We start from the raw sequence: 72,089 nt of genomic DNA, 5'->3' as shown, positions 1-72,089 counted from the left end.
TGCGTTATTCAGTTCCCCTTTGCTGTTTGTAGCTCTGCTATTCAAGCTTTCTCTCTGCTGCCATCTACTGGTGGTTAATAGCAATGTCATGAATTTAATATAATACAGTCATACTTGTGGATTGTTGAAGCTAGAAATTATATATATATTAGTTTATTCTTATGGGGTGCCTATTTTTGACATCTCTTACATACACAGCCTCCTACCATAGCCTGAGCTATAGCCACATATATAGCCTTTGTTGTGGAAATTTTATTATGCAGACATTTTACTTTAGGATGTGTGTGTGTTTTTATAGTTTGTCATCTGTCTCCCTGTGTCTGATTTAGCCAGGGAGCGCTCTAGCAGAGGGCACTTTGGCTGAATTGGGACCAGTGGTAAAACCGTCAGTATGAAAACCTTCTCATTGGCTTGGAGACATATCTGCCTTTAAGACATGCATATCTGCCTTGTCGGTATACTAGTACCGTATACTGACAATAGCCATAGCAATGCCTCGCAGATAATTTCAAACCTATGGGAACCAGTAGAATGATCTTTATTAGACACTGATCACCTTTGAGCAGTATTGAATGAGGTCCATGCTGACAGTGATGGGGGTGGGCGGCCACCTGGCTGATCGGACAATGGACATGACTCATCCTTCCTTATACAGGGATGGGGCGTGTGCATTGTCTGCCTGGCCACATTGATTGCCCCGCCCTGTCCTTTGACATCACTTCCTGCATGTTATAACTTCCTGTATCCTTGTCTTGGGCCAGCCCCTTTTACACCTTTTGTTAGTAAATAAAGGTGAGCAGACTGAGAAGGGCGGGAGGAGTCTCTCAGGATTTTCAACCAAGATGGTAACAGATGTGTCTCTCTCTGACTGGGGATGAGGGAGGGACTTACCTTTTTCCTTACACAAACTTTGATGCGAGCTGATTACAACTATTAATATTTACCACAACACCTTTTACCTGGATTTCCAGCATTCAACCTCCATATATATGTTTATATCTGGATGTAAATTGCTGTCAAGACCCTGCTTACAGTAAAGTTCTTAGTTGGATTCGAACTCTGCCTCATTCTTCCATCTCCATACCTCTCATCATTTTGCACCACCAAGGTTCTGGCATCACGATATTACCTAATTCAGGGGCCCAGCCGCACAAGCACGCCGAAATCCAATAACCATCAAGAGCACCTCAATCACCACCTGGCCGGTGTTCCCTGTAAAGCGTGTGCTCCGGAGAATCTAGTGCTGTTCTCCCCTTCACTGCAGCCTGGCCCGGGGAGCGTCAAAACTGTGAGTAAAGAACTAACTTTTATTATTCCTCGGTACACCGTCACCTCACAAGTTATCCCCCTGTGGCCGCTGCGTTGCTTGTGCACAACACTACTTCATACACAGTCCAGGGCTTTTGTAATCTGCACAGTACTATTTCATACACAGTCCAGGGCTTCTGTATTCTACATACTACTTCATACACAGTCCAGGGCTTTTGTAATCCACACAGTGTGCAAAGTACTACTTCATGTACATGCAGTGGCCAGGTACAGGTTGTTTAATGTTCTGTATTTGTCGTGATGCCAATTGCGGCATGCGCAGGGTACTACCACAGGGCCCTTCCAAGGTGTTATAACGCACGTCCCAGATTAGGAATGCCAGAGTGGTGTAATGGCCGATAATGTCTCTATAGGTGGTGATAATTGTGTCACGGTGTCTCCTACCTGGGTACGGCTGGACTCCTGGCTCCTGGCTCACTTGCAATAAATTTGAGTGTAGTGATAGGAGTAGTAATAGAGGAATTTTGCAGCAGAAATGGTGTCCAGACCTTTAGATGAAGTTCAAACTTTTCTTTACTGAAGATAACTTGTATCCAAACAGTATACAGCTTTGGTCTTTGGTCCCAGCAGGTTTTGGCAATATTTGGCAGGGATAAATGCTTCTGCTTTGAACTGTACCTTCTGCTTTGTGGGAACAGACTAGCTGAGGAGGAATGGCTTCTCCTAGGTCTCTAGACTTGACTCACAGATATATTCTCAGGGGAGAGAATTGCTTTCTTCCTGGAACTGGAGGTTGTCTGTAACTTTCTGCTTTCTTTTCATCCAGTTGAGCTGCAGGGGTCAGACTGGGAATTTGATCAAGTCTCAGAACGAGACTTGGTCCTTGCTGTCTTCCCTATGCAGGGGGAACTAGAACTGGTTCTAACTGTTTTTTTTCCTCCCTTGCTGCAGGAAGCCGGAAACCTCCACTTCTCTTCAGCAGGGGGGCAGAATAGAACAGGATCGTTGCACTCTGAACGGCCATAACATTAAGACTATCTCTACCAATGATGTTGCCACCTGCTGGCGGACCTGAAAAATTACAAGGGAACAATTGTATTTAACATAGTTTTTTGATGCACATTTGTGGAGACATAATATAAATGATATCTGATGACAATATAAAAGCTCTCAGAAGACAGTAGCAGAGTAGAGGAGTGTAGTAACACAACTCTGGGGTGTTACATACACACCAGGGCTTCTGTAATCTACATAGTGTGCACAGTACTACATCATACACAGTCCAGGGCTTCTCTAATCAAAATAGTGTACACAGTACTACTTCATACACAGGCCGGGTTTTCTGTAATTCACATAGTGTGCACAGTACTACTGCATTCACAGTCCAGGGCTTCTGTAATCTACAGAATTACAGCTTCTGTAATTGGGTTCAGTTCCAAGTGGTACCTTGGAAACGAACCCAAGTTCGGGAAATGTTTTTTTACAGTAGAAATCAATTTATGAAGTTATTACTCAAAGTCTCGCGAGACTTCGCAAAGTAATACCTTCGGCTCATTGGAGTTAATACACTCCATACAGTATTGAAACAAAGTTTTATGCGAATCGACTTTGGATGTTTCGGAAGTCGATTTTCTCATCTCTAGTTGTCACGGTGCAGTTCACTGTGACAGTTGTGCCGTGTAGGCATGCTCTCTTGCGTACTGGCTGCAGGCTGACTCCTTTGTATGCTGGTTGCTTGCGGCTGCGTGCTGGCTGCGGTATCTTGTGTGTGAACTGTGACCTGTGTTTGTGTCTTCCCATGTCTGCATCTCTGTGGCTTCTGTCTCTGGTGCCGTGCTGGCTGGCTGCATGTGCTTTGTGTACTGGCTGTGAGTGTTCCCATGTATGCTGGTTCTGAGATGCGTGCTGGCTGCGGCCTTGTGTGAGCAGGGACTGAGTTTGGATTCACTTGTGATTGTGTGTTCTGTGCACCTAATTCTGTTGGGGTTAACTTCCCCTGGTCTGTCCCTGGGCAGCTATATCTATCTGTGTGCTGTGGGGCTTGTGGTCAGTCTATCTTCTGCCTTGCTGGGTGTTGCACCTTGCTGCTGACCCAGGGGGTTTTGTCATCTGCCCTTGTTTGTGGTGTTGCCTGGTTATGCATTGTTGCTGTTGCTTTGTCTGTTCTTCTGTACCTGTCCTGTGATGATGTTGTTATCCTTGTCCATGTCTTGCCTGTTCTTCTGTACCTGTTCTCTGTCTGGATTCACTCTGTTCCATGTCTAGCCTAGCAGTGCTCTAACTGCGTCTAATAGCCTGGCAGTGCTAAACTGCTTCTCATCCTGCCCTATGTACAGCCTGACAGTGCCCACTACTTCTGATCCTGTCTGTTCCATGTCCAGTCTGGCAGTGCCTACTGCTTCTGATCTAGTCTGTTCCTTGTCTTGCAGTGCCTTACTGCTTCTGTTGTATGTCCTTACTACCTGTGTATGTCCTGCCTTCGTTAGAGGGTCCCTGGGCTCTCTGGAGGGAGGATCTTTAGTCTGTGTGCAGCTCTGCCTGAGGACGCCATGCTTCCGTTCCGGATGGGGTCCAGGCATCTGCTTCTATGCAGGTTCCTGTTTGTCTTATTGCCTGATCCATGTCCTGTGTTTGCTCTGGTCCCAGTTCTGTTGTCTGTTCCGCTGGTACTTGCAACAGTGTGGTCCTCCGCAGGTAGCGGCCAAGTGTACTGGGACCTTTCCTGGAGGTGCGTCCAGTGAGCCCTCGGCCCAGTTAATACCCACCACCAGGGTCTCTGTGAAGAATGGGGCTCACTGGCTCTCCGCCCTCTTGGGTTTTGCCTCTGGTCTGCCAGTGCACTTGGTTCTGTGGTAGTGCTACCACTATTGCTAACCTGCTGTACTGTCATGTTCTTTTATTACAAGTGCAATAAAGTACTCTGTTGGTCCCTAGTCTGAATCTTGCCTGTGTCCTGTTCGCAAGGCGTCCCAGAGGTCTGCCCTGGGCCCCCGACACGTGACATGGGTAACAAATTGTGAGATGCACTTTCTCATGTAACCCCCTGTGAAAATGAAATATGTTGGCGTAAATTAACATTTTCTTGTAAAATATGTAATTTTTAGTTTTCACAGCCAAGTGTTTCTAAATTTTGATAAAAAAATGTTTGTTGGGTCCAAGACACAAGTATGGCCACCAACAGTGGGATAATTGCCACCGGGGGCCTTGAAAAAGGGAATCCCTAAGGGCCAGTACTTATGACTACGTCGGAATTTCTCTACTTTGTCAGACTTCCGTCTGGCAGCTAATTATGTCAAACAGAGGTTTCAACAGCGGGGTTATCCCCAGTCAGTGTTAACTGGGGCCTACCAACATGCCTTGAGTTGTAATCGGGGGTCTTTACTCAATACCAGAATAGATAATGACAAATCTGCGTAAGTTCACATTATTGCGAACTTTAATGCAGCTCATGGCGTGGTAAGGAAAATAAGAGATATTGGAGCATTCTGCAGACTGATCCAGATGTTGGACATCTTTTCGGTGAGGTTCTGGCCATTATATTTTGTTGTGGACGAAATATCAAAGACAATTTAGTTCACAGCTTCCATCAATCCCCTTCCTCTTCGTGGCTCAGGGAGAGGAGTTTGTCTGACCTTCCCCCAGTGGTGGGGATCTGTATAATAATATGCTGCAAACAGAAGCGCAGTGGACTTTTCGTTTAAAACAATGTGCCCCAATGGGTTAAATGACCATATCTCATATGTCTGTTATTAAGTGATATTTCTTTCAATTGTGGCAGGTTTTCAATGCTGCAATACTTAACATGAGCTCTGGAATTCAATGGCTCTTCCTCCCCCTTGTGTTTCTTTATCACTTCTTGTGCCCATATTTGAATCGTGGTAGAGACTGGAGTGAACTACTTACACTGGAGAAACTAATCTATCATGACAGTCACCCATAAATTCCCTGCCCTTAGTCCACTATATAACATCATTATGGACTCAGTGCAGGAATAATATGGGTGATATATATCAGATTATGGACTTTGGTTCTGACATACCGCATCCCCCTGGATACCCTATGCAGGCACAGCATCAATAAACATCTCTTGACCATATTTATTTTCCTGTGAAGTAGCTCACACACCTGCTAGCAATGCCGCCTCAGTCCCTGCATTGATGGCAGGAGTTTGACACTCTGGACCGGGCCCCCAAGATGACGTATACAGAAATTCATATATGGAGGTATAACTTGGCCTCTAGCACTCCCCCTCCTTGATGATTCACAGTTGCGGGGGTTTGGTCACACTGATGGGCTTACCCTTTATAAGAATGGAGTTCCGGTGGACTCCTTGCGGTAGCACTAGTGCTGGACTCTCTGCCTCTAAAACATTACAATGGCAAGTGCAATGCTGCATATGTAATTACTAGCGATTCTGCTCTGGAGCTCCTGATGAAACCTCGTAATGATGTAGAAATGCGTTGAGCCTGGAGTTACAGGGCAGCAGCCGTACAGGGCATATAGCTTGCAACATTTGGGTTGCTTATTATTTTATTCTTATAGTGACACATTGGTTGTCAGTCACCCCTGTGAATTGCTGCCTTTCCCTACGGGCATTACATTGCCAACCTGTGAATGCTTTAATAGCCATTAATCAGCACAATTGGCGCTGCCCATTTAGATTTGGATACATGTGACCTGGCACTCTCCTCCTGACCCTATATAAAGGTTAATGACCAATGAATGGAGAGGGTCCATTGATGTGTTGGGGTCACTTCAATGTATAATCTTATTATACTTATAATTCACTGGGGCGATTCTTGTCCATTTCAATACAGAAACCTTAATAAAGATTTGATGTTTTTTATTTTTTAACTTCTAATTTCAGCAGTGAATTTGTATTTAGCTTGGCAGATGCATACCACTAATATCAATTTAGTTAGGTCTTTGAGACCAAGACACCCTATGAAAAATTCCTAAAGGGGTGTAGTTTCCTTAATGTGGTCACTCTTTGGGGTTTCTACTTTAGGAGTTTCTCAGGGGGTCTTCAAATGTGACATAGCACCCAAACACAATTTTGGAATCTGCCTTCCAAAAACTATATGGCGCTTCTTCCCTTCTGAGCCATGTAGTGTGCCCATACAGCAGTTTAGCACAACACATGGAGTGTTTCTGTGGAATTATGGTAATCAGTATTGATGTTTGTTTTGTTGTTGACCCTTGTATTAAAAATAGGAAAAAAATTGATTAAAATTGAAAATCTGCAAAAACAAAATGACATTTTGAAATAACACCTTCATTTTCCTTCAAGGCCTCCTGCACACGACCGTATTTTTTTGCGGTCCACAAAAACGAGTTCCGTTTTGCCGTGATCCGTGACCGTTTTTTCGTCCGTGGGTCTTCCTTGATTTTTGGAGGATCCACGGACATGAAAAAAAAAGTCGTTTTGGTGTCCGCCTGGCCGTGCGGAGCCAAACGGATCCGTCCTGAATTACAATGCAAGTCAATGGGGACGGATCCGTTTGACGTTGACACAATATGGTGCAATTTCAAACGGATCCGTCCCCATTGACTTTCAATGTAAAGTCAGGAGTTAATATACCATTTCTCCAATCCGATGGTATATTTTAACTTGAAGCGTCCCCATCACCATGGGAACGCCTCTATGTTAGAATATATCATCGGATTTGAGTTACATCGTGAAACTCAAATCCGACAGTATATTCTAACACAGAGGCGTTCCCATGGTGATGGGGACGCTTCAGGTTAGAATATAGTAAAAGAACTGTGTACATGACTGCCCCCTGCTGCCTGGCATGTGCTGCCAGGCAGCAGGGGGCAGCCTTCCCCCCCTGTAGTTAACACATTGGTGGCCAGTGCGGCCGTCCCCCCCCCCTCCCTCCCCTGTAGTTAACTCATTGGTGGCCAGTGGGCCCCCCCCTGTAGTTAACATATTGGTGGCCAGTGCGGCCGGCCCCCCCCCCTCCCTCCCCTGTAGTTAACTCATTGGTGGCCAGTGGGCCCCCCTCCCTCCCCTGTAGTTAACTCATTGGTGGCCAGTGCAGCCGGCCCCCCTCCCCTGTAGTTAACTCGTTGGTGGCCAGTGGGCCCCCCCTTCCTCCCCTGTAGTTAACTCGTTGGTGGCCAGTGGGCCTTCTCCCCTCCCTCCCCCTCCTAATTAAAATCTCCCCCCTATCATTGGTGGCAGCGGAGTGTACCGATCGGAGTCCCAGTTTAATCGCTGGGGCTCTGATCGGTAACCATGGCAACCAGGACGCTACTGCAGTCCCGGTTGCCATGGTTACTTAGCAATTTGTAGAACCATTATACTTACCTGTGAGCTGCGATGTCTGCGTCCGGCCGGGAGCTCCTCCTACTGGTAAGTGACAGGTCATGTCACTTACCAGTAGGAGGAGCTCCCGCCTGGACGTCACTTACCAGTAGGAGGAGCTCCCGGCCGGACGCAGACATCGCAGCTCACAGGTAAGTATAATGGTTCTACAAATTGCTAAGTAACCATGGCAACCGATCACCGCCGCCCGTGACCCCCCCCCCCCGTGTCAGCGATCGCCGCAAACCGCAGGTCAATTCAGACCTGCGGTTTGTGGCTTTTAACCTTATGCCGCGGCGGCGATCGGCGGTGCCATTGGGTCCCCATGGGGCTGTAGGGGGGACCCGATGGCATGGAAGGCAGCGCGAGGCCTTCCTTAGGCCTCTGCGCTGCCTTCCGGTGACGAGCCTGTGAGATCCAGCCCCCTGGATCTCACAGGTCGGAAGCTGCATGAGTAATACACACAGTATTACTCATACAGCCAATGCATTCCAATAAAGAAGTATTGGAATGCATTGTAAAAGGGATTAGACCCCAAAAAGTTAATGTCCCAAAGTGGGACAAAAAATAAAGTAAAAAAAAGTTGAAAAAATAAAAGTTTTCCCCCCAAAAAATTAAAAGTTTCAAGTAAAAATAAACAAAAACATAATTTTAGGTATCGCCGCGTCCGCATCGACCGGCTCTATAAACATATCACATGACCTAACCCCTCAGATGACCACCGTAAAAAATAAAAACTGTGCTAAATAAACCATTTTTTTGTCACCTTACATCAGAAAAAGTACAATAGTAAGCGATCAAAAAGGCATATGCCCACCAAAATAGCACCAATCTAACCGTCACCTCATCCCACAAAAAATGAGCCCCTATCTAAGACAATCGCCCAAAAAATAAAATAAAAATATGGCTCAGAATATGGAGACACTAAAACATAATTTTTTTGTTTTAAAAAAGCTGTTATGGTGTAAAACTTAAGTAAATTACAAAAAGTATACATATTAGGTATCACCACGTCTGTATCAACCCGGCTCTATAAAAATATCACATGACCTAACCCCTCAGATGAACACCGTAAAAAAAAAAAAAACATGAAAAAAGCCATTTTTTGTCATCTTACATCACAAAAAGTGTAATAGAAAGCGATAAAAAAGTCATATGCACCCCAAAATAGTGCCTATCAAACCGTCATCTCATCCCGCAAAAAATGAGACCCTACCTAAGATAATCGCCCAAAAACTGAAAAAACTATGGCTCTCAGACTATGGAGACACTAAAACATGATAATTTTTTTGTTTCAAAAATGATATTATTGTGTAAAACTTACATAAATAAAAAAAAGTATACATATTAGGTATTGCCGCGTCCGTAATAATCTGCTCTATAAAAATATTACATGACCTAACCCCTCAGGTGAACACCGTAAAAAAAAACGTGTAAAAAATGGCATTTTTTGCGACCTTACATCACAAAAAGTGTAATAGCAAGCGATCAAAAAGTCATACGTCATCTCATCCCGCAAAAAATGAGACCCTACCTAAGATAATCGCCCAAAAACTGAAAAAACTATGGCTCTCAGACTATGGAGACACTAAGACTTGATTTTTTTTGCTTCAAAAATGAAATCATTGTGTAAAACTTACATAAATAAAAAAATTGTATACATATTAGGTATCGCCGCGTCCGTGACAACCTGCTCTATAACAATACAACATGATCTAACCTGTCAGATGAATGTTGTAAATAACAAAAATGCCAAAACAGCTATTTCTTGTTACCTTGTGTGGAGAAAGGGAGGTTTCTGCTTACTTTTACTAATTCGTGCCATGTTGGGATGTTAAACATCTATGTATATTGTAAAGGGTGGGACATTGTATACGTTGAGTAAGTGAGGTCTGTTCCATTGTCTCTCTGTGTGTATTCGCCTGCCTGTGTTGATTATGTTAACCATGATTATATCACGGGCAGAGGGGAGGATTCTATGTGGGTTGTAATCTTGTGTTATGGGTTAATGCATATTTGTTGTGGGTGTCTCCCTTGCATGGGAGGAGGGCATAAAAGGGATGACTCAACTGCTAATTAAACACACTGATTTTACCCCTTCATGGAGTCTCGGCGCATGTTTGGGGGACTGGGATCTTCTATTCGCCTTATTTCGGATTTTCGGCTGTGGGTTCGGGAGTAAGCTGCATAAGGGCTCATCTGTATTATATGGGTTCCTTTACACTAGTGGCAGCAGCGGGATTTCTCCCGAATGGATTTACTTAATTTAACCGAAAAGAAAGTGAATGGCGCATGAATACGAACGGCTGAAACGAACAACACTTAAAGACCTGCTGGAAGCTCGAGGCATAGTGGCAAGCAACAAGCCGAAAGCCACGATAATAGCCGAATTACTGGAGAGCGACCGAAACAGCGAGGTGCAAATGGCGAACACAGAGGAAACTGAGTTTCAGAAAGATGTGAGATGGAGACTTTGATAGGACCGAATCCTACACCAGAAATTGTGGTACAGATTATGGCACAAGCTTCGGAAGCAGAAAGCCGCCGGGAAGCACGGGAGGCCAGAGAAAGATCACCGCAAATGGATATATTGTCACTACCAGGATCATCTATGGGGCGGTCACGTAAGATAAATTATGCTGCTTTTAAAAGTTTCATAGAAAGTGAAATGGATATTGACAATTATCTGCAGGACTTTGAAAGACAGTGTGTATTAGAAGATGTAGATAACACTAATTGGGCTGCGATATTGAGCAGCAAGCTTTCAGGCAGACCAGCAGAAGCCTTTAGAGCGGTACCTGATGCAGACATGCAAAATTATGAGAAAGTGAAGGAGATATTGTTGGCCCGTTATGCAGTTACCCCAGAGGCACACCGGAGAAAATTTCGGTCTCTTCGGAAACAGGGCAAAGACTCTTACACAGAGTGGGCATTCCGCATGCACCGCGCTGCCAGTAATTGGATGCAGGGATGCCAGGCGACTACACTGGAGGATGCATTACAATTAATATTGTTGGAGCAGTTTTTTGACCACACTCCTACAGATACCAGGGATTGGGTCAAGGACAGAAAACCACCGTCAGTAGAAGAAGCCGCACGTTTAGCAGACGAATAACAACCAGTGAGCCTCAGGATTTCGACCACAGTATCACACTCCTGCCCCAACACAGCAACCGAAACCAGTACCACCGGTGAGTCAACCTACCGCCACTGGGGTTCAGAAAACTGCACTGATGTGTTTTGGGTGTAAGCAAGTGGGACACATCAGACCTAATTGTCCCCATCGTAATAATGATCGATGGGGGCGAGCACTAACCCCTCCAACAAGAGCAGCTGCTCATTGTGTACAAGAGGATTACAACTATTCTACACAAGGGGGGACCGGAATCCATCTGAGAATTGGTCCATGCTACATGAGGTCAATCCAGTGCAAGCAGCAGATGACAACCGGGCACACCATCGACAGACCGTGACCCTTAATGGGCAGGAAGCCAGAGGACTGAGAGACACTGGAGCTACGATCACCCTAGTCCAATCTCACCGTGTTAAGCCGTCCCAACATACCGGGCGATCTGTTGCGGTAAGGGTGGCGGGAGGGGCTATTCACAAGTTACCCACCGCCATGGTACACATTGACTGGGGTACTGGGGCTAAGGCTGTGGAGGTGGGCATCATGCCAGAGCTACCAGCAGAGGTTTTGCTGGGAAATGACTTGGGGTGCTTGACGTCTCAATTTGTACAGCCGACTACAGCAGGAGCACTCCCAGTCTCAACCAGACAACAGGCACGCGCTATGGGTACCTCACACTCCTCGGATGACCAGGTAGGCACTGATAATGCTGCTGTAAATTCTAGTCCTAACATGTATTGGGGCACTCCCACAGACTTTGGGCAAGCACAGAGGGAGGATAGCACGTTAAGTGGGTACAGGAGGGAGGCGGATAATCCCCAGGGAGACATAGGACAGGAGAAGTTCCAGTGGGAGAAAGGTTTACTATATCGGTTGACAGAGGGGGCAGGGGGAGGAGCCCGACAGGTAATAAAGAAGCAGTTAGTAGTACCCCGCAAATATAGGGCAGAGCTATTACGGATTAGCCATGACATACCGTTAGCAGGACATTTAGGGATCAAGAAAACCCGGGATAGGTTGACCCAGACATTTTTTTGGCCAGGTGTTACCCGAGATTTGCAAAATTATTGTAGAACCTGCGACGTATGTCAGAAAGTAGGAAAGAGGGGTGACCACCCCAGAGCGAAACTACGCCCACTATCCATAATAGAGGAACCTTTCTTCAGTGTAGCAGTAGATTTGGTAGGACCCCTTAGTCAGCCTAGTCCATCAGGTAAGAAGTATATTCTTATAGTGGTGGACTATGCTACTCGCTACCCGGAAGCTATAGCCCTACCTAATATCACTGCTGAAACCGTAGCTGAAGCTCTCATCCAGGTATTCACTAGAGTGGGGTTCCCTAGGGAAATAGTATCTGACCAAGGGACCCAATTCACGGCGGTAGTTACTCAGCAGCTCTGGCAGAGCTGCGGAGTAAAACCCATACTAAGTTCTCCATATCATCCCCAAACGAATGGGCTCTGCGTACGCTTTAATGGCACTCTGAAACAGATGCTAATCACGTTCGCAGAGACATATCGGAACTGGGAAAAATTCCTTCCCCACCTACTGTTCGCCTACCGGGAAGTACCCCAGGCATCCACCGGATTCTCTCCTTTCGAACTATTATATGGAAGGAGAGTCCGAGGACCTCTGGACCTGGTCCGCGAACACTGGGAAGGGGATATGGGGGAATCAGGCACGCCTATAGTACCATTTGTTTTGGAGTTGAGAGACCGACTGCAGGCCCTTACTCAATCGGTAAGAGAAAATCTGCAGGCGGCTCAACAGCGACAAAAACACTGGTACGATAGGGGAGCTAGAGATCATATCCTAGAGATAGATCAAAAGGTGCTAGTCCTCAAACCGACAAAAAACGATAAGTTGCAGGCCTCTTGGCAAGGGCCCTACAAAGTATTAGCCAGGGTCAGCGATACCACGTACATAGTAACAGATTGTAACAATGAAAGGATTCGCAGGTCATTTCATGTCAATATGTTAAAACCCTACTTAGAGAGACCAGAGGAGGTCTCTGCAGTATGCGCTCCGGCGTTTGAGGATAGTGAGGGTATACCCTTACCCAATTTGCTCCACAAAGAACCCACGGGGGTGGAGCAGGTTGGATTAGGGCCAGAGCTAAAGCCAGAGGAAAGGGCACAGGCTACCCAGCTATTGCAGGAATTTCGAGATTTCTCTGCTCTTCCAGGCTACACCACCCTGGCTGTACACCGGGTAGAGACCCCAGGACAGGTACCTTTGAGACAGCAACCATACAGAATTCCTGAGGCAGTTAGAGATAGCATGTTAAAGAAAATTCAGGAGATGCTAGACCTAAGGGTTTCATAGAACCCTCTCAGAGCCCCTGGGCCTCCCCAGTGGTGTTAGTACCAAAGAAAGACGGTACCACGCGGTTTTGCGTGGATTACCGCAGGCTTAATGACCGAACAGTTACGGATGCCTACCCCATGCCCAGGGTAGATGAACTATTAGACCGTATGGCAGGAGGGAATTACTTGACCACTATTGACTTGTGCAAGGGTTATTGGCAAATCCCCTTGGAGCCTGATGCTATTCCTAAGTCGCATTCGTCACCCCATTTGGCTTGTACCAATTTAAGGTCATGCCATTTGGGATGAAGAATGCCCCCGCCATTTTTCAAAGGATGGCAGACCGGCTCCTAGAGGGATTTCGGGGCTTCGCCTGTGCTTATTTAGATGACATAGCCATCTACAGCAGCACTTGGGAGGCCCACCTGGAGCACATTTCGGTAGTACTCAAGAGAATTCAAGAGGCCGGATTAACCTTGAAACCAGAAAAGTGTCATGTGGGCATGGTGGAGGTCCAATACCTAGGCCATAGGGTAGGGCCAGGCAAGCAGAGGCCTGAACACGCTAAAATTGAGGCTATCACTCAGTGGCCTCAACCCCGCACCAAGACTCAAGTTATGGCTTTCTTAGGGACCGCTGGCTATTATAGGAAATTTGTGTCAGATTATAGCACCATAGCCAAACCCCTGACCGACCTTACCAAAAAGTCCTTACCTAGGCAAGTAGTATGGTCTCCAGAGTGTGAGGAAGCTTTCCAGAAACTCAAGCTTGCATTAAGTAAAACCCCTGTATTGGCGGCACCGGATCACGCTAAAAGATTTCTCGTTCACACAGATGCCTCAATGTTTGGACTGGGAGCCGTGCTAAGCCAAGTGGGGGATGATGGACTGGAGCATCCGGTGGCATATCTGAGCAGAAAACTTATACCCAGAGAGGTCAGTTATGCCACCGTTGAGAAGGAATGTTTAGCATTGGTCTGGGCCCTCAAGAAATTACAGCCTTATTTATACGGACGATCTTTCACTGTTATGACGGATCATAACCCCCTCATCTGGCTCAACCGGGTGGCCAGAGATAACCCCAGACTACTTAGGTGGAGCTTGGCACTGCAACCCTATAATTTTACAATGCAGTACCGGCCAGAGAAGCAGAATGCCAATGCAGATGGGCTATCTCGGCAAACAGAACTGGAAAAACTACGTTTAACACCGGACATCCCCAAGCCAACCCGTTAGGGTCTAGGCGGGTATGCCGTCCCATGGAACTAAGGGGGAGCTATGTGGAGAAAGGGAGGTTTCTGCTTACTTTTACTAATTCGTGCCATGTTGGGATGTTAAACGTCTATGTGTATTGTAAAGGGTGGGACATTGTATACGTTGAGTAAGTGAGGTCTGTTCCATTGTCTCTCTGTGTGTATTCGCCTGCCTGTGTTGATTATGTTAACCATGGTGTACCATGATTATATCACGGGAAGAGGGGAGGATTCTATGTGGGTTGTAACCTTGTGTTATGGGTTAATGCATATTTGTTGTGGGTGTCTCCCTTGCATGGGAGGAGGGCATAAAAGGGATGACTCAACTGCTAATTAAACACACTGATTTTACCCCTTCATGGAGTCTCGGCGCATGTTTGGGGGACTGGGATCTTCTATTCGCCTTATTTCGGATTTTCGGCTGTGGGTTCAGGAGTAAGCTGCATAAGGGCTCATCTGTATTATATGGGTTCCTTCACACCTTGCCTCACAAAAAGTGTAATATAGAGCAACCAAAAATCATATGTACCCTAAACTAGTACCAACAAAACTTCCACCCTATCCCGTAGTTTCTAAAATGGGATCACTTTTTTGGAGATTCTACTCTAGGGGTGCATCAGGTGGGCTTCAAATAGGACATGGTGTCAAAAAACCAGTCTAGCAAAATCTGCCTTCCAAAAACCGTATGGCATTCCTTTCCTTCTGCGCCCTGCAGTGTGCCCATACAGCAGTTTACGACCACATATGGGGTGTTTCTGTAAACTACAGAATCAGGGCCATAAATATTGAGTTTTGTTTGGCTGTTAACCCTTGCTTTGTAACTGGAAAAAAAATATTAAAATGGAAAATCTGCCAAAAAAGCGAAATTTTGAAATTGTATCTCTATTTTCCATTAATACTTGTGGAACACCTAAAGAGTTAACAATGTTTGTAAAAGCAGTTTTGAATACCTCGAGGGGTGTAGTTTCTTAGAAGGGGTCATTTTTAGGTGGTTTCTATTAAGCCTCACAAAGTGACTTCAGACCTGAACTGGTCCTTAAAAAGTTGGTTTTTGAAGATTTCTGAGAAATTTCTAGATTTACTTCTGAACTTCTAAGCCTTGTAACGGCCCCAAAAATAAAATGTCATCCCCAAAATGAGCCTAACATGAAGTAGACATATGGGGAATGTAAAGTAATAACTATTTTTGGAGGTATTACTATGTATTATAGAAGTAGAGAAATTGAAACTTGGAAATTTGCAATTCTTTTCAAATTTTGGGTAAATTTGGTATTTTTTTTATAAATAAAAATGATTATTTTTTTTAACTTTATTTTACCAGTGTCATGAAGTACAATATGCGACGAAAAAACTATCTCAGAATGGCCTGGATAAGTAAAAGCATTTTAAAGTTATCACCACTTAAAGTGACACTGGTCAGATTTTCAAAAAATGGCCTGGTCCTTAACCCCTTAAGGACTCAGCCCTATTTCACCTTAAGGACTTGGCCATTTTTTGCAAATCTGACCAGTGTCACTTTAAGTGCTGATAACTTTAAAACGCTTTGACTTACCCAGGCCGTTCTGAGATTGTTTTTTCAGTTTTTGGGCGATTATCTCATTTTTTGCGGGATGAGATGACGGTTTGATTGGCACTATTTTGGGGTGCATATGACATATTTGATCGCTTGCTATTACACTTTTTGTGACGTAAGATGACAAAAAATGTCTTTTTTTACACCGTTTTTATTTTTATTTTTTTACGGTGGTCACCTGAGGGGTTAGGTCATGTGATATTTTTATAGAGCCGGTCGATACGGACGCGGCGATACCAGATATGTATACTTTTTTTTTATTTATTTAAGTTTTACACAATGATTTCATTTTTGAAACAAAAAAAAATCATGTTTTAGTGTTTCCATAGTCTGAGAGCCATAGTTTTTTCAGTTTTTGGGCGATTATCTTGGGTAGGGTATGATTTTTGCGGGATGAGATGACGGTTTGATTGGTACTATTTTGGCGTACATAACTTTTATTACCTTTTTTGGGAAGTAAGGTGGGCAAAATTTCAATTTCCTAATAGTTTTTATTTTTTTATTTTTATGGCATTTACCGTGCAGGGAAAGTAACATGACCGTTTTATAGATCAGGTCGTTACGGACGCGGCGATACCAAACATGTGTAGGGAATTTTTTCATTTTTAATCAGTGATAAATGTGTTTTTTGATTTTTACTTTTTTTTCCACTTTTTTTTTTACCCAGACCCACTTGGTTCTTGAAGATCCAGTGGGTCTGATGTCTGTATAATACAGTACAGTACCCTATATAGTGTTTTGTACTGTATTTTACTTACACTTTGTCTGAACAGATCTCTGCCTTTAGCAGAGATCTGTTCAGCACCATGGACAGCAGGATGCCTGAGACGGCGTGCTGTTGCCATGGGAACCTTCCCCGTCTGCTCAGTAGTGGTCAGAACTTCGCAGACAGGGAAGGGTAAGGACAGGGCTGTCGGGGGGCTGTCTGAGAGCTCTCTCCCTCTCCATCGGGGGGCTGCAAAGGCACTAGAGCCCCTCGATGGGAGAGGGAGGGAGCTCCCTCTCACTGTTAACTTTTTCCATACAGCGGTCTGTACGGACCGCGGTATGGAAAGGGTTAAACGCCTGACATCTGCACAGATGTAAGCCGTTTATACCAGGGTGTCAGCAATGTGATGACACCCTGGTATACCCACTAGACGCCAACGAATTTTCAAGAGGAGGCGGGTGGGGGATCGCGATCCCGCCTGCCGCACCGCCCGCCTCCCGCACCGCCCGCAACTCCCCCCCCTGCACCACCCGCCGGCAAAAAATCATGCAGGGGTGCAGGGGGGGGTGTAAAATCTATATTTGAGGGACACTAAAGTTTCTGATCCGCGGGGATCAGAAACTGCAGAAAGCGCAGCAAACCGCAGGTCTGAATTGACCTGCAGTTTGCGGCGATCGCCGATAGGGGGGGGTCACATGACCCCCCCCTGGCGTTGTGGCAGGATGCCGGCTGAATGATTTCAGCCGGCATCCCGTTCCCATTAACCCCCGTGGCACAGGAATCTTCATTTAAAGTTAGGACGTACCGGTACGCCCTGAGTCCTTAAGGACTCGGGAAATAGGGCGTACCGCTACGCCCTGCGTCCTTAAGGGGTTAAAGGGCTTCTGTCACCCCACTAAACAATTTTTTTTTTTTTTGGGTACTTATAATCCCTATACTGCGATATATCTATACATTATGTTATTAATCATTTTCGTTCTGTAGATAAGGCAAAAAACGTACTTTTATAATATGCTAATTACCTGTCTACCAGCAAGTAGGGAGTCTACTTGCTGGTAGCAGCCGCAAAAAACCGCCCCTTCCTCCTGTTGATTGACAGGGCCAGCAGCGATCTCCTCCTCCGGCTGGCCCTGTCTGCATTTCAAAAATCGCGCGCCTGTCTTGATTCGGCGCAGGCGCTCTGAGAGAAGGAGGCTCGCCTCCTCAGCACTCCCTCAGTGCGCCTGCGCCGATGACGTCTTCTCTTTCGGTGACGTCATCGGCGCAGGCGCACTGAGGGAGTGCTGAGGAGGCGAGCCTCCTTCTTTCAGAGCGCCTGCGCCGAATGAAGACAGGCGCGCAATTTTTGAAATGCAGATAGGGCCACCCGGAGGAGGAGATCGCTGCTGGCCCTGTCAATCAACAGGAGGAGACCTCAGTCGTGTTAGCCCCCCCATATCAAAATTTTTGAACAAATCATATGCAGTTGGTTAGATCTTTGTTAGATCAATTGTTGTTTGCGTTAGATCTCACACAGAAGTAGAGATATTAACAGTTATTTGCAGGGGGATGCTAACCCATCATCAGCCCCCCCTTATCAAAAAATTGACCAAACAATTAGCTATTTTGGAAGATATTTGTTAGATCAGGTATGATCAACTAGTTGTTTTGTTAGATCTCACATAATTGCAGACTTATTAAGTGATTAATGGGGGGGGGGGGGGCTAGCCCCCCACATGCAATTTTCAGGTAAAATGTGATGCAGAGTAATAGGCCTTCGTTAGATCCGGTAAAATCAAGTGGTTTCAACGTTAGATCTCATATAATTACAGAGACATTATGGATATTTGGTATTACGTCAGGGGGGGCTAGCCCCCCCACATGCAATTTTCAGGTAAAATTTGATGCAGACTAATAGGCCTTCGTTAGATCCGGTAAGATCAAGTGGTTTCAACGTTAGATCTCATATAATTACAGAGATATTATACATATTTGGTATTACATAAGGGGGGGTTAGCCCCCCACATACAATTTTCTGGTAAAATGTCATTCAGGCTAATAGATCTGCATTAGATCCGCTAAGATCAAGTGGTTTCAATGTTAGATCTCATATAATTACAGAGATATTATGGATATTTGGTATTACATAAGGGGGGCTAGCCCCCCACATATAATTCTCGGGAAAAAAATCATTCAGGCTAATAGGCCTTCGTTAGATCCGGTAAGACCGGTTTCAACGTTAGATCTCATATAATTACAGAGATTTTTCACATGAAAACACAGATATTAGGAAGTATTAAATAGGGGGGCTAGCTCCCCCTTATGTAATACCAAATATCCATAATATCTCTGTAATTATATGAGATCTAACATTAAAACCACTTGATCTTACCGGATCTAACAAAGTCCTATTAGCCTGAATGAAATTTTACATGAAAATTGCATGTGGGGGGGCTAGCCCCCCTTATGTAATACCAAATATTCATAATATCTCTGTAATTATGTGAGATCTAACGTTGAAACCACTTGATCTTACCGGATCTAACGAAGGCCTATTAGTCTGCATCAAATTCTACCTGAAAATTGCATGTGGGGGGGCTAGCCCCCCCTGACGTAATACCAAATATCCATAATATCTCTGTAATTATATGAGATCTAACGTTGAAACCACTTGATCTTACCAGATCTAACGAAGGCCTATTAGCCTGAATCAAATTTTACCAGAAAATTGCATGTGGGGGGGCTAGCCCCCCTATTTAATACTACCTAATATCTGTGTTTTTATGTGAAATATCTCTGTAATTAAATGAGATCTAACGTTGAAACCACTTGATCTTACCGGATCTAACGAAGGCCTATTAGTCTGCATCAAATTTTACCTGAAATTTGCATATGGGGGGGCTAGCCCCCCCTTATGTAATACCAAATATTTATATCTCTATAATTATATGAGATCTAACGTTGAAACCACTTGATCTCACCGGATCTAACGAAGGCCTATTAGTCTGCATCAAATTTTACCAGAAAATTGCATGTGGGGGGGCTAGCCCCCCTGACGTAATACCAAATATCCATAATATCTCTGTAATTATATGAGATCTAACGTTGAAACCACTTGATCTTACCGGATCTAACGAAGGCCTATTAGCCTGAATCAAATTTTACCAGAAAATTGCATGTGGGGGGGGCTAGCCCCCCTATTTAATACTACCTAATATCTGTGTTTTTATGTGAAATATCTCTGTAATTAAATTAGATCTAACGTTGAAACCACTTGATCTTACCGGATCTAACGAAGGCCTATTAGTCTGCATCAAATTTTACCAGAAAATTGCATGTGGGGGGGCTAGCCCCCCTGACGTAATACCAAATATCCATAATATCTCTGTAATTATATGAGATCTAACGTTGAAACCACTTGATCTTACCGGATCTAACGAAGGCCTATTAGCCTGAATCAAATTTTACCAGAAAATTGCATGTGGGGGGGCTAGCCCCCCTATTTAATACTACCTAATATCTGTGTTTTTATGTGAAATATCTCTGTAATTAAATGAGATCTAACGTTGAAACCACTTGATCTTACCGGATCTAACGAAGGCCTATTAGTCTGCATCAAATTTTACCTGAAAATTGCATGTGGGGGGGGCTAGCCCCCCCTCATTAATCACTTAATAAGTCTGTAATTATGTGAGATCTAACAAAACCACTAGTTTATCATACCTGATCTAACAAATATCTTCCAAAATAGCAAATTTTTTGGTCAATTTTTTGATAAGGAGGGGCTGATGATGGGTTAGCCCCCCCCTGCAAATAACTGTTATATACTTCTGTGTGAGATCTAACGCAAACAACAATTGATCTAACCTGATCTAACAAAGATCTAACCAACTGCATATGTTTTGTTCAAAAATTTTGATATGGGGGGGCTAACACGGCTGAGGTCAGGAGGAGGGGGCTTTTTTTGCTGCTGCTACCAGCAAGTAGACGCCCTACTTGCTGGTAGACAGGTAATTAGCATATTATAAAAATATGTTTTTTGCCTTATCTACAGAACGAAAATGATTAATAACATAATGTATAGATATATCACAGTATAGGGATTATAAGTACCCAAAAAAAAAAGAGTTTAGTGGGGTAACAGAAGCCCTTTAAGGTGTTAATGCAGAATATGTACCCAAAATGGTGGCATTATCAAATACAACTTGTCCTGCAATAATGTAGCCCTCATATGGTTACACTGACACAAAAATGAAAAAGTAATGGCTCTAAGAACATAAAGAAAAACATATATTGCTGTACATTTATGGGGTTAAGTGAATGGGTGTGACAATAACTTTGCCGTACATCTAGTGTAAAGCACTTTCAGTTTCATTTCTTCCTTCTTCTCTCAGCCATGGCGTCTGCTGATCTGAAAGACGAGCTGCTCTGCTCCATCTGTTTATGTATTTTTAAGGATCCTGTAATGCTGAGATGTGGACACAACTTCTGCCGGGTCTGTATTGATCGTGTACTGGATACACAGGACGAGTCTGGGGTTTATACCTGTCCTGAATGTAGAGAAGAGTTTCAGGAGCGGCCTGCACTGATGAAGAACATAAATCTTCATAATGTAGCTGAACATTTCCTGTTTACTCAGCCAGATCCAGTGGAGATCAGCGGGATCTTGTGCACTTACTGTGTGGACTCTCCTGTACCTGCTGTTAAATCCTGTCTGATGTGTGAGGCTTCTCTGTGTGAGAAGCACCTGAGAGTTCACAGCAAGTCATCAGAACACGTCTTATCTGACCCCAGCACTTCTCTGGAGAAGAGGAAATGTTCTGTCCATAAGAAGATCCTGGAGTATTACTGCATCGAGGACTCTGCTTGTATCTGTGTGTCCTGCAGTTTGGTTGGAAAACATAAGGGACACCAGGTGGAGATGCTGGATGAGGCCTCTGAGAAGAGGAAGGGGAAACTGAAAAATATTCTCCAGAAAATGACTGCAAAGAGTGAGGAGACTAAGAAAAGAGTCCAGAACCTGGAGGAACGCTGGAGAAAAGCACAAGAAAAAGCATCTGGAGAAGCAGAGAGAGTCACTGTCCTGTTTACAGACATCAGGAGAAGACTGGACGACCTGGAGAAGAGGGTCCTGAGTGAGATCTCTAGGCAGGAAAAGGAAGAGTCACTCTTACTCTCTGCTCTGATGAAAAAGATGGGAATAAAGAAGGACGAGCTGTCCGGGAGGATGAGACACATTGAGGAGATATGTAACATGACTGATCCACTGACTGTCTTACAGGAACCAGATACAGGTGACTTGTGTGATCCTGAGGAGGAAGGAGGTGATGAAGACATAAATAGATGTCTCCATGATGTAGATGATCTGGATGTGGCTGTGATCTCAGACAAATTACATACATTATGTGACATAATAACAGATATAAGGAGAGGGATCTATGTGGAGGGTCCTGCAGACATATTACTGGATATAAACACAGCTGCTAATAATGTCCTTATATCAGACGACCTGAAAACTGCGTCCCCTGCACCAAATCAGAATCGTCCAGAAAGAGCAGAGAGATTCCTGAATAATCAGGTGATGAGCAGCAGGAGATTTACCTCAGGGCGACATTACTGGGATCTGGAGAGCAGTAGATCAGGGGATTGGAGTGTGGGGATGTGTTATCCCAGTATAGACAGGAGGGGAGATCAGTCATACATTGGATATAATAACAAGTCCTGGAGTTTGAGGAGGTATAATAATCAGTATTCAGTGAGACATGACGGTAAAGAGATCTGGTTACCTGACAAGATCTCCAGTGATAGAGTCAGGATATGTCTGGACTATGAGGCCGGGCAGCTGTCCTTTTATGAGCTGTGTGACCCCATCAGACACTTACACACCTTCACTGCCACCTTCACCGAGCCCCTTCATGCTGCATTGTATGTATGGAGCGGTTCTATAAAGATATCAGGGGGAAGCAGAAACTGGGAGAAACCTTCATAACCTATGAAATCTGCCCAGAGACTGGTGACAGTAAAGAGATCCGGTTACCTGACGAGATCTCCAGTAAAAAATTCAGGATATGTCTGGACTATGAGGCCGGGCAGCTGTCCTTTTATGAGCTGTGTGACCCCATCAGACACTTACACACCTTCACTGCCGCCTTCACCGAGCCCCTTCATGCTGCATTGTGTGTATATCGGAAACAGATTATGGATTACTATGGAAATATTTCTAATCAATATAGCTCGCTAAAGATTAATAGTTAAGGAATAACCCTACATAAGGCATTGATCAGTTCCTTCCTAAACCCATGTGGCTGCAGATGACTGCTACAGTGACTTCTATTTAGAAATGAGTTGTCTTCTTTATACTGCCTACCGCCTTCAAGGACAGCTGTACACTTATCAATTATCAGTATGATTATGCATTGTCATCTGATTGTGCTAACTGCTTTATTCTATTTCTTTATGTGTAGTGTGAGTGTCTGGAGAAGTGGTGGATGGGGTATATGTTTGTCCAAGGTTCCTCACTCAGGGCTGGGACAAGGTCCAGCACCAACAGAGGCTGAGCTGCCCAAGGGCGCCACCCCCCCTCGCCCCCCGCCATTTAGATATGCATGTTTGTTATTAATCAGACATCCAGTTTTCTGAATTGGCTGTGCATGCTATCGGCTCTGTATGCCAGCTCATTTACACATAAATGTCTGACTAACCAGTGGCATATGCAAATATTTTCAGGCCTGTGGTGGGAAGAGAGCTGCCACCTAATTGCTTACAGGACTGCCTTTTCACTGTCATTGCAGCAGAGCAGCTGCTTTTAGCCACCACTAGGTGGAGATTACTGCATACAGATTCATACAGCTCCCAATGAGTTCAATGAGCGCTATATAAATCTGTAGGCATTTCGCTCCTCATAGTGGTGGCTTCATACAGCCAGAATTATATATTTTATGAAATCTGAAAAACTGAGCTCCTCCATACAAAAATACGATATCATAAAGCAATTTAGGATGGATTATAGGACCTTTACTGGATATTAACCTTATTAACCGCTTTCCGTCCGCCCATAGGATATAAACGTCCTATGGGTGGACCTCTATTTCTGAAAGCACGTTTTAAAACGTCCTTTCAGAAACAGCAGCTGCACGCTAATCGTGCAGCTGCTGATCGGGTAGCCCGCTGTCAGTGGCACCGAGCGCTGTGTATGCACTGCTATATTCCATTCCAGTGACACCGAGCGCTGTGTATGCAGAGCAGGAAGCGCTATGCGCTTCCTGTTCCGGCCCGGCGGTCATGTGACCGCCGGGACCGGAGAGTGCAGGAGCTGTGTGAGGTCTCTCAGAGACCTCGATCAGCCCTGCACTGAGGCTGTACAGCGCTGGATTGCTGCTGTACAGCCTCTCTAGGGGTGCATTTCTTCTGTAACTGGGGCTACTATGTCAGCCCCAGTTACAGGAGAAATCAACAGTGAAAAAAAAAAGAAAAAGTGAAGTAAATGTCCCCCAGAGGTCTTGTATGACCTTATGGGGGACGAAAAGTGTAAAATAAAATAAAAAGAAATAAAGGGTTGAAAAAAAAAATAAAAAAAAAGTTTCACATGTAAAAAAAAAAAAGTTCCCAAGTAAGGAATAAATTTATTTTTTTTTAAATAGAAAAAATAAAAAAAAGTATACATATTAGGTATTGCCGCGTCCGTAAAAACCAGCTCTATAAAAATATCACATAACCTAACCCCTCGGGTGAACACCGTAAAAAAAAAAAAAAAACTGTGTCAAAACGAGCAATTTTTGTCACCTTGCATCACAAAAGGTGCAACACCAAGTGATCAAAAACGCGTATGTCCCACAAAATAGTACCAATAAAACCGTCACCTCATCCCGCAAAAAATGAGCCCCTACATAAGAAAATCTCTCAAAAAAAAAAAAACTATAGCTCTTAGAACATGGAGACACTAAAACATCTTTTTTTTTTGGTTTCAAAAATGCTATTATTGTGTTAAAGTGAAACAAATAAAAAAAGTATACATATTAGGTATTGCCGCGTCCGTAAAAATCAGCCCTATAAAAATATCACATGACCTAACCCCTCGGGTGAACACCGTAAAAAAAAAAAAAAAAAAACTGTGTCAAAACAAGCAATTTTTGTCACCTTGCATCACAAAAGGTGCAACACCAAGTGATCAAAAACGCGTATGTCTCACAAAATAGTACCAATAAAACCGTCACCTCATCCCGCAAAAAATTAGCCCCTACATAAGAAAATCTGTCAAAAAATAATAAAACTATAGCTCTCAGAACATGGACACATTAAAACATAATTTTTTTGTTTCAAAAATGCTATTATTGTGTAAAACTTTAATAAATGAGAAAAAGTATACATATTAGGTATCGCCACGTCCGTAACAATCTGCTCTATAAAAATGTCACTTGACTGAACCCCTCAGGTGAACGCTGTAAAAATAAATAAATAGAAACTGTGCTAAAACAACCAATTTTTTGGTCACCTTGCCCCATAAAGTGTTATAATGAATGATCAAAAAATCATATGTACCCAAAAATAGTACTAATAAAACTGGCACCTTATCCCCTAGTTTCCAAAATGGGGTCACTTCTTGGGAGTTTCTACTGTAAGGGTGCATCAGGGGGCTTCAAATGGGACATGGCATCTAAAAACCATGTGGAGTTCCTTTTCTTCTGTGCCCTGCCGTATGCCCATACAGCAGTTTATGACCACATGTGGGGTGTTTCTGTAAACCGCAGAATCTGGGTAATAAATATTGAGTTTTGTTTGGCTGTTAACCATCGATGTGTTAAAGAAAAAAATTGATTAAAATGGAAAATTTGCCAAAAAAGTGAAATTTAAAAATTTGATCTCCATTTTCCTTTAATTCTTGTGGAACGCCTAAAGGGTTAACAAAGTTTGTAAAATCGGTTTTGAATACCTTGAGGGGTGTAGTTTCTACAATGGGGTCATTTATGGGGGTATCGACTATGTAGGCCCCACAAAGTGACTTCAGACCTGAACTGGTCCTTAAAAAGTGGGTTTTGGCAATTTTCTTAAAAATTTGAAGAATTGCTTCTAAACTTCTAAGCCTTCTAACGTCCTAAAAAAATAAAATGACATTTCCAAAATGATGCCAACATAAAGTAGACATATGGGGAATGTTAAATAATAAATATTTTATGAGGTATCACTTTCTGTTTTAGAAGCAGAGAAATTGAAATTTAGAAAATTGCGAATTTTTCAAATTTTTGGGTAAATTTGGGATTTTTTCATAAATAAAGGTGAAATATTTTGACTCAAATTTATGACTATCATGAAGTACAATGTGTCACGAGAAAACAATCTCTGAATGACTTGGATAAATAAAGGCGTTCCAAAGTTATTACCACATAAAGTGAGATATGTCAGTTTTGCTAAATTTGGCCTGGTCAGGAAGGGGGCAAATGGCCCAGATGGCAAGTGGTTAAAGAGTGTTGGGGGGGCTTTAATATGTTTATATGCCCCTGTAAAAAGCATAATAATACGATCTGACCACAGCTTCTTGTTATCAGTTTCCAGGTGGCAACAGGTGACAATATTAATGGTTAAAAATAAACAGCTATATAACTTCTATATAACTCTATATACATTGATTTTATGTAAAGGGGTTGTCCGGGTTCAGGGCTGAACCCAGCTCCCCTTCACCCATTTAGCTTGTCTTAGTGGAACACTTCTTGCTCCGATGCTTCCCCTTGCTCAGCGCTGTATTGTGCCAGGCAAGGGCATTTTCTTCACTACAGTTGACGTACCGGGCTTCTCATGGGTATGCTAGGCAGAGGCTTCCACCTAGCAGTGAGCCCGGTGATGTCAACAGTCCTAATGGGTGATTTTTAGCGATGCCCTAGCTATCCTAGGACAGCGTTAAAGACTGCCCATTAGCAGTGATCCGGGTGACATTACTGGCACTAGGTGGAAGCCTCTGCCTAGCATACTGAGAGAAAGTGTGGTACTTCATCGGTAGTAGACAAACAGCCCTTGTACTTCACTATGCAGCACAGTGCAAGGGGGAGCAACCCCTTTAAGGGTGGAGTTCCAATTTAAATTAGCATACCAGGTAGAAATTTTTTTTTGTACATTTCCCACTAAAATATCTGGTTTTGGAAAAACTGGGTGACAAACTTTATAACTGCTCTTACAAGTGCCACAGGGGTTGTCACTAAGCTGTTCTAGTGTTCTGAATGGCTCCAGGGCCTAGATGTGATTGCAGCCTCAGCAACCCCTCTAGCTACACCCAAGGCTTGTGATACCCGATTTGTTCAGAAGCTGATATCACAGTTCATGTATAATAAACAGACTTTCTTGCATTAATTAATGCTGTTCTATTTAATTGTGTATACAGTGTGTATATGCGGTAATTAAATTAAGTACTCCCCTGGGTGTACTACAGCATGTTTTCTAGTATTGTTTTATATGGTCTGTGCATATGTTCTACCACCAGAAGACATCCATGGACGTGTAACATCAGACCAAGGGCAGTTCTCCAAATGTGGCTCAGGTGGGGTTGCAAACAGGAAGATGACACTGAAACAGTTCAATGCGGTAACAGTCAAGTTTACTGAATAAAATGTAGATCAACAGGACAGCACTGTCAACCAGTATCTGGTAGTAGAAAGACACAATTATCTCTTGCACAGGGGTACAGTTCTTTCCCCATTGCAAAGACTTTAACTAACAGTTTCTATCTGGGCAATCAGTTGCAAGTTGAGACACTCCTGTCACCAGCTTCAGACCCTAGCGTTCGTAGCTGCAGCCGTGACTGTCATCAGATCCTCTGGCTGGTTAACACAGGTGGTGGTGCCCTTACAGCACACACCCTTCAACTACAGTTGGCAGGAAGAGCTGTCCCTTATGTCCCCTCATAACCCCGCATATGTCTAGTTACACTTGTCTACAGGAGACCACCCTGCCCTGTAATCAGGGGCGGACACAGACAGCAGAGGGCCTCTGTGCAAAGAATGTGCCTGGGCCCCCTCCCCTCCAAGCCAAGTTCTCAACATAACCAATTCCGTCCTAACATTAGTTATAGCAATACAAAACATACAGGGTAAGGCTACTTTCACACCTGCAGCACTACGCCACGGCCACCTGATCCGGCAGAAAATGCAAGGAATTGGCCGGACACAAACTCAGGCATGCAGCGGTTTGTGTCCCGCTGATTCTCTGCATTTTTGCCAGATTGTGGCCAGATCTCTGTCAGACCCCATTATAGTTAATGGGGCCGGCGGACATTCTGTCTGCATTGAGCAGTGCTGGAGCATTCCGGAAGACTGTTCTCTGCTGGAAGAGCCTGCCAGAATCACTAACTCAGATGTGAAGGTAGCCTAATACAGGTCCACATACCTCTTACATCCAGGGACGTCTCCTTTGATGTAGATGTTCTCTGTCCTCATCTTCTCCTTTCAGACCACACCGCCATGATTTTTTTCAGTCATCTCTTCTCTCTGCAGGGTTTGACAGACAGACATCTTAGTTTCCTAGTTTTCCATCATCCTCCCACCTAATCAACACCCCTCTAATATTGTGCCCGCTGTGCTCCATATACAAGTTACACACAGATAGTTCCCCTTCAATTATTGGCACACAGTGTCCTAAAAAATAACTGCGCCCAGGAAACAGTGTCCCTGACACTAAGGGCTCATTCAGACGGCCGTATGCTGTCCGCAAAAATACTGAATGCTATCCGTTTTTTTGCGGATCCGCAAAAAAACGGATCTGCAAAAAAACGGATAGCATTCAGTATTTTTGCGGACCCATAGACTTCAATGGGACCATGTCCTGATTTTCACGGACAAGTATAGGACATGTTTCATTTTTTTTGCGGAACTGTGGAATAGAAAAGGGCCCCATAGAAGTGAATGGGTCAGCATCTAATCCGCAAAAAAACGGATCCGCATTTTTGCGGATAGCATACGGCCGTCTGAACGAGCCCTAATAGTGTAAACATAATGTTCCCCAAAAATAATTGTGCTAAGCTGATACCCAAAATCCCATCAATAGAAATAATTATCTACCAGACAACACGTAGTAGTAATAGTGCCCCTACAGTAATAATGTCTTCACTGTTTCCCAGAAGTAATAATGCTCCTATAGTGCTCATACTAGTATTCATGTTCCTCATAGTCCCTCAACTGTAATAAAGCCTACCACCCGGTAGTAATAATTCTCTTTATAACTCTTAGGCCTCATGCACACGACCGTTGTGTGCACCTGTGGCCGTTGTGCCGTTTTACGTGATTTTCTGCGGACCCATTGACTTTCAATGGGTCCATTGAAAACTCGGAAAATGCCCCGTTTGTCATCCGCCTCCGTGATCCGTGTTTCCTGTCCGTCAAAAAAATATGACCTGTCCTATTTTTTGGACGGACAACGGTTCACAGACCCATTCAAGTCAATGGGTCGTTGAAAAAACACGGATGCACACAAGATTGGCATCCGTGTCCGTGCACACTGGCCACCAATGATATTACAATAAAGGGAGGGAGGGGGGGCCCGACGGAGGCCACACACTGGCCACCAATGATATTACAATAGAGGGAGGGGGGGGGGGGCCGCACGCTGGCCACCAATGATATTACAATAAAGGGACGGAGGGGGGGTCGACGGAGGCCGCACACTGGCCACCAATGATATTCAAACTGGGGAGGGAGGGGGGTCGACTGCCTGGCAGCCCCTGATCTCTTACAGGGGACTATGTTATGCACAATTAACCCCTTCAGGTGCGGCACCTGAAGGGTTAATTGTGCTGATCACAGCCCCCTGTAAAAGATCGGGTGCTGTCCGGCAGCAGGGGGCAGTCATGTACACAGTTCGTGGTATATTCTAACTAGAAGCGTCCCCATCACTATGGGAACGCCTCTGTGTTAGAATATACTGTCGGATCTGAGTTTCACGATGTAACTCAAAACATCATGGTGATGGGGACGCTTCAAGTTAAAATATACCATCGGATTGGAGAAAACTCCGATCCTATGGTATATTAACTCCTGACTTTACATTGAAAGTCAATGGGGGACGGATCCGTTTGCAATTGCACCATATTGTGTCAACGTCAAACGGATCCGTCCACATTGACTTGCATTGTAAGTCAGGACGGATCCGTTTGGCTCCGCACGGCCAGGCGGACACCAAAACAACTTTTTTTTTCATGTCCGTGGATCCTCCAAAAATCAAGGAAGACCCACGGACGAAAAAACGGTCACGGATCAGGGAAAAACGGAACCCGTTTTTGTGGACCGCAAAAAAAAATGGTTGTGTGCATGAGGCCTTATAATGTGCGCCAGTACATAAAAGTGCCCTGTTGTGTGGCAGTATAAAAAATACATCCTCTTAGTGCCCCCTGTATAGCTAATGTCCCCATAGTACCCTCATAATGTGTGCCAATGCCCCCTACTGTGTGCCCAAAAAACTCTTAGTGCCCCCAGTTGAGCCAAAGTCCCCATAGTGCCCTATAATTTGCGCCAGTATAAAATACTCCTATATTGTGCACCAAAATTGCACCTCCCCTTGTCCCTATGGTGACTGACAATGTGCCAGTATAATGCCCCTATATAATGACCCCAATAGTGATCCTTTTCCCCCATTCTCCATAGTGGCCCCCATGTGTGCCAGTATATAAAGATAAAGCCCCCATATTGCTCCTCCCCCTCCATAGTGCCCCCCCATGTGTGCCAGTATATAAGAGAGCCCCCATATTGCTCCTCCCTCTCCATAGTGCCCCCCCATGTGTTCCAGTAACTAAGATAGGGCCCCTCATAGTGCTCATTCCCCTCCATAGTGCCCCCCCATGTGTGCCAGTATATAAAATAGGGCCCCAATAGTACTCCCCCCTCCATGGTGCCCCTCATGTGTGTCAGTAATTAAAATAGGGCCCCCATAGTGCTCCTCCTCCTCCATAGTGCCCCCCATGTATGCCAGTACATAAGATAGGGCTCCAGTAGATGCCCCCATGAGTGCCAGATAAGGCCCCTAGCAAAGTGTAAATAAAAAATAAATAAACACATATACTTACCTCCTTGCTGCTTTCAGCGATGTGATGCAGGCCTCTTCTGGCCTGTGTTTACCGCGCTGTACGGCTCAGACAGCGCGATGATGTCATTGCGCCACCTGCGCCGGCCTCTGATAGTCTATAGACGCTAGGCCTGCAAGCTAAGAGAGGACTGCGGAAGGGAGACACCTCTCCCCTGCCGCAGCATCCATCTGTATCGCCGCCTAAGGACAGCAATACAGATGACTATAGAGAGATCAGTGCTTCCACAATAAGTTACTAATACAGTTTGGCCACTAGGTGGCAGCATAGCAATACAAATATACATATCCAACAACACATGGTTACTTTATTATCTCAAGATGTGTAGCGTAAGATGACCAGCTTCGAAATAAAAATAAGAAACAATTATATTACTCTGGTCTGGAATAGTTTGCTCACGGCCACACATTCCTTTATGGATGTCTCATGACAGCGCAGACAACAAGGCGGGGGAGGAGGAGTGTGAGTAGAAGAAAAAACATCTGTTGATGATGACGAGCACACTGCACTTCTTGGGGATGTGGAATGGCTGCCACAAAACAGACCTGGAGAAGGAGGGCAGACTTGTTCTGTTTGACAATGTTGGCCAGGATCTGGTGATGCCACCTCATATGCTGCAATAGAGCCCTGGTACCTATGTTTGTGTTTGCAAGCCCACAGCCGGCCTTGTGGAAAAAAAGCGCCACACGGGAGTTGCTTACCACAATAGAAGCAGTTCTGGCCCTGCCAAATCTTTTCGCGGTTTTGGACTTACATTACCTCCGCTCTTTATTGTCACCGCAGCCGCCACCCTTCTCCTCTGATATTACCTAATCCTCAGCACCCCGATCAACACAAAATCATTGTCATAGTGCAGTGTACTCAAGTTGTGTGCAGTAGGTGTTTCTGGGTGATGTAGTGCAATGTACACTAACCTGGTACAGCTGACTCTCTGCAAGGGCAGGTATAGGTAGGAATAGTTCGTGACGCCAGTGCCAAGTAAACGGTGGCACGCCGTTTGCGGATGCAGGAATAATTTGAGGAAACGTGGTGTTAAAACAGAACTTCAACTTTAGTAGTTTGCAGGCAGAGACAATATTGGAAACGCAGTTCCTCAGCATACAGTCGATTTTGCAATTCGGTCGATGCAGGCAATTCAGTACAGCAGGGTAATTACAGAGTGTTGAACACAGGATTTGCAGCAAAGGAGCTTGCACTCTAACTCTGTCTGATCCTGGAATGTAGCAATTCTTCACCAAGGCCCATTAACCTAAGTCTGGCTTTATATCCTTGATTATGGCTTAAATAAGTACCTCCTCTGTTTCTCTCAGTACCTCTGGCTCCTCTGATCTTTGCCTCAGTCTCTCCTAGCTTCTGAATGGTTCCTCAGGCTAAGGTATTCCTGCTTCTGCATGTAGGAATTCAGGAGGGAATCTTCTCCTGAACAGCAGGCTTCAGGCCTGGACTTGTCTCAGACATTATCTAATCTCCATCTGTAGCTTACAGACACTAGACTCCGTCTGCCTTGCACTTCCCTGTTTGGGCCTTTTATAAACTAGGGCTCCCTAGCTCCCTCTATGGACTAGAAACTGTAATAACACCCCTAGCAGGCCTGTACATGCAAATCTCAGTAACAGGAAAATACATGCATTACATTACATTTTATAAAACTGACATACAACAACTTTCCATAATTAAGGAGGGACGACAGCACACCAAGTGACCTTTGGTAGTAACGGGTATTACAACTCCCGTATACTACATACCCCACTGCTTTAAGCTGAGTACGACCTCGTACTCCATCATGGGTCGCCCAACTGGAATCTCTACCTGAAATAGAAAAAGAGACATGCAGGCATACATACATGTAATTCATCTGCATTTATATTGACATCAGGTCCAATTGGTAAAGGTGCAGGGTAGTGACAAGGGGCGTCGTTCTCTTCTCTCAGGATAGTGAATGGAACGGGGGCGCTGACCTGGCACAGCGTAACATCAGAACCAGGATAGTCCATGACAATGAATAAGTCCATGATAAAACAGTAGAAAACGGTATAAAAGTTCTTGGAGGCTCAAATAACAAACATGAGTCCGTACCCAGGCTATTTCTTTAGTAAATCACAGAGGCTCTCATGCGGTGGAGTCCATCTCTGGGCACAATACTTTTAAAACAGTGAGAATCTCAGAGGCTCAGGTATCTTTTGAGTCTGTCTCCGGGCACGGTTCCTTAGTATGAAGTTGCACAATAACGGACAGCAAGAAAAGTGCTGTAAAACCCCAGATCAACCTGAAAAGGGGGTGAAGGGTAAAAGGTGCAACAAAGGAACAGGCACAACTTGGTGTGGGGTAACAAAAGGCAGGCAGGAGATCCTGGAAAACAAGCCTGGCCTTGCTGACTTGTAATTTCAGTGGTCAACACCTACCACTGGGCCGTGGCCAAACTGGCAGCTGCAACAAAGGGCCAGCAACATAGGACTCCTGTCCTGGAAGGGTTAACATCACCTTCTGAAGAAATAAATCAAGGGCCTAGCAGGCTGATCACAGTGGCATATTGTAGCTACTTGGCTCTGCAGGGAGGTATCTTCTGTAGTATTCCTCTACAGGAGGATGGGCCCACATGACTGTATCAGGGGGTAGCTGCAGGGTAAAGGGGCCCCTAATAGGTATTGGCCCCATAGGCCTAGGGGTGAACCCTCTGGTGGGCCGTGCCGGCCCTGGCATAATCACTGCAGGGTGTGACATACTTGGTACCGCCGCAGCAAGCGGTCCGGTGCTCTGGGTGCAGCAATTCACAGCAATCGCGGGTCCGGTCTGGGGCACTGACGGAGCGGTGACAACAGAAGGCGGTCGGCGGGTGGTGACAGGCACCCTTACCTCATCCTTCCTCGGCGGCGTCTGGATCCTGGCGGTGTATGTCTTGCGCAACTCCCGCAACTTCTCCTCCAGCCGGACGATCTGCTCACCAATACTCTCGGTGTCGGAGTCGCTGTTCTCTGCTGGCGCCGCCGGCGCAGGTACAGTCACCGCTGATGCAGACTCGGCCTCTTCAGGTTCTGGACTTGCCTCAGGTCTCCGTCCCATCCGGATGTTCTGGAAGGTAGCACTCAATCCTCTTTGCTGCTCCAGCTCAGATAGTGTCTTCTCCCGACGTGGCAGCTCGGGGGAAGGGTAGGGGCTCACCCATTTCTCCAACACGGTTGGCTGCCAGAAGACGTTCGGCCCAATGAAGGAGCTCCGCTCCTGAAAGGCGTGATGGGCCGGCTCTGGAGAGCGTTCCGGTTCTCGCTCGCAGCCAGAGTGGTCTTCTTCTTCTGCCTCCCAATCCTCAGGTCCTCGCTTCGGACGGGTCACAGCAGTCGCATAGGGGCCTCGCAGGCCCTCGGCAGGGGTGTACTCCACTTCCTCTCCCTCGCGGAGGCTGTGCTGGTACGAAGGGAGGTAGTCTCTCTTGACAGACCTTCGATTGACATAGAGGTCTCTGCCAGTAAGATAGTCCTGAATAAACCCGTAGCCACGGGATTTGTCAAACGACAGCACCACTCCCTTTCTCCTTTCCAGGCGGGGTTGGGTGTGCGTATGTCTTTCATGTATGGTCTTGGTTAGCTCCTCATACACGATCTTAGTCTTAGTATTCCGCTTGATAGCGGCCTCTCGGATCTCCGCCATCAGGGAAGACCATTTAAACGATGGCTGAAAAAAGTCCCTCCATGAGCCATAGTAGGGCTCGGGTTCCTTCTCCCTGGTGCGGCAGGCGGGTTGCTCCGGTCCCGGAGCGTAGGCCGGTGGAGCCTCCTCTGGCTCTACACCGGTGTCGGTCATTTTTCCAATCATAGGTGCGGACGCTGCAGCAACACTCTGCTCACCATCCAACATGCTCGATCCTACTGAGGAGAGCGATAGGGTCGCGTCAATTAGAGTAGCCAGCTCCTCCCATCGCACTGGGGAGCCGCCCCCCAGGTATTCCAGTATATGGAGGGCGGTGTCCATGCTGGCAGACATGCAAATGTCCAGATAAGCCGTGGCGCCTGCCCTTGACCTTCTTCCCGCTTTTTCCTCAGAAAGGCGCCAATTTTTCCCGCCTTTTCGGGATGAAGGTGACGCAGCAGTAAATTCAGCCAGCTCAGCGGCCATCTTTAGGTACAAACGCTGTCTGTTCACTGACAGCAAGCAGGAATGTTTAAAGTCCACAAAACCACAATCCAATGCGGCGATTTTCTTCCTCTGGGTAGCGCAACCCTGCACAGCGCTTTTTAGAAGTTTTTGGTATACTTTGGGTATAATTTTCAGTCCACAAAGTTCACTTTCAATAAACAGGCAAATTGTCACTTTGGTCACAGGGCAACTGTATAAGGCACAAAGTTCACGCTTCTTGCACTATAAAGCGTGCGTATCCTGTTCGTGACGCCAAAAGAGAAGTTGCAGTGTACTCAAGTTGTGTGCAGTAGGTGTTTCTGGGTGATGTAGTGCAATGTACACTAACCTGGTACAGCTGACTCTCTGCAAGGGCAGGTATAGGTAGGAATAGTTCGTGACGCCAGTGCCAAGTAAACGGTGGCACGCCGTTTGCGGATGCAGGAATAATTTGAGGAAACGTGGTGTTAAAACAGAACTTCAACTTTAGTAGTTTGCAGGCAGAGACAATATTGGAAACGCAGTTCCTCAGCATACAGTCGATTTTGCAATTCGGTCGATGCAGGCAATTCAGTACAGCAGGGTAATTACAGAGTGTTGAACACAGGATTTGCAGCAAAGGAGCTTGCACTCTAACTCTGTCTGATCCTGGAATGTAGCAATTCTTCACCAAGGCCCATTAACCTAAGTCTGGCTTTATATCCTTGATTATGGCTTAAATAAGTACCTCCTCTGTTTCTCTCAGTACCTCTGGCTCCTCTGATCTTTGCCTCAGTCTCTCCTAGCTTCTGAATGGTTCCTCAGGCTAAGGTATTCCTGCTTCTGCATGTAGGAATTCAGGAGGGAATCTTCTCCTGAACAGCAGGCTTCAGGCCTGGACTTGTCTCAGACATTATCTAATCTCCATCTGTAGCTTACAGACACTAGACTCCGTCTGCCTTGCACTTCCCTGTTTGGGCCTTTTATAAACTAGGGCTCCCTAGCTCCCTCTATGGACTAGAAACTGTAATAACACCCCTAGCAGGCCTGTACATGCAAATCTCAGTAACAGGAAAATACATGCATTACATTACATTTTATAAAACTGACATACAACAACTTTCCATAATTAAGGAGGGACGACAGCACACCAAGTGACCTTTGGTAGTAACGGGTATTACAACTCCCGTATACTACAATAGTCCTCACCCTGCCTGCCACTTTTATCAGACTGTGATATCTCATGGTGTGCTCCTTGGCCCCCCTCCCGATTCCCTGCTCGGTATGTGCCCACAGAGCCACTATCACTACCACTGCTCCTATCACCACAAGTGCCATCATTTCTACCACCAACACAGCTATGCATGGGGTCTTCCGCTTCCTCTGAACCTTATCCTTCTGGCAGTCTAAGCTCTGACTACTCTCAAGTCATCAACAAGGAGACTCTTTTGACTATCTGCTGTAGTGCATGGTGGGGTTTTGTGATGTCTTCTTAGGAAATAAGAAGGCGCCCCACTAGTAGGTAGCAGTGAAGACAGAGAGTATGCAACTGAAAGGCTTCTCTGGGCTTTCAAGGTCAACGATCTTATCCACTTTGTACTAAATAATAATGTTTTGCCTTTCGTAAGCCAGAGAGAACTGCGGCCTATCACTACTACTACTGCCTGGATAGGTGCTGCTGCTACTACCCACATTCTGACTCTGGGAGGACAAGACCTGGGTCTTTCATTTTGGACTCTTCCATATTCCATATATATCATATATCGATCGGCACGACGGCAAGAGTAGCGTGGCGGTGCACGTGTCCTAAGGCAGGCGTCCCATATAGATAACAGGAAAGAAGGACCGTCACTCGCTGTTAGTATATAGAATTGCTCTATTTATTGCCACAAAACAGTGACGTATTTCAGCACACACCATGCCTTCTTTAAACTGCACAGGAACGCGTCACTGTTTTGTGGCAATAAATAGAGCAATTCTATATACTAACAGCGAGTGCCGGTCCTTCTTTCCTGTCTTCCATATTCCAGATATTTTATCTTTATTAAGAGGCCTATTCAAAACTCACAATTTAAAATGATGAAAAGTCATGGGTTTAGTACACAGTCATGTAGAATATGGAATGTAATAAACCCGGTTTGTTACAAATCGGGTCGCTCATTCTTTTTTTTTGTTTGTTTCTCAAACAGTTTTTCACAACACTGTTTCATAAGCAAGGCTATTACAGCCAACAGGTCAAATGTTAAGCTTAAAAAAAACCTAGAAAACAAACTAACAAAACAGGGGGGCAGACCAGTGACTCAAGGGCGGTTTGGTTCTCACAGGTAAGAGGTATATGAACACAAGTTCCATACTCGGGCATGTGGTCATTGGCTAAGAGAGATGAAAGAGCAGGCACTGGGAGTAATGTAGAGAAAAGCGAGCAGAAAAACCCAGACTGGAAACCACATGAACCCCGAGAAATGGGATTTTATATAGAAAGAAGGGATCTGTGGGAAAGATCCACGAGAGAATAATCTGACCAAGGAGTGCAAATCTCCAAGAACCGATGACGTGACGATCTGTGGTAATGTAAGTTAGTTCTCATTGATCATGTAGAAGTCCAGCCTTGACCGCAGAAAAATCCAGGGATGGTTTCTTCCAAGCCACCGCTATAGTCTTATTGGCCAAAAATTAAAAAAACAGGTGTGGGGGAATTCTTGGGATCTGTTTATTAAAGCGGTTATCCAGGCTTTTAATATTGATGATCTATCCTCAGGATAGGTAATCAATATCAGATCAGCGGGGGTGCCGGGTGCTGTTATAGACACAGCAAGCAGGAAGAGAGACGGGAGACAGCACGTGCACACTGCACATGTCTTCCCTTCATACAGCTGAGCGGGGGTGCCGGGTGTCTGACCCCCGCCAATCTGATATTGATGACCTATCCTGAGGAAAGGTCATCAATATTAAAAGCCCGGAGAACTCCTTTAGGTAATGCTTCCCAGGGGTCTTTATGAATGTTATATCAGGTTACTGAGTGAATGACATTGTATACCTGTATCTAAACCTCTTCACTCTGGAACAATCCCCCCAGATGTATAAAATGTCACCTATAGAGGGGCAACCCCTAAAACATGTAGGGGGTAGCCTGGCACTACGTGTGCTATACGGGAGGGGACCAGGTACCAGTGGAGCAGCACTTTATGAGAGGTTTTGAGTCGCTCATTCTTAACCTATACTTTCTCTAAATTGTCCCTATCACAATACAATAGTTGCTTGTAACTCTGTAATAATCTTTTAGGCAGACACTGCTCCACACACTCCTACCAGTTCAGAAGCTGAACACACTATTGCGCATCTGCAGGTTCAGCTAGGCATCTCCAGTGCCTACTGCCTAACTGAATGGAAGTGTCACTTGCAGCTATTGCAGTGTTATAGGGACAGTATAGGGAAAGAATAGAAAGATATAATTGTGTAGATTTTATGGAATTTGATTATTGAAAACTTTGAGGGAGTCATAGGCTGGTCATACTAGGGTTGTCACTTGATTTCAATACCATAAAAAGTATTGTGATACCCAATAACATTCGATACATAGTAACATAGTTTATAAGGCTGAAAAAAGACATCTGTCCATTCGGCCTGTTCTCCTACAAGTTGATCCAGAGGAAGGCAAAAGAAAAAACTGTGAGGTAGAAGCCAATTTTCCCCACCATGCGAAAGAAAAAGAAAAACACCAAAAAAGCACCCGAACCCTATCAATTAACCCCTCAGGTGTCGCCAGATGCCCACTCGCCTCAGTATTATATTCATTGGTGGCCAGCAGCGGCTTCACAGCCCCTTCACCTTAATCTTTTCATTGGTGGCAGTGGCGGCCACGTCACAGTGGAGAAGGAGGAACTCCCTCCCTCCTTCTCCACTGTGCTGGCTGTTGAGAACATAGTGTCACCGCCAGCTCTCTGAGAAGGTCTGGCAGATGTTCTTCTGTACCTCTAGCATGATGTTCTTTGTTTTGATTTCACTTTGTCATCTCCTTTCCTTCTCCCAGCTGTCACCTATTTACACTAATTGCCTCCCTTTATATTCCCTCCCATACTGCCTCACTTTGCGGTTTATACTACTTCCTGGATTATGTTCACTGCTGGGCCTGCTGCTGCTGATTCCTCAAGATAAGTCTTTTTCCTTTATTTGTGTTTCCTTGCTGGCTTGATTCTAGGTGACCCTGACTCCGTCCGTATTAAGTGCAGGTAGCCGGTGGTAGTGTCCCCTAACTATTATAGGGTTTTCAGGTGTCACATAAGATAAGGTACGTGGGCATGCAATCGTCTACCATAAAGATCTTTGCATGGTTATAGCAGTCAGGGAGAGCTCTAGGGGTTTTATAGGGCTCACCCATATGCTCCTTAGTTTGGGATCAAGCCAGTAGGATGTTTATTTCTAAGTTCCAGCTTTCTGCAACACCATCCGTGACACATTGTGTGTGCGTGCGCCATGCCCCCTAAAAGATACTAGGCTGCGCATTGATACAGGTGCAAAACTATTGATTAGGTATCGAAAGTTCGATTCCCGGTACAACCCTAAGTCACACTGTGTCTACAGCTGCTTCCTGCTGCAGCAATTCAGCTATGCAGTTCTACATTACAAAGCCAACCCCCTACAAGGGAAAACAATTTTTATATAAAACAAATGCATTATACAATATCTGTCTGTGTTATTAAACACATTGCATTATAGCAAAAGCCTTTTATGATAATAACACCATATGTATACCAGTGATATTAAATGCAGAGAGACTGCTTTTTTCAAAACCTCAAGTTTCTACAGTTCATTAATGCCAGCACAGCACCCCACTAGCATTCTGCTGCAAACGCTGAGCAATTGCACAATTTTTTAACTGCACTATAGCAATAGCTTTTTAAGGCAACAACGCCATTTTTATGCCAGTGATATTAAACACAGAGTTTAAAGACATTTCACTGCCAATCTTGTTATATAGTCGCGAGTGCATTATTGCATGGCACTGTGTATTTCATAGTATAAACATTTCTGTCATGTTTCGGGGGCTCGGACAGACTTCCGGAATGTCACACAAACAGGACAAGACAAGTAGATTACAGACCAGGGACCGACAGAAAACTTTATTACACATATAATAAATGAACATAAAAGTAATGCAGAAACAGTAGGCAAGGGTAATAGTGGTAGCACTGCCACTGAACAAAGTGCATCGGCAAGGCAGGAGGCCAAACCCAGAGGGTGGAGAGCCAGCGAGCCCCGTTCTTTACGGAGCCCCTGGTGGTGGGGATGAACTTGGCCGAGGGCTCACTGATCGCACCTCCAGGAAGGTCCCGGTACACTTGGCTGCTACCTGCAGTGAACCACAGACAACAACAGGACAGGAACCCAAACAAACTCATGACATGGATCAGACGACAAACGGGAACCAGAACACAAGCAGATGCCTGGACCCCATGTGGAACAGAAGCATGGTGGTCACAGGCAGAGCTATACAGAGTAGATATCCTCCCTCCGGGGAACCCAGGAACCCTCTCACGAAAGCAGGACATACACAGGAAAGGAACAGAAGCAGTAAGGCACTGCAGGCAAGACATGGAACAAACTAGATCAGAAGCAGCTAGGCACTGCAGGCAAGACATGGAACAGACTAGATCAGAAGCAGTTAGGCACTGCCAGGCAAAATGCGGAACATACAGGATACAACATCAACAACAATTTACCAGGCGACACCACACAGAAGGGCAGATGGCAAAAACCCCTGAATCAGCAGTAAGGGACTACACCCAGCAAAGCACAAGACAGACTGACCCCAAGCCCCACAGCTCACAGATAGAAATAGCTGTAATAATGAGGGCACCTAATAAGCCACACCCAGAAACAGAACAGGAAATGTTAACCCCATGAGAACCAGGAGTAGCAGAACCATAGAACAACCACACAAATGTCAGTTCAGACCAGTCACAGAATGCTGCAGCCAGCACGCCCCAAACGACAAACCAGCATACACAGGATAACTGTAGCCAGTACAAGGTACATTCAGCCAGCCCACACAAGTATTGCACACTTCCGAAGTGTCCCTTTTGAAGGGACAGTCCCTCTGTCCCTCTTTGCTCCTTAAATGTCCCTCTTTTTTTTTATCTGAAGTATAGATTTGTGTTATTGCATTTACAATATTGATCCAGAAAATGTTTGCCTGGTTCCTCTCTGTATATTAGAGCCCACCTTGTAAATTATTTCATTAGTAGATACAATGTGGATTTTAGAAATTTTTATATTCAGATAATTGTGCTATTGTGTAAAAGAAAACGGTTGAAGTATATAAATATGAAAATGGACCTTTCACACAGTGAACCAAACTTGTCCCTCTTTGACCGTCCAAACAGTTGGGAGGTATGGCATTGACAGAAGCACACTGTGATACAAACACAAATGCATTCATACTCAGACCCTATAAACCCAAAACTAGACTCAGATCAGCATAAATTATAGAAATACAAAATCTTTTATTGGACATACATTTGTATAAAACATAAACATCCATATACATAAGCAGCATTAAGTCACACAGGATGATCTCTACAGGTCTGTTGCATTATAATATAACTAATTTAGCAATAAAAAGCTGTGCAGAGCTGTGCAAAGTTGTACTCAGTCACAGCCCTCAGTCAGTATATATAAAGTGCATAGTGCTTAAACTAGAACATGGCATAGGGAAAATACATGCAATACAGGTAAATACAGACCAAGCAGTCCTGGATCCCAACACGTGTTTCGCGGTCGCTTTCTCCCTTGAGAAAGCGACCGCGAAACACGTGTTGGGATCCAGGACTGCTTGGTCTGTATTTACCTGTATTGCATGTATTTTCCCTATGCCATGTTCTACAGTCGTGGCCAAAAGTTTTGAGAATTACATAAATATTGGAAATTGGAAAAGTTGCTGCTTAAGTTTTTATAATAGCAATTTGCATATACTCCAGAATGTTATGAAGAGTCATCAGATGAATTGCATAGTCCTTCTTTGCCATGAAAATTAACTTAATCCCAAAAATTTCCACTGCATTTTATTGCTGTCATTAAAGGACCTGCTGAGATCATTTTAGTAATCGTCTTGTTAACTCAGGTGAGAATGTTGACGAGCACAAGGCTGGAGATCATTATGTCAGGCTGATTGGGTTAAAATGGCAGACTTGACATGTTAAAAGGAGGGTGATGCTTGAAATCATTGTTCTTCCATTGTTAACCATGGTGATCTGCAAAGAAACGCGTGCAGCCATCATTGCGTTGCATAAAAATGGCTTCACAGGCAAGGATATTGTGGCTACTAAGATTGCACCTCAATCAACAATTTATAGGATCATCAAGAACTTCAAGGAAAGAGGTTCAATTCTTGTTAAGAAGGCTTCAGGGCATCCAAGAAAGTCCAGCAAGCGCCAGGATCGTCTCCTAAAGAGGATTCAGCTGCGGAATCGGAGTGCCACCAGTGCAGAGCTTGCTCAGGAATGGCAGCAGGCAGGTGTGAGCGCATCTGCACGCACAGTGAGGCGAAGACTTTTGGAAGATGGCCTGGTGTCAAGAAGGGCAGCAAAGAAGCCACTTCTCTCCAAAAAAACCATCAGGGACAGATTGATCTTCTGCAGAAAGTATGGTGAATGGACTGCTGAGGACTGGGACAAAGTCATATTCTCCGATGAAGCCTCTTTCCGATTGTTTGGGGCATCTGGAAAAAGGCTTGTCCGGAGAAGAAAAGGTGAGCGCTACCATCAGTCCTATGTCATGCCAACAGCAAAGCATCCTGAGACCATTCATGTGTGGGGTTGCTTCTCATCCAAGGGAGTGGGCTCACTCACAATTTTGCCCAAAAACACAGCCATGAATAAAGAATGGTACCAAAACACCCTCCAACAGCAACTTCTTCCAACAATCCAACAACAGTTTGGTGAAGAACAATGCATTTTCCAGCACGATGGAGCACCGTGCCATAAGGCAAAAGTGATAACTCGTGGCTCGGGGACCAAAACGTTGACATTTTGGGTCCATGGCCTGGAAACTGCCCAGATCTTAATCCCATTGAGAACTTGTGGTCAATCCTCAAGAGGCAGGTGGACAAACAAAAACCCACTCATTCTGACAAACTCCAAGAAGTGATTATGAAAGAATGGGTTGCTATCAGTCAGGAATTGGCCCAGAAGTTGATTGAGAGCCTGCCCAGTCGAATTGCAGAGGTCCTGAAAAAGAAGGGCCAACACTGCAAATACTGACTCTTTGCATAAATGTCATGTAATTGTCGCTAAAAGCCTTTGAAACGTATGAAGTGCGTGTAATTATATTTCACTACATCACAGAAACAGCTGAAACAAAGATCTAAAAGCAGTTTAGCAGCAAACTTTGTGAAAACTAATATTTGTGTCATTCTCAAAACTTTTGGCCACGATTGTAGTTTAAGCACTATGCACTTTATATATACTGACTGAGGGCTGTGACTGAGTACAACTTTGCACAGCTCTGCACAGCTTTTTATTGCTAAATTAGTTATATTATAATGCAACAGACCTGTAGAGATCATCCTGTGTGACTTAATGCTGCTTATGTATATGGATGTTTATATTTTATACAAATGTATGTCCAATAAATGATTTTGTATTTCTATAATTTATGCTGTTCTGAGTCTAGTTTTGGGTTTATACGTGCAGTTGGTCTAGCACAGCAACAATACCGGGCATTCATTTGCTTCGCGATTTGGGATCATACTCAGACCCTGTTCACACTCAAGGCCGCAGCCAGCACACATCAGAGAACCAGCATACATGGGAACACCCACAGACAGTACACAAAGTGCATGCAGTCAGCCTGCACGGCACCAGAGACAGGAGCCACAGAGATTTGGATATGGGGAGACACACGCATGCAACAGTTCACACAGAACACCGCAGCTGGCATGCAGCCCCAAGCAACCAGCATACACAGGAGTCATCCTGCAGCCAGTATGCGAGAGAGCCTGCAGCCAGCCTTCACGGCCACAACTGTCACAGTGATCCGCACAGTGACAATTTCGTTATTGAACCAGTAATATTAAACACAGAATTCAAATATATTTCTGCATCGTTATATTGGTGGTAGGCGGATGCATTATATTAAAGGACAAATATAAATTATTAATATTTTGGAGAATATCAATAATTAATATTCATTAATAGGCGTGAGTTGTCTATTGATGACTCCGCCTATTTATACTTTAAATGAAACCCATCTCTGTTGCACTTACACTTTCCCTGAACTACGTGCGCTATCTTACTACTGCTACTAATATGGCGGCGATTACAATATAAGACTACACGCTGTACTATGAACAAAGTATATTTATTAACACACGTATACAGTCTATTGATATACGCTATATCTATATATATTTATATATTAAAGATAATATAAAAATATATACATACAAACGCACACCGCAATATAATAAAGCAATACAATAACCACACTACATAATACACCTAACTACTCTAAACACATAATACAATATATTCCACAATTCCTCCCCAAAATCTACCTAAACATTACAATCACACAGTACACAGTCAACAGATCCCACCCAGCCTGACTACACACTGTCCCTATGGGGGAGAAAAAGGGTTACTTGCAGACACAGAGTATGTGGCACTGCAATGCAGGGAATAGTCAGGGCAGCAGGGGTTAATGCTCTGCAGGGACAGGGCAGGGGAACAGCGGGGGTTAATGAGATATTGGAATGGCTTGGCAGGGATAGGGCTTGAGAGGTTACTTAGCCTGAGTGCTTGCTGCGCTCTCCTATGGCAGGTTGGGCTTCTGAGCGCTACCTGAGCTTTCCTAGTTCCCTCTTCTGCTCTTGTAACACCCTAAAGTTGTGTTACTAAACTCTTCTACCCCACTACAATCTCTTAAGAGCATTTACATTGTCATCTAATGTAATTTCACATAACATCCTCACAAATGTGCATTCTAAGCCTTGTAAATGTATTTTGTTGTCATTCTTCATGTTCACCAGCAGGTGGCAGGTGGCGTTAGCAAGGAGTTAAGCTACAGTTTAGTGTTTCTAGGCTGGAATAGTTCATTCCAGTGTAGCTCCCCCCTCTGTGAGAGGAGGTGTGGACTGTTCCCACATCCTGCCTCATGGGGAGGGAAGGAAGTTTGAGTCAGTGTGCCAGCCACCCCTGCTAGGGGAAGGCTGTGCGTGTAGGAGCTCCTAGATATAGGGATCCAAGCCAGGATCTTGTCTCGGCTGAGACATTGATCATCATCCCCAGCCTGAGCCCTTCAGCCTCAGCTGGTAAAAGCAAGCAGACCACTCCAGTTCCAGGAAGAAGCATACCCTGTGAAGCTAACTGTAGGTACAGACCAGAGACCCAGGAGAAGCCATATTCCTCCTCAAAGCTAGTCAGTCCCCAGACAGCAGAAGATAGAAAGCACAGAAACCAAATTCCTGCCAATGTTACAGAGCTGCTAAGCAGACGTCCTTTTCCTGCAAGCTCCAGGTACATAATAGAGCAGAAGATATATTCCTGCCACACATTGCCAATACCTGCTGGGACCTAAGACTAAAGCTGTACCTTGCTTGGATGAAAGCTACAACCAGTAAAGACAAGTTTGAACTTTACCAAAGGTCTGGATCGCAATTTCTGCTGCAAAATCCCTCTATTACTCCTACTAGCACCACACTCAATTTATTGCAAGTGAGCCAGGATCCAGGAGTCCAGCCGTACCCAGGTAGGAGACACCGTTGACACCATTACCACTACCATACAGAGACATTACACCACTCTGGCATTCCTAACCTGGTACGTGAGTTACAACACCTTAAAGGGCCCTGTGACTGTACCCTGTGCACGCTGCAATTGGAGTCACAAACAAAACTATAAACTATTATACCCATATTCTGACCCATTGCATAATTTGGCATCCGTGTAACCATACCACGGTCCTGCTCATTGCACTCTGGGAAGGGGTTAACTTCTTTCCCCCAGCGCATTGCTGCCTGAGCTTAGGGGGGGTATGTCCTGCTGATGGGGCAGCTCCGGCTCCTCTGGTGGGGGTAGGGGTCCCTGCCAAGCGCTGCCTGCGCTCTCTTCCTCTGGTGTGTTTGTGTGTGTGGGGGGTCCGTGGTAACTCTTTTTGAGTGCAGTGCCGCTGGGGTATTTAAACCCCGCGGCGCTCGCTCCCGTTTTTTTCCCGTTTTCACACCTGCAGTCAAGTCCACGTGGGCTGGCGCGGACTTGACTGCTTCCAGGCGGGGGATGATTTGAATCTCCCTCCTGTGAAGCGCCCGCATACCTCCTGGTGCTGCATCGGAGGCATGCCACCTACAGGGGCGGGGGAGCTCTTTGTTCCCCCGCCTTTGTTTGTAGTGCAGAATATCTCCGGCCTTGCCAGAGATGTTATCAAAGGACAGAGGCTCTAAATTGATTTTCTGTCCCTTGAAGTGTCCAAAACTGGACATAATTGTACAGTTGTCTGCCTCCCTTGCTGCATGCGGATTCCAGAGAAGGGGGGCACCTGAAATCGGGGATATTCTGGCCGCATTAAAATACATATATATCTACATAGATGTTTGGGGCACACACACACACACACACACACACATATATATAAAACCTGGGGCACAATGATTTAAATATATATATATATATATATACACACACCTGGGGCATATATATAACAAAAATTCAAACAGCAGCACTAGTCCAGTAGACCACGGGTGCAAAATCCTCCAAACCGCAGGCTCAGCAGTTAATGAAGATGATAAATATCCAAAAAATGAGGCAGCACTCCAATAGATATAGTGAAAAAGGTGGACCCTTTATTGACCCCTCTGCAACGTTTTAACCACTCAATGCAGTCTTTATTAAGCATATAAAATGCATAGTAGTAAATTAAGTGACAATTAGATAATCATTTAATATAATAGTGTGTAAAATCTGTGTAAGAAATATAAAAACAAAAATATTTAATCACTTGTGTACATAAAAATTGAGAAAAAGCTGCTCTCCCCTGCTCCTTCTCTGCTGTGAGCACGGAAAAAAAACGCACCTGGATGCGGGTAACTTCGAGTCCAAACGAAAAGCAGAATCCAGCTCAGTCTCGCAGAGGTAAAATTGATACTTTATTGACGCGGTATAAAAATACATCCAGGAAAAACAATCTTAGGCTACTTTCACACTTGCGTTCAGAGCGGATCCGTCTGGTGTCTGCACAGACGGATCCGCTCCTATAATGCAAACGTTCGGACGCGTTGCATTATAGTTCATAAAAAAGTGTGAAAGTTATTCAGACGGATCCGTCCAGACTTTACATTGAAAGTCAATGGGGGACGGATCCGTCTGAAAATTGAGCCATATTGTGTCAACGTCAAACGGATCCGTCCCCATTGACTTACATTGTAAGTTTGGACGGATCTGTTTTACTACATTTGAATAATAACATGCATATACAACTCTGCTACATATTAGTGTATTCACCTCCTCCACTTGTACTCTCTCACCACTACTTTATATATAGACATATCTTGCTAATCACCTCCACAGCAATCACTGGGGATGTACCATTCCATACAGTTGCCCCCTTTGTCCCTACATTCCATACAGTTGCCCCCTTTGTCCATCAATTTCATATAGTTGCCCCCTGAGTCCATCCATTTCATATAGTTGCCCCCTGAGTCCATACAATTCATATAATTGCCCCCTGAGTCCATACAATTCATATAATTGCCCCCTGTGTCCCTACATTCCATATAGTTGCCCCCAGTGTCCATCCATTTCATATAGTTGCCCCCAGTGTCCATCCATTTAATAAAGTTGCCCCCTGTGTCCCTACATTCCATAAAGTTGCCCCCAGTGTCCATCCATTTCATAAAGTTGCCCCCTGTGTCCCTACATTCCATACAGTTGCCCCCTGTGTCCCTACATTCCATACAGTTGCCCCCTGTGTCCATCAATTTCATATAGTTGCCCCTGTGTCCCTACATTCCATATAGTTGCCCCCTGTGTCCATCAATTTCATAAAGTCGCCCCCTGTGTCACTACATTCCATACAGTTGACCCCTTTGTCCATCCATTTCATATAGTTGCCCCCTGAGTCCATCCATTTCATAAAGTTTCCCCCTGTGTCCCTACATTCCATACAGTTGCCCCCAGTGTCCACCGATTTTATAAAGTTGCCCCCTGTGTCCCTACATTCCATACAGTTGCCCCCTTTGTCCATCAATTTCATATAGTTGCCCCCTGAGTCCAGCCATTTCATATAGTTGTCCCCTGAGTCCATCCATTTCATATAGTTGCCCCCTGAGTCCATACAATTCATATAGTTGCCCCCTGAGTCCATACAATTCATATAGTTGCCCCGTGTCACTACATTCTACATGGCTCTATCTCAGACACGATGAATATTCTGCGCATGCGTGGCCGCCCGAAAGAGATAAGACGTGCGCGTTCACAAGAGACCGGCCGCAGGATCGCAGAGGATGAAGTGGGCAGGCGCGGCCCATGGATGCGGCCGGCGATCGTGGCCGTATCCATGGGCAGCGACAATAAACAATGATATATGATTTTTCAATTTTATTAACAAACAATATGATTTAGAAAAAGGATTATATTTAGGAAAAGCCTCGGGGGGGGGGGGGGGGTGGATGAAAGATGATTAGCCAGATGATAATACCCCTTTAAATAATCACTTGTGTAGCGCAAATACAGCATCAATGGCTATGTGCAAATTATTGACAAACATAATTCATTGATATACCATATAGTGTGTAAATTGAACCCAATCAATCACATATGCATGTGTTTAATATCAGCAACAGCTGCTGTAAATATATATAAAAAACAGAACTTACACAGCAGGGACAAATAAGCAGCGCCAAAGATCAGAGTCCTATTATTGCGACTGCGCATGTCCAGAAGCCTAGCAACCACACTCCAAACTTCCGAGGGGTCAATAAAGGGTCCACCTTTTTTACTATATCTATTGGAGTGCTGCCTCATTTTTTGGATATATATACAGTATATATATATATATATATATATATATATATACACTGCTCAAAAAAATAAAGGGAACACAAAGATAACACATCCTAGATCTGAATTAATTAAATATTCTTCCGAAATACTTTGTTCTTTACATAGTTGAATGTGCTGACAACAAAATCACACAAAAATTAAAAAATGGAAATCAAATCTTTCAATCCATGGAGGTCTGGATTTGGAGTCACACTCAAAATTAAAGTGGAAAAACACACTACAGGCTGATCCAACTTTGATGTAATGTCCTTAAAACAAGTCAAAATGAGGCTCAGTAGTGTGTGTGGCCTCCACGTGCCTGTATGACCTCCCTACAATGCCTGTGCATGCTCCTGATGAGGTGGCGGACGGTCTCCTGGGGGATCTCCTCCCAGACCTGGACTAAAGCATCTGCCAACTCCTGGACAGTCTGTGGTGCAACGTGACGTTGGTGGATAGAGCGAGACATGATGTCCCAGATGTGCTCAATTGGATTCAGGTCTGGGGAACGGGCGGGCCAGTCCATAGCATCAATGCCTTAGTCTTGCAGGAACTGCTGACACACTCCAGCCACATGAGGTCTAGCATTGTCTTGCATTAGGAGGAACCCAGGGCCAGCCGCACTAGCATATGGTCTCACAAGGGGTCTGAGGATCTCATCTCGGTACCTAATGGCAGTCAGGCTACCTCTGGCGAGCACATGGAGGGCTGTGCGGCCCTCCAAAGAAATGCCACCCCACACCATTACTGACCCAATGCCAAACCGGTCATGCTGGAGGATGTTGTAGGCAGCAGAACGTTCTCCACGGCGTCTCAAGACTCTGTCACGTCTGTCACATGTGTTCAGTGTGAACCTGCTTTCATCTGTGAAGAGCACAGGGCGCCAGTGGCGAATTTGCCAATCTTGGTGTTCTCTGGCAAATGCCAAACGTCCTGCACGGTGTTGGGCTGTAAGCCCAACCCCCACCTGTGGACGTCGGGCCCTCATATCACCCTCATGGAGTCTGTTTCTGATCGTTTGAGCAGACAAATGCACGTTAGTGGTCTGCTGGAGGTCATTTTGCAGGGCTCTGGCAGTGCTCCTCCTGTTCCTCCTTGCACAAAGGCGGAGGTAGCGGTCCTGCTGCTGGGTTGTTGCCCTCCTACTGCCTCCTCCACGTCTCCTGATGTACTGGCCTGTCTCCTGGTAGTGCCTCCATGCTCTGGACACTACGCTGACAGACACAGCAAACCTTCTTGCCATAGCTCGCATTGATGTGCCATCCTGGATAAACTGCACTACCTGAGCCACTTGTGTGGGTTGTAGACTCCGTCTCATGCTACCCCTAGAGTGAAAGCACCGCCAGCATTCAAAAGTGACCAAAACATCAGCCAGGAAGCATAGGAACTGAGAAGTGGTCTGTTGTCATCACCTGCAGAACCACTCCTTTATTGGGGGTGTCTTGCTAATTGCCTATAATTTCCACCTGTTGTCTATCCCATTTGCACAACAGCATGTGAAATCGATTGTCACTCAGTGTTGCTTCCTAAGTGGACAGTTGGATTTCACAGAAGTGTGATTGACTTGAAGTTACATTGTGTTGTTTAAGTGTTCCCTTTATTTTTTTGAGCAGTGTATATATATATATACAGTGCTCAAAAAAATAAAGGGAACACAAAAATAACACATCCTAGATCTGAGTTAATTAAATATTCTTCTGAAATACTTTGTTCTTTACATAGTTGAATGTGCTGACAACAAAATCACACAAAAATAAAAAAAATGTAAATCAAATTTTTCAACCCTTGGAGGTCTGGATTTGGAGTCACACTCAAAATTAAAGTGGAAAATCACACTACAGGCTGATTCAACTTTGATGTAATGTCCTTAAAACAAGTCAAAATGAGGCTCAGTAGTGTGTGTGGCCTCCACGTGCCTGTATGACCTCCCTACAACGCCTGTGCATGCTCCTGAGGGATCTCCTCCCAGACCTGGACTAAAGCATCTGCCAACTCCTGGACAGTCTGTGGTGCAACGTGACGTTGGTGGATAGAGCGAGACATGATGTCCCAGATGTGCTCAATTGGATTCAGGTCTGGGGAACGGGCGGGCCAGTCCATAGCATCAATGCCTTCGTCTTGCAGGAACTGCTGACACACTCCAGCCACATGAGGTCTAGCATTGTCTTGCATTAGGAGGAACCCAGGGCCAACCGCACCAGCATATGGTCTCACAGGGGGTCTAAGGATCTCATCTCGGTACCTAATGGCAGTCAGGCTACCTCTGGCGAGCACATGGAGGGCTGTGCGGCCCTCCAAAGAAATGCCACCCCACACCATTACTGACCCAATGCCAAACCGGTCATGCTGGAGGATGTTGCAGGCAGCAGAACGTTCTCCACGGCGTCTCCAGACTCTGTCAAGTCTGTCACATGTGCTCAGTGTGAACCTGCTTTGATCTGTGAAGAGCACAGGGCGCCAGTGGCGAATTTGCCAATCTTGGTGTTCTCTGGCAAATGCCAAACGTCCTGCACGGTGTTGGGCTGTAAGCACAACCCCCACCTGTGGACGTCGGGCCCTCATATCACCCTCATGGAGTCTGTTTCTGACCGTTGGAGCAGACACATGCATATTTGTGGCCTGCTGGAGGTCATTTTGCAGGGCTCTGGCAGTGCTCCTCCTGTTCCTCCTTGCACAAAGGCGGAGGTAGCGGTCCTGCTGCTGGGTTGTTGCCCTCCTACTGCCTCCTCCACGTCTCCTGATGTACTGGCCTGTCTCCTGGTAGCGCCTCCATGCTCTGGACACTACGCTGACAGACACAGCAAACCTTTTTGCCACAGCTCGCATTGATGTGCCATCCTGGATAAGCTGCACTACCTGAGCCACTTGTGTGAGAATTATCTGGTGACCAAAACATCAGCCAGGAAGCATAGGAACTGAGAAGTGGTCTGTGGTCACCACCTGCAGAACCACTCCTTTATTGGGGGTGTCTTGCTAATTGCCTATAATTTCCACCTGTTGTCTATCCCATTTGCACAACAGCATGTGAAATTGATTGTCACTCAGTGACATTGTCACTCTTCCTAAGTGGACAGTTTGATTTCACAGAAGTGTGATTGACTTGGAGTTACATTGTGTTGTTTAAGTGTTCCCTTTATTTTTTTGAGCAGTGTATATACAGTACAGACCAAAAGTTTGGACACACCTTCTCATTCGAAGAGTTTTCTTTATTTTCATGACTATGAAGGCATCAAAACTATGAATTAACACATGTGGAATTATATACATAACAAACAAGTGTGAAACAACTGAAAATATGTAATATTCTAGGTTCTTCAAAGTAGCCACCTTTTGCTTTGATTACTGCTTTGCACACTCTTGGCATTCTCTTGATGAGCTTCAAGAGGTAGTCCCCTGAAATGGTCTTCCAACAGTCTTGAAGGAGTTCCCAGAGATGCTTAGCACTTGTTGGCACTTTTGCCTTCACTCTGCGGTCCAGCTCACCCCAAACCATCTCGATTGGGTTCAGGTCCGGTGACTGTGGAGGCCAGGTCATCTGGCGCAGCACCCCATCACTCTCCTTCATGGTCAAATAGCCCTTACTTTCAAAGTTTTCCCAATTTTTCGGCTGACTGACTGACCTTCATTTCTTAAAGTAATGATGGCCACTCGTTTTTCTTTACTTAGCTGCTTTTTTCTTGCCATAATACAAATTCTAACAGTCTATTCAGTAGGACTATCAGCTGTGTATCCACCTGACTTCTCCTCAACGCAACTGATGGTTCCAACCCCATTTATAAGGCAAGAAATTCCACTTATTAAACCTGACAGGGCACACCTGTGAAGTGAAAACCATTTCAGGGGACTACCTCTTGAAGCTCATCAAGAGAATGCCAAGAGTGTGCAAAGCAGTAATCAAAGCAAAAGGTGGCTACTTTGAAGAACCTAGAATATGACATATTTTCAGTGGTTTCACACATATTTTCAGTTTGTTATGTATATAATTCCACATGTGTTAATTCATAGTTTTGATGCCTTCAGTGTGAATCTACAATTTTCATAGTCATGAAAATAAAGAAAACTCTTTGAATGAGAAGGTGTGTCCAAACTTTTGGTCTGTACTGTACAGTCGTGGCCAAAAGTTTTGAGAATTACATAAATATTGGAAATTGGAAAAGTTGCTGCTTAAGTTTTTATAATAGCAATTTGCATATACTGCAGAATGTTATGAAGAGTGATCAGATGAATTGCATAGTCCTTCTTTGCCATGAAAATTAACTTAATCCCGAAAAAACCTTTCCACTGCATTTCATTGTTAAAAGGACCTGCTGAGATCATTTCAGTAATCATCTTGTTAACTCAGTTGAGAATGTTGACGAGCACAAGGCTGGAGATCATTATGTCAGGCTGATTGGGTTAAAATAGCAGACTTGACATGTTAAAAGGAGGGTGATGCTTGAAATCATTGTTCTTCCATTGTTAACCATGGTGACCTGCAAAGAAACGCGTGCAGCCATCATTGCGTTGCATAAAAATGGCTTCACAGGCAAGGATATTGTGGCTACTAAGATTGCACCTCAATCAACAATTTATAGGATCATCAAGAACTTCAAGGAAAGAGGTTCAATTCTTGTTAAGAAGGCTTCAGGGCATCCAAGAAAGTCCAGCAAGCGCCAGGATCGTCTCCTAAAGAGGATTCAGCTGCGGGATCGGAGTGCCACCAATGCAGAGCTTGCTCAGGAATGGCAGCAGGCAGGTGTGAGCGCATCTGCACGCACAGTGAGGCGAAGACTTTTGGAAGATGGCCTGGTGTCAAGAAGGCCAGCAAAGAAGCCACTTCTCTCCAAAAAACCCATCAGGGACAGATTGATCTTCTGCAGAAATTATGGTGAATGGACTTCTGAGGACTAGGGCAAAGTCATATTCTCAGATGAAGCCTCTTTGCGATTGTTTGGGGCATCTGGAAAAAGGCTTGTCCGGAGAAGAAAAGGTGAGCGCTACCATCAGTCCTGTGTCATGCCAACAGTAAAGCATCCTGAGACCATTCATGTGTGGGGTTGCTTCTCATCCAAGGGAGTGGGCTCACTCACAATTTTGCCCAAAAACACAGCCATGAATAAAGAATGGTACCAATACACCCTCCAACAGCAACTTCTTCCAACAATCCAACAGTTTGGTGAAGAACAATGCATTTTCCAGCACGATGGAGCACCGTGCCATAAGGCAAAAGTGATAACTAAGTGGCTCGGGGACCAAAACGTTGACATTTTGGGTCCATGGCCTGGAAACTCCCCAGATCTTAATCCCATTGAGAACTTGTGGTCAATCCTCAAGAGGCGGGTGGACAAACAAAAACCCACTAATTCTGACAAACTCCAAGAAGTGATTATGAAAGAATGGGTTGCTATCAGTCAGGAATTGGCCCAGAAGTTGATTGAGAGCATGCCCAGTCGAATTGCAGAGGTCCTGAAAAAGAAGGGCCAACACTGCAAATACTGACTCTTTGCATAAATGTCATGTAATTGTCGATAAAAGCCTTTGAAACGTATGAAGTGCGTGTAATTATATTTCACTACATCACAGAAACAACTGAAACAAAGATCTAAAAGCAGTTTAGCAGCAAACTTTGTGAAAACTAATATTTGTATCATTCTCAAAACTTTTGGCCGCGACTGTATATAAAAAATAGTTTCTGTCTGCCTGTTCTTTATGCGCGGCCAAACGACTGAACCGATCTTCACCAAATTTGGCACACAGGTACATCAGGTGTCCTGAAAGGTTTTAGACCGGCTCTCTAGGACGTACCGATCCTGAGATATTCCAAAAAAATGACCTGCATTAGCCAATACAAGCCTGCAAGTTTTTCTCTTCATATCCCAACTGCAATACACACGGTCACATGTCCCTTATCAGCCAGTAGAAGCTCGCAGGCTCTTAGTCTCCACATACACACAGTTTTACTCCAGATTATCATAATACAGCCTTTTTTCTTCACTGCTGTAGGTCAGCTTTAGGCTAGGGCTACACGACGACATGTGTTGCTTGACAATAAGTCTCACGACACATAGGGCACAACTACACTGCAACATTGTTGTCGCACGACAATTTTTATGATAATAGTCTATGGCAGTGATGGAGAACCTTTTAGAGACCAAGTGCCCAAACTGCAACCTAAAACCCACTTACTTATCTCACAGTGCCAATGCGGCAACTTAACCTGAATACTACAGTCCAATATAGTATATCTTCCATGTACTTTATCACTTAGCGATAATAGCCTGCCTACATTCAGTGCGCTGCCTGTGCTGTTCATAGTGCACTGATGAATGGCAGGAAAATTTTAAGGCATATTGGTACACTATAGACTTTTCCTGGGCTTGGGTGCATACAGAGAGGGCTCTGAGTGCCGCCTCTGGCACCCATGCCATAGGTCCACCACCACTGGTCTATGGTGTTGCACTGCGACATGCTGCAACTGTGACGCGACAGTCACGGAAAAATCCATCTTGGATGGATTTTTTGCGCGTGTCGTGTCACAGTCGCAGCGCGAAACCATCATAGCCTATCATTACAAAAAATTGTTGTGCGACATTGGTGCGACAAAATGTCGCGCAACACATGTCGTCGTGTAGCCCTAGTCTTAAAGGGGCAGGGCGCTGTGGAGGTCACTGTTAAGGGGGCAGGGGCCACTATTAAAGGGGCAGCTGCTGTGGAGGTCACTGTTAAGGGTCAGGGGCCACTATTAAAAGGGCAGCTTCTGTGGAGCTCACTGTTAAAGAGGCGTTCACTGTGGATGTTACTGCTAAGGAAGCAGGTCGCTGTGGAGGTCACTGTTAAAGGGGCGGGCACTGTGGAGGTCACTGTTAAGGGGTGCAGGGGCCACTATTAAAGGGGCAGCTGCTGTGGAGGTCACTGTTAAGTCAGCAGGGTACTGTGAAGTAACTGTTAAAGGAGCGGGGTGCTGTGGAGGTCTCTGTTAAGGGGGCAGGGAACAGTGGAGGTCACAGAAAAGGGGACGGTCCCCTATGGAGGTCACTGTTAATGAGGCGCGCCCCTGAGGAGGTCAATGTCAAGGGAGTGGGGTGCTGTGAAACTCACTGTTAAAGGGGCGGGCTGCTGTGAAGGTCAAAGTTAAGGTGATGGGCTGTTGTGGGGGGTCCCATTTAAAGGAGGCAGGGCACTGTGGGTGGGGTCAGTATTAAGGGGCGAGGGGCTGTGGAGTTCACTGTTGGGGGGGCGGGTTACTGTAGAGGTCACTGTTATGGGGGATACAGTCGATATCTTTTAACGACACAGAGAAACATTAAATGAAATAGATGAAATATACCCGTGCGAAGCCGGGTCCTACTGCTAGTATCAGATATAATGGATCCCCTATTGCTTCACATGTGTTTCTTTGTACAAATATTTAATTGTTGAACCAGTGATATTAAACGTAGAGTTCAAAGACCTTACACTACCATTACTGCATTGTTATATTAGTGGTACTGGACGCATTATTGCATCACACCGGGTGTTTCATGGTACAAAAATTTCATTGTTGAACAATTGATTTTAAACGCGTTCATAGTTCATAGAAATTTCACCATAATAACTGCATTATTCCCACAGTAAATTGTCAATAGCAGCGTGCTGCGAGTTTGTTTTTAAATTACAGAAAATACACTTACAATTTTGTTAGTACCATTTACATGTGACAAGGAATACCCTCCTGGACTTGCAGTGACAGAACAGTCTGCTGTTACACCGCTTAATCTGCGATGATCAACTCGCTGGAATTCCCCCTTGCAAATGCTAGAGTGTCTGTACGAGCAGCATAAAGCTGGGAATGATTTGATCAGGCAACAGACCATCTCCGCAGGGAGCATGTGTGGTTTTGAAGCCAGGCAATGGCAGCTCAACAGAGACACCTTCGAAGAAGCATTCAAATTTGTCAGTAGGGACAACCTAAACTATGTTATCCCGTAATATTTATCTCAGAACAGATACAACAAGGAACAGTGGAAGAAGAACAGCTTACGCATTTTGCTTGCCGTCCTCTTGCAGTTGGGGACCCACATGGAGAAAGTGTCATGGAGGAGACGGATGAGAATCAGGAGCTGCCACTGGAGGAGAAAGACCAGTCCGTGGTGGAGAAGCAGAAGGATGATGATGATGACGACACTGGACACAATGATCAGTCATCTCAGTGGGGTGGAGCTGAAAGAACTGGGTGTTCAGGCACACTGGCCAGAATGGCAAGCTGTATACTTGCTTATGTACTGACAGACATATTATTGAGATGAGCAACCTGATGATTACTGGATAGCTGTGCTTTAGACCCTTGCTATCAAAGCAAAATGGGAGAATGTTCTCCTCTTGCCAAAAGGCAGGCCAAATTACTTTATTACCAGTAAACACTGTGTACACAGCTTTTCACTTCTTTTGGCGAGCAGACGCTTTACGCCCACATGTCTCAGGCCCTTCTCTGCCACGTCCAGGGACACCCACCTCTGCCACTGCTGCAGCTGCTACTCCCTACTACCAATCTCTTATTGCCTCTTCCATTACCCCTACTCCCACTGCCACTACTGCTACACTACTGCCACTACTACTACCCCTAAACAACCGCAGAAACATTTACTGCTTTCTTTGTTCCATGCTGTGCTGCTACTACTATTGTGGCCCCATGTCACTATTAGGCCCCTTTCACACGGGCGTCCCGGATTTGCTCCGGATGCGTCCCGGGTGCAAAGCAGGAGACCGCGCGAATGCGCACAGAATTACCGTAAATTTGACTGGGATTGCGTTGCGTTGATCAGTTTTTTCCATGCGAGTGCAATGCATTTTGCACGCCCGTGATAAAAAGCTGATTGTGGTACCCAGACCAGAACCCAGACTTCTTCACTGAAGTTCAGGTTTGGGTGAGTTGTTCTGTAGTTTCTATTATTTTCCCTTATAACATGCTTACTAAAATGACTTCGGCAAGAAGTTCAGGATTCCTGTATACGGGTTAAAGGGTGCATACCTGGCAAGTGCCAGAATAATGCCCTTAGGGTGAGCACTAAACCAATCTGATTGGTTGGCACAGTGGGTTCATACTTGCTGATCCGTTACAATGTCTCAGAAGAACAGTGACCTGAAGGTAATTAATTCATCTACTCATCAGTCAGATTTGTCCATGTTACAGAAGGGTTTAGCTGTAAAAGAGCTGATATATTTGCCTATTGTTTGATTTACAAAAATGGTTTGATAGGGATGAAGGGCGTACATAGAAATCTTGGTGCCCCATAGCAAAACTCCGTATTGCACAAATATCAAGTATGTATATATAAATACACTGCTCAAAAAAATAAAGGGAACACTTAAACAACACAATGTAACTCCAACTCAATCACACTACTGTGAAATCAAACTGTCCACTTAGGAAGCAACACTGAGTGACAATCAATTTCACATGCTGTTGTGCAAATGGGATAGACAACAGGTGGAAATTATAGGCAATTAGCAAGAGACCCCCAATAAAGGAGTGGTTCTGCAGGTGGTCACCACAGACCACTTCTCAGTTCCTATGCTTCCTGACTGATGTTTTGGTCACTTTTGAATGCTGGCGGTGCTTTCACTCTAGTGGTAGCATGAGACGGAGTCTACAACCCACACAAGTGGCTCAGGTAGTGCAGCTTATCCAGGATGGCACATCAATGCGAGCTGTGGCAAGAAGGTTTGCTGTGTCTGTCAGCATAGTGTCCAGAGCATGGAGGCGCTACCAGGAGACAGGCCAGTACATCAGGAGACGTGGAGGAGGCCGTAGGAGGCCAACAACCCAGCAGCAGAACCGCTACCTCCGCCTTTGTGCAAGTAGGAACAGGAGGAGCACTGCCAGAGCCCTGCAAAATGACCTCCAGCAGGCCACAAATGTGCATGTGTCTGCTCAAACGGTCAGAAACAGACTCCATGAGGGTGATATGAGGGCCCAACGTCAACAGATGGGGGTTGTGCTTACAGCCCAACACCGTGCAGGACGTTTGGCATTTGCCAGAGAACACCAAGATTGGCAAATTCGCCACTGGCGCCCTGTGCTCTTCACAGATGAAAGCAGGTTCACACTGAGCACATGTGACAGACGTGACAGAGTCTGGAGACGCCGTGGAGAACGTTCTGCTGCCTGCAACATCCTCCAGCATGACCGGTTTGGCATTGGGTCAGTAATGGTGTGGGGTGGCATTTCTTTGGAGGGCCGCACAGCCCTCCATGTGCTCGCCAGAGGTAGCCTGACTGCCATTAGGTACCGAGATGAGATCCTTAGACCCCTTGTGAGACCATATGCTGGTGCGGGTTGGCCCTGGTTCCTCCTAATGCAAGACAATGCTAGACCTCATGTGGCTGGAGTGTGTCAGCAGTTCTTGCAAGACGAAGGCATTGATGCTATGGACTGGCCCGCCCGTTCCCAGACCTGAATCCAATTGAGCACATCTGGGACATCATGTCTTGCTCTATCCACCAACGTCACGTTGCACCACAGACTGTCCAGGAGTTGGCAGATGCTTTAGTCCAGGTCTGGGAGGAGATCCCTCAGGAGACCATCCGCCACCTCATCAGGAGCATGCACAGGCGTTGTAGGGAGGTCATACAGGCACGTGGAGGCCACACACACTACTGAGCCTCATTTTGACTTGTTTTTAAGGACATTACATTAAAGTTGGATCAGCTGTCGTGTGTTTTTCCACTTTAATTTTGAGTGTGACTCCAAATCCAGACCTCCATGGGTTGAAAAATTTGATTTCCATTTTTTTATCTTTGTGTGATTTTGTTGTCAGCACATTCAACTATGTAAAGAACAAAGTATTTCAGAGGAATATTTAATTAACTCAGATCTAGGATGTTATTTTTGTGTTCCCTTTATTTTTTTGAGCAGTGTATATATATATATATATATATATATATATATATAATGGTTCTTGCCGACGTATAAGCCTGAGGCCTATAAAGCTGATCAGTAGGGACAGGAGCCATAGGCTGCCGCCCCCTCAGAGACAGAATGCCCAGGCCCCATAGGGACTGCCTGGTCTCTCTCTATTGGCGGTACGCCACTGCTTAGGATTCGTTTGACCCCCATGAAGAAGGAAACTCTATTAATTTTGGAGTCTTCTGGAAGAACAAACTGCTGTACAATCAGGTAAGTTTCCGGATACTAGTAGGAAATGCATGAAAAAGTTCCCACCTCTGTCCATTTGCCCTGCAGTGGATTTATGTGTTAAATCCATCACATAGAAAATTCCTGTTGATGCCAACTCATGTTCGTCAAGATAACCTTTTCTTTTGAACAGCGAGAAAATCGGAAGAAGTTAAAATCCTTGAATGATGTTTTAATCAAACTCGTGATGATATGGCCATGTAAAATGTACGAGGCAGAGGTAGATCATCAGCTGAAGAACGGTACTTGTTACAAGAAACTTACTTTCAATCTGTTTGTCTCTTTCAGTACACTTTTACAAGAACTGTTGGACATGGCTAAGAATGATGGAATCATTCCACAACATCTTTATGAAGCAAGATGGATTCATGAGCACACAATCTCCACTGTATCTTCTACCAAAGGTCCTTAAAAATGCCATTATAGAAACATAATTTCTGGATGTGGACTCCTTTAGGTGTGCAACTACCAATGATGACAGTCAGGTGGGAGCACATGTTGCAGGAGATCAGGGATGTGGTCCTGCGTCAACACATGGAGCGTCACCATAAAGTGGTGTGGGAAAACTGTGCCACTCATTTAGTCTTACAGCCTGATGCAGCAACTGCTCCATCTCCCACCAGCCCGCACCCCCTCATAAGCAGTCAGGGTTCGTCAACATCAACAGACGGAAGCAGTCATTCCTTCCCATCGACTTCAATGTCGTCTATTGCTCCTGATGTTCCTCCTCCTCTTTCTTCCCCTACTCCCTGTCACTTGTTTCGACAGCAATCGATCATCAAGACGCAAAAAAGCAGAACTGCTCCTGGTCAAGTTGCTGGTACTACTGTTCCTCCCTTTCCATGTAGTTGACTCTGCACATTCAGAGAACTGATGAGTTGTGCCCAGCCAAGGTGGAGAGTCCCAAGCCGAGTTCACGCCAGTGCTGAAGTATGGAGTTGGTCTGGGACAATATAGGTCATTCGACGACTTCCGGTTCCGGCGCTGAGATGGAAGGCGAGGAGTGAGTGAGCTCCGTCCATCCCTCACCTATAGCAAGCTCCGGACGCTGTATACCGGCAGGGTGGGAGTCGGGTTTGTTCTCCCGACCTTCTAATCTTGCCCTACAAGAGACCCATGGATAGATACCTGCTCCGGAGTGGTAAAAAGCAAGTTCGGAGCGGCGCTACACTGGCCGGCAGTGAGGCTACAGACAAGATGGAAGATCAAGTTCCCGCGTCTCCGTCGAGCGCGGTTGAAAGTGTCATAGACGCTTTACCTGACTCGCCAATCGGTGATATATCGGAAGGGGCCAGAATAAATTACAAAGCACTGGCAATAGAAGTGGCCAGACACCTGGCACCGGATATCAAGGAGACGCTCTCTAAAACACTGACGGCGTCCTTTTAGCAGCTACATGAGACCGTGGGGCAGCATGAGGTATGCCTAGTGGATCTGGGACAGCGATGCACAGCATTAGAAGAGGAGAACTCTAAGTCCAACCTGGCCATACAGGAGCTTCAGAACCACAACATCATTCTGAAAGACCGTCTGGAGGACTTAGAGAACCGTTCCCGGCGGAATAATTTGAGACTCCTAGGCCTACCAGAAGGCGTGAAAGTACAGGCCCTTAAAGAAATATGCGAATTTGACCTACCAAGGGCCCTGGGACTGGATGGAAAGCACAAAGTTGAGCGTGCACACCGGATCGGAACGCTACCAGACCAAAGTAATTCACCAGGCCGGAGCAGCAATAACCCAACGCAGAGACCCCGTCCAGTAATCATGAGGTACCTGGACTATTGCGATAAAGAGGCGATTCTTAGGGCATACAGAGCCAGGAGAGGCCCCTTGAGGATTAAGGGGCAGGTAATACTATTGTTTGCGGACTATTCTGCTCAAGTAGCGAAGTTACGGAGAGAGTTTAGCGGTCTTTGTTCTGCTTTGTATCGCAGTCAGGTCAAATTCCAGTTGCAATACCCGGCTACGTTGAGAGTGGCCATGCCAGATGGAACTTCAGCCGTATTCAGTGACCCCTCAATGGCGATGGAATCCCTACAAGAATTACTTACCGCTGAGAAACACGGGACTTAGCTGACCCGGGGAAGGGGTAATTACAAGAGATGGGAGCGATCGAGGAGTCCAGAGAGAAGCATCTTCCTCAGAGAGATCGTGGTCGTAGAGGCGGAGACAGCCTTCTGGAAGAGGTCGAGCACTGCGGGCCAGTTAAGGACTATTGATAAGCTTGAAGTAGTCCGACTATAATATAATGTGGGTATAAGGGCTAGTGGGGTAATGATGTTAAATTATTTCCATTAGAACCAAGCCACTATTTTTTTATGTGAATGTGAAAGTCGCTAATACCTTATGCTAGAAGTTGTATTATAATACAGTAACAGATATATATACAGTTGGTGGGGGGTGGCTGTGCCTTGGCAGCTCAGAAAAAAGGAAGTTTATTAACAGAAAGTTTATATGGTGTGAGGAGGAGCTGGTTTAACCGTTGGTTTTGACGGGGATAGTCCTGCAGTTACTTTTGAAAAGGGAGTGTGGTTTTAACTTTATCTGCTGGAGATCTGTTGTCCTATTTCCCAGGAAGTATATTCTAATCGAATAGGAGATAAGGATCTTGAACCGGTATAACATTTAGGAGGCTAGGAACATGAAAGTCATTTCCTGGAACGTTAAGGGCCTAAGATCACCCCAAAAGAGATGGATGGTGCTACGCCACCTGAAAAAGGCCGACCCAGATATAGTACTACTTCAGGAAACGCACCTTGCAGCAAAGGATTTTACAAGAATAAACAAATTGTGGGTTGGAAAAGTATATGGCTCGGCCTCGGTTGGTAGAAAAGCTGGAGTATTAATCCTAATTAACAAGAACCTAAACTGTCAGGTTTTAAGATCCTTCTCGATGAAGGGGGGACGTATTATCCAAATCCAGGTTGAGGTTCAAGGAACGCAATATAGCATCTACAATGTGTATGGCCCCAACAAAAACAATGGGAAATTTTTAAAGATCTAGAATCTAAACTACTGGCGGATCCCTGCGAGAACAAAATAGTGGGGGGGGATTTCAATGCAGTGGCGAGAGAGGCGGAGATAGGCAGCGTAGTGTCCCTTTAAAACAGTTATCAGCAACCATGATAGAGCACTGGGTAGACTGATGGAGGGGGTGGTATTGGTTGATCCAATTGCATCCTGATGAAAGATCTTATTCCTTTTATTCTCACTCGCAAGATTCATGGTCGCGTATAGACTATATACTGACCAGCTCTAACCTGACGAGAAAGGTGAAAAGGCTGCAATTGATGACCTGGTGATATCAGATCACTCCCCAATTTTGGATACAAGTGAGGGATACTTACCCAAGGGATCTGACTACTTATGGAGATTCCTTCAAACCTGATAACAAACGAAGATTTTACTAATAAGCTGATTGCATGGTGGAGGAATACATGGGAGACAATCAGGTTCATATAGATTCGCCTGAGCTATTGTGGAATGCCTCTAAAGCAGTTATACGAGGGAAAATCATGAGCTATGTTTTTAGGCTCCGGAAACAGTCTCAAGCCAAATTTGAGCAAACAAGTTTATTGGTAAGAGAATCCTACCAGGAATATAGGAGGAACTCCACAGCCCTCAACAGACAAAAGTGGATAGATGCCAGGGGAGCCTTTGAAGCTAACGAAAAAAATAGAGAGATACTAAATAATACTAGGCTGACGGCGACGTTACACAAATTTGGGAATAAATCCGGACGTCTTATGGCTAATCTTGCTAAGGGTAGGAGAGCCCCTCATTCATTAACTGGACTTAAGAGGCAAAAGGGACAAGTGGTCAATGACCCTTCTAAGATTAATTCATGCTAGGTGAATACTACGAGAATTATACCAGGATGCCACTAAACCTGATCTTAAGGATTCTCTTTTGGAAAAGGTGAAGTTACCATGTCTTAGCACAGAACAATTACAACTTCTTAATAAAGAGATAGGTCTTGAGGAACTTCAATCTGTCATCAAGAACTAGGTAATGCTAAAGCGCCAGGCCCGATGGGTATCCTGGGGAATACTATAAAACACTATTAGGTCAGGTATCACCGATCTTACTACAATGGTATAATAAAGTATTACAGGGAAAAGCATCCCCAGATCAGGAAAATACCTCATATATCAAGTTACTTCCCAAACCGGGTAAAGACCTTCTATTACCAGGGTCATACAGACCGATCTCATTAATAAATGTGGATACCAAAATCCTATCAAAGATTATTGCGGATCGTTTGGCGGTCATATTGCCATCGCTCATCGGTAAAGAACAGGTGGGATTTGTACAAGGTCGTTCAGCGCGGTAACAAAACCTCTGTACGGTATTAACGGTCCTTGATAGAGTTCGCCATCACCGCGACCCGGGGAAGCTCCAGCCATGCTCACTTTAGATGCTGAAAAGGCTTTGATAATGAGGTGGGCATGGCTGGAGCAGTGCTGGATAGGATGGGGTTCTCGGGGGAGTTTAGGGTTTTTCTCACGCAACTGTATAGATTTCCGAGGGCACGGATATCCACGCCAGGCTTCTTGTCCAAGCCCTTCTATCTCCAAAAAGGGACACGCCAAGGGTGTCCATTATCACCCCTTTTATTTAACCTTTCCATTGAACCACTAGCTAGGTTCTTAAGTCAGTCGGATTTATATGAAGGAATAAAGATTGGAAATAGGCATCTGAAGGTCGCATTATTCGCGGATGACATAATGTTTATTCATAGCCAATCCTAGAAAACACATAGATAAAATCTTCAGGCTCTGAATCATTTTGGCTCCTATTCGGGTATAGATTGAATGCGTCCAAGTGCGAGATGTTGGCCTTATCCCAGAATGACGCGGGGGGATATCAGATACCAAAGCACTTGAATATAACAAAGGCACAAGGTAGTAATAAGTATCTGGGCATTCATGTTGGCAGGGACCCGCATTCGATGTATACCTTGAATTTTCCCCTCTTATAACTAAGATAGTGCAATGAACTGGATAGATGGCAGGGTCTGCCACTGAATTTGGTAGGCAGATGCCATCTCATTAAAATGATGAGCATGTCAAGCTTTTTTTATATCCACTCAAACTATCCCACTTCTTGTTCGTCATGCAGATATCCAAGTACTGGAAAGCAGATTCATCCGCTTTCTATGGCAGGGAAAAAGGCCTAGAATCTCATTAGATAAACTAAAACTAAGAAAGGAGGAAGGAGGGTTGAACTTTCCTGACATCAGAGGCTATAATTTGACATGTTTAAGCAGGCACATTTTAGACTGGGTGAATGAGACAAGTTACTATTCAAACTTGACTTTGGAGCAGGAATTGGTACGACCCTGGAATCTGACTGCTTTATTACATGCTAAAAGGCCCAATTTACCGGGTTACATAAAATCTTCTCTTATAATAAGGGACACGACAATAGCCTGGAAAGCCCTTAGAACCCATTTTAATCTCCATACCAGATATCCAAACACTTACCTTTACGTGGGAATCCATCTTTTGTTCTGGAAGTGAAAATGCACTTTCAAAGAATGGGCCCTTAAGGGGCTGAATAAAATAGGGGATTTGTTCCATGAGTCGGAGGGGAGATGGCAACGTTGCAGGAATTAAGGAATAAATGGCATTAGGACGTTCCTCATTCATGCAGTACTCTCAAATCAGGAGTTACTGCAGGATTCTATCTAAGGATTTGTCAAGGGAATGGAAACCCAATGACTTTGATGCATTTATTAGTGTCAAAACGAAGAGGTCACTGTCGATGTTACATCATGTGCTGAGGGATAGATGGAGAACTAAGATCCCAAGGGAATTTTCAAAAAATGGGCCAAGGAAATAGAGGTGGCGGAGATTCATGAAAACTATTTGGTCAGGGTTATCAGCAATGCGCAGGCATATAAAATGAAACATGGAGGGAAACACATGTAAAAATCCTGCACCATGCTATATATGGATTTGATATCCCCAGTTCCCCGTCCAGTCCAGGGAGACTTACAGCTTGCCCTAAATGCGACACCCCCAAGACAAATTTATATCATGGTCTGTGGAAATGCCCAAAGTTAGGTAGATATTGGGAAGAAATTGGCCAGATGTTGGGGAAAATTAGCAAATTATGTGCTGTTATCTCGCCATCAGCAGCAATACTACATTGTGAAGCTAAGAATCATTCAGATGCTCAAATTTTAGGGGAGAAGGAAGATGATCTTTCTAAAATACCATTGGTGGGTCACAAATTATTCATGGTCGCTAAAAGGTGTTTGCTCCAGTCTTGGCTATCAACCGAGGTCCCCACTATTGCAATGGTGGTAACCCAAATGGTAATCTATTTCATTTGGAATGGCGGAGGCATTAAACTGCAAAGAGGTGCTTGGACAGCGTCTATTCGGACATGGAAACTGTATATTTTGTCATATGTCCCATACCAGAGTTCATGAAAATTATGAGCCCATTCAGACTGACAGAATGGTATCTAAAGAAGAATTAAAGGGAGGTCTAGGCCCATTGCAAGTAGCAAGATAAGTTTCAGATGCCACCTTCAAACTCATACAGAGGCCTATCATTTTTGGGATCGGAAGGGCAGTAAGGATAGAGCTTTCTGGGGTTTATTTCAAGGACAACGGATCTTCATCAGATGGGTCGGGGGGAGGGGGAGGGGAGATAAGGGATATACCAGTGTTTTGGTGGGAGGGGGGGGGGAGAAAATTGAAAATGAGATTCCAAATGCACTGTTTGACTTGATTTCTACAACACTTCAACTGATGTAATGCAATGATAAAAGAAGGATAATGTTATGCCTTCAAATTGCCTGATATTTGTAACTTGCTTGTCATTATATGGAATCTCTTAAACTTAATAAAAAGATATTTAAAAAAAAAATATATAGGTCATTCACAGCATGAATGTCGTTCCGGCCCAGGCACACCAGCAACTTGGCCAGGTGACTAAAAAAATAACGAATCTTTGTGTCCCTCACAAAATACATCCCCAAAAGCTTCCAGTGGCCGTCTGTGAGGAGGGCTCAGGCCGCCCCTTGGCATCAGCCCACCGGGAATTTCCCTGTAAGGTCTATGGCCAATCCACCCCTGCAGAGATATAGTAAATGTTTGAGACGCTAACAGAGCAAAGAACGCCCCACTTCAGGAGCTAGTCATTCATATGGTAAGAGGAGATCTGGTGACATGGTAAGATTAATAACCACTTATCACTCATGATGGGAGGAAATGAAAGAATTGCCAAGTATTGGACCATTTGAAGAGCAGATCCCATATGGGAGTAATAGATATCACAACATCCATCTTTGACTGCCAGGAAATCGAAAATTTGAAGAATCACTTGGTCAGCAGTTTTTATCAACCTGTACATATGTATTCATCTTAGTATTGCCTTCACTGCGCATGTGAGCAAGGGCTGCCGATCGCCCTACTTGGCTCCCGTATCTATTACTGGGATACGTCTCACCCGTGACTGTGACGTATTTCTGGTGGACGCGAATGGTGAGTTGGTGTGATGACCGCTGGGCACCTCTACATCAAGCCATTACCTGGAAGTATCATCCATATTCACACATAATTGGTGGCCTCCTTTTTACAAACATCTTGACTCACCGGGATGATGCTGGCCCCAATGTTATACATGTCTTATCCCTTTATTGGTCATTACATTGTATTAGTGCCTGTGTTCAGATATATGTGGCATGAGATTTAGGATATGTAAAACTTTGTTTTAGTATAATAATGGATCAGTATTTAATGTTATAGAATTTGATAATTATTCTCGGACAGCACACCACTGTTACAATAGGGATTGTCATTTCTGAGTTATTATCTATGCGTTTGCTGTTGGTTCACTATCACCTAACATTATAATAGGATAATTACTACTATGATTGCTTATTGTCATCGTCATTACATTATAGTTGTGTGGGTTTCGGGGCTGCTGCCTTGTTTCCAATGGTACTCATTTTTATCACTGTCTATGATTTTTAATATCTATATATATCAATAAAGTATTTATTATGTTGGGCTGTAATGACTTGTTTTGTTTTTGGTATTTACATCCTTATTGAGTCCGTCCACGTACAGTATTATTGGGTGGTAGAATATCGCTTGAATATTTATGATACCCCCTTTTCTGTATACCTCATAGTATTCTTATTCTAACAATATTTCAGTGAGGTAATCTGAGTAAAATAAAAATGAGTGAATGAGGCATAAAAGAAAAAGAAAGCCAGGAATACATTGACCGTAAGAGCATCAGAATTGGATCATAAAGCACTGTACAATTAATCCATAATTAATTATGGCTTCTTTCAAATGATTGGAGGGTCATAATTTGGAAATAGCAGGATAAATTAATGAGCCCTTCCAATCTCATGGAAACAGTTCTTGCTGATGCTAGTGGAGTAATAGTGTAGTTAATGTCTGATTTGAACAGCCTGCAGGTGCGGACTGGGAACTTAAAGTGCCCTGGAAAAAAAAGTGAAAGTGGCCTCCATGTTGTTGGCAAGTCTAAATTGATAGAAGGTGGAAAATAGGAAAAAAGGTATTTTTTATCAGACCTCAGCTCAGAGCCCCAATCAGAACCCCAATGTATATCAAACCTCAGCTTAGAGCCCCAATCAGACCCCCAATGTTAATCAGACCTCAGTTCATAACCGAAATGTTAATAAGACCCCCAATCAGACCTCATCTCAGACCCCCAATGTTCATAAGACCCCTGATCAGACACCAATGTGATAAAGATCCCACATTCAGACCCCCAATGAAATGGACCCCCAAGCAGATCTCAGACCCACAATGTGAATGACCCCCCAGGCAGGCCTCAGATCAGAGCCCCAATGTGAATGACCCCTCAAGCAGGTCACAGATCAGAACACCGTGCTCAGAACAGACAAAAAAATATAAAAAAATCAACTTACCTCCACTGCTCCGGACGCCACTGCCGCTCCTGACATCTATAGTCTTTTTGCTCTTCCTGCCGCGCACTGTACTGTGACCCGACACCGCACAGTGTCAGGTCACAGAACGCGCTGACGTCCTCACACTGTGCACAGTCCTATCACAGCCATCGGCCGAGGAAGAGCAGGAAGTAATAGAGACCCAGGGGAGCGGTGCATTCCGGGTCCTCCTGTACTCATTAGTATTCGCCCCATAAGTATGAGTATCCGATGCTACCAGTGTTAATTACCGCTGAGAGCATCAGATCCAGTGGTGTGCCTAAGGTGTTTGGCACCCAGGGCGGCTCCCCCCCCCCCCTTATCCCTTCATTGTGCCCCCTTCACAGTAGTTATGCCCTCTCTGTGCCCCTTTCACAGGAGTAATGCTCTGTCTGTGCCCCCTTAACAGTGGTAGTGCCCTGTTTGTCCCCTTCATAGTAGTTATGTCCTCTCTGTGCCCCTTCAGAGTAGTTATGCCCTTTCTTTGCCCCTTCAGAGTAGTTATGCCCTTCATTGTGCACCCATAACAGTAATGCCCCTTCACAGTAGTAATGCCCTCTACATTAGTAATGCACTCTGTGTCCCGTTCACAATCATAATGCCCTCTCTGTGCCCCCTTCACAGTAGTAATGCCCATTGTGCCCCATTCACAGTAGTAATGCCCATTGTGTCCCCTTCATAGTAATAATGCCCATTGTGCCTCCTTCATAGTAGTAATGCCCATTGTGCCCCCTTCATAGTAGTAATACCCATTGTGCCCCCTTAGTAGTAGTAATGCCCTCCGTGTTGCCTTTTCTAGTAGTAATGCCCATTATCCCCCTTCATAGTAGTATTGCCCTCTGAGCCCCCTTTGTAGTAGTAATGCCTATTGTGCCCCCTTAAAAGTAGTAATGCCCTCTGTGCTCCCTTCGTAATAGTAATGCCCTCTGTGCCCCCTCGTAATAGTAATGCCCATTGTGCCCCCTCAATAGTAGGAATGCCCTCTGTGCCTCCTTCATAGTAGTAATGCCCTCTGTGCCCCTTCGTAGTAGTAATGCCCCCTGTGCCCCCTCGTAATAGTAATGCCCATTGTGCCCCCTTAATAGTAGGAATGCCCTCTGTGCCTCCTTCATAGTAGTGATGCCCTCTGTGCCCCTTTGTAGAAGTAATGCCCTCTGTGCCTCCTTCATAGTAGTAATGCCCTCTGTGCCCCCACCTTGTTCTGTTCCTGAAGTTCACATCCAGTTCTCCCCTGCAGGCACAGATCGCTCTGCAGCACTGTGTGGGAGGAGCATAGGCAGAGTCCCGGGCTGCAGGCTCCTCCCACAAAGCCTGGCAGCACAATCTGTGTCTGCAGGGTGAATGGTGGAGCAGAAGGCTTCCTACTTCACATTCAGTGCGCACCAGCCTGAAGAAGAGAAGGAGTGCGGGGAGCTGAGAGCTGCAGTCAGTGAGTGACAGCAATGAGCGCTTCCATCTGTATTGACATCTGCAGTGGTGACCGGTTCCTCTTGCATCATGTGACCATTTGTCATGACATAAGGGGAGCAGGTCACCGCTGCGGCCAATGATTGGGTCTTTACAGTAAGGAAGCCCAATGGAGCACTGAAGGCCGGTAGGAGAAGTTGCGGACGCTGCACACGCATTGGACCTTGGATCTTGAGCATGCGCAATACATGATCAAGTACGGAAGCACGCACACAACAGAACAGGACGGGCTGGTCAGGTGACCTCGCCATGAATTGACATCATATGGACGTGCTGTGGTGAATGAAAGGAAGAAAACTAGGGGGAAGATTTATCAAACTGGTGTAAAGTAGAACTTGCTTAGTTGCCCATAGCAACCAATCAGATTCCACCTTTCATTTTCCAAAGTAGCTGTGAAAAATGAAAGGTGGAATCTGATTGGTTGCTATGGACGACTAAGCCAGTTCTACTTTACACCAGTTTGATAAATCTCCCCCTAGATGTTTGTATCCGGAGCAGCAGGGAGAGGCCTCATGCACACAACCGTTTTTTTTTAAGGTCCGCAAAAACGGGGTCCGTAGGTCCTTGATCCGTGAGCGTTTTTTCGTCCGTGGGTCTTCCTTGATTTTTGGAGGATCCACGGACATGAAAAAAAAGTAGTTTTGGTGTCCGCCTGGCCGTGCGGAGCCAAACGGATCCGTCCTGAATTACAATGCAAGTCAATGGGGACGGATCCGTTTGACGTTGACACAATATGGTGCAATTGCAAACGGATCCGTCCCCCATTGACTTTCAATGTAAAGTCAGGAGTCCCTTTTATACCATCTGATCTGAGTTTTCTCCAATCCGATGGTATATTTTAACTTGAAGCGTCCCCATCACCATGGGAACGCCTCTATGTTAGAATATACCATCGGATTTGAGTTAGATCGTGAAACTCAGATCCGACAGTATATTCTAACACAGAGGCGTTCCCATAGTGATGGGGACGCTTCAGGTTAGAATATACTAAAAGAACTGTGTACATGACTGCCCCCTGCTGCCTGGCAGGTGCTGCCAGGCAGCAGGGGGCAGACCCCCCTTCCCCCCCTGTATTTAACTTATTGGTGGCCAGTGCGGCCCCCCTCCCTCCCCTGTAGTTAACACATTGGTGGCCAGTGCGGCCGGCCCACCTCCCTCCCCTGTAGTTAGCACATTGGTGGCCAGTGCGGCCGGCCCCCCCTCCCTCCCTCCCTCCCCTGTAGTTAACACATTGGTGGCCAGTGCGGCCGGCCCCCCCTCCCTCCCCTGTAGTACTGTAGATTTATTGGTGGCCAGTGGACCCCCCCCCTCCCTCCCCCTCCTAATTAAAATCTCCCCCCTATCATTGGTGGCAGCGTAGAGTACCGATCGGAGTCCCAGTTTAATCGCTGGGGCTCCGATCGGTAACCATGGCAACCAGGACGCTACTGCAGTCCTGGTTGCCATGGTTACTTAGCAATTTTTAGAAGCATTATACTTACCTGCGAGCTGCAATGTCTGTGACCGGCCGGGCGCTCCTCCTACTGGTAAGTGACAGGTCTGTGCTATAAGCAATGCGCCGCACTGGCCACCAATGTGTTAACTACAGGGGAGGGAGGGGGGGGCCGGCCGGCCGCCCTGGCCACCAATGTGTTAACTACAGGGGAGGGAGGGGAAGCCGGCCGCACTGGCCACCAATGTGTTAACTACAGGGGAGGGAGGGGGGCCCAGTGGCGGATCACAGCCCCCTGTAAGAGATCGGGTGCTGCCAGGCAGCAGGGGGCAGTCATGTACACAGTTCAAAGTATATTCTAACTAGAAGCGTCCCCATCACTATGGGAATGC

The 72,089-nt window shown here is 45.2% G+C and overlaps 1 protein-coding gene across 1 annotated transcript; it reads left to right on the top strand.

The window, feature by feature from the left end:
* Positions 1–20,888: 20,888 nt before the first annotated feature.
* On the top strand, positions 20,889–60,270 carry LOC121003084 (E3 ubiquitin/ISG15 ligase TRIM25-like). Its single transcript, XM_040434691.1, has 5 exons — positions 20,889–22,048; positions 24,811–24,815; positions 56,732–56,922; positions 59,763–59,840; positions 59,992–60,270. Exons 1-5 carry the CDS (start codon positions 20,925–20,927, stop codon positions 60,268–60,270), a joined length of 1,677 nt encoding a protein of 558 aa, XP_040290625.1. The 5' UTR covers positions 20,889–20,924.
* Positions 60,271–72,089: the final 11,819 nt, after the last annotated feature.

Source organism: Bufo bufo, chromosome 1 (genome assembly GCF_905171765.1).
Source record: "Bufo bufo chromosome 1, aBufBuf1.1, whole genome shotgun sequence".
Taxonomy (NCBI): domain Eukaryota; kingdom Metazoa; phylum Chordata; class Amphibia; order Anura; family Bufonidae; genus Bufo; species Bufo bufo.
Note: the sequence above shows the minus strand (reverse complement) of the source record. Positions and strands in the feature narration are given on the sequence as shown.

Coding starts and splice junctions, on each gene's coding strand:
- LOC121003084 (XM_040434691.1), top strand. CDS start 20,925: ATGGCGTCTGCTGATCTGAAAGACGAGCTGCTCTGCTCCATCTGTTTA. Junction 56,923..59,762: donor CAGGCACACTGGCCAGAATG/GCAAGCTGTATA, acceptor GCCACTGCTTAG/GATTCGTTTGACCCCCATGA. Junction 59,841..59,991: donor ACAAACTGCTGTACAATCAG/GTAAGTTTCCGG, acceptor TCTTTTGAACAG/CGAGAAAATCGGAAGAAGTT.